This window comes from Dermacentor andersoni, chromosome 6 (genome assembly GCF_023375885.2).
Source record: "Dermacentor andersoni chromosome 6, qqDerAnde1_hic_scaffold, whole genome shotgun sequence".
Taxonomy (NCBI): Eukaryota; Metazoa; Arthropoda; class Arachnida; order Ixodida; family Ixodidae; genus Dermacentor; species Dermacentor andersoni.
Window position 1 is genome coordinate 75,843,389 of NC_092819.1, and position 71,852 is coordinate 75,915,240.

General features: G+C 47.9%; 2 protein-coding genes and 1 long non-coding RNA gene across 3 annotated transcripts in view; all 3 read right to left on the minus strand.

Annotated features, from left to right (window-relative positions):
- Positions 1–553: 553 nt before the first annotated feature.
- On the minus strand, positions 554–9,948 carry LOC129382521 (uncharacterized). The gene is made up of 4 exons (XM_055066633.1): positions 9,915–9,948; positions 4,586–4,913; positions 2,098–2,518; positions 554–619 (listed from the first exon to the last, which is right to left on the minus strand). The coding sequence occupies exons 1-4, from the start codon at positions 9,946–9,948 to the stop codon at positions 554–556; spliced, it is 849 nt and encodes a 282-aa protein (XP_054922608.1).
- A 12,767-nt stretch (positions 9,949–22,715) lies between these two features.
- On the minus strand, positions 22,716–55,231 carry LOC126522405 (disintegrin and metalloproteinase domain-containing protein 10-like). The gene is made up of 10 exons (XM_055066397.2): positions 54,529–55,231; positions 51,284–51,552; positions 49,478–49,672; positions 44,855–45,007; positions 43,671–43,863; positions 32,424–32,583; positions 28,275–28,373; positions 26,941–27,131; positions 24,146–24,351; positions 22,716–23,118 (listed from the first exon to the last, which is right to left on the minus strand). The coding sequence occupies exons 1-10, from the start codon at positions 54,704–54,706 to the stop codon at positions 22,954–22,956; spliced, it is 1,809 nt and encodes a 602-aa protein (XP_054922372.1). The 5' UTR covers positions 54,707–55,231; the 3' UTR covers positions 22,716–22,953.
- A 14,641-nt stretch (positions 55,232–69,872) lies between these two features.
- LOC126522396 (uncharacterized) overlaps positions 69,873–71,852 on the minus strand; it is an 11,526-nt gene continuing 9,546 nt past the window's right edge. Inside the window, exon 3 of the long non-coding RNA XR_011895204.1 lies at positions 69,873–71,852. This exon is cut by the window's right edge and continues 877 nt beyond it. This is a non-coding gene — a long non-coding RNA (uncharacterized lncRNA).

Here is a 71,852-nt window from a genome sequence, read left to right on the forward strand (position 1 = left end):
AATTCCAGCCGAACGATTTTTCGTGAATGCTGGTTCAAGCTCATGCAGGAAGCCCTCACATTGCTGTCAACTGTTTTTACTGCTTGACGTACACTCCTTTAAAGGCTGTGCATGTTATCTTTGCAGTGCATCTGGAGGAATAAGGAAGGTAATTTTACTTCGCAGAATACATCAATAGCCATGGCACATCTGCAAGTTGTCTGCGAGGACGTGGGTTTGACCTCCCGCACTGCTTGGCGGCGGCATTCCTATAAGGTTTGTATACATATTCGTACCGGGTGTTCAAAATTAATATACTTCTTTTAAATTTAGGCACTGTAAGGCACGCGAATACCACCTGTGCATATAAGTTATGTGGCCAGGGGGACCCCAAGTGATATGATAATTATCGCTGTCAGCAGCCCAATTAACTAAAATGTAATAATTACACTTTTGTTGACTACGTTAAGTGAGTATCTTTGTAATGAAGTAAAAGGCAGTCATGTTTCTATGCAGTGTCAGTTGAACGAATTCTTCTAACGTGTCTGTGCTCCTGGATATCCGATTCCAAATTTCAATTGTCTTTCGCAAGATTACGCGGCTCCCTTATGTGATGCGGCTGTTGTGTGCGGCGTTTGGCCTGACAATAGGGCGGAGGCACAGGCAAAGGTGATAACTGTTCTCCTTCCCCTCTCCAAACGTGTGGATCCAAACCGCAAGTGTTTAGATCCACGCAGGCAGAGGTCCCAGTAGTGGCAGCAGCTGAGTTATTGGAATAGCAGTGACCATATTTGTTTATACCGCCTAGGTCTGAAGGCCTACAACGGCTGTTAAAAGTAGACAGTTCATCCAAAACCCCATAATTTATTTATTTTTTCTTCTTATACTGTCAGAATAAAGTGAACTCTGGTGTAGTGAGAACGTCACTACGCAAAAATTTTCATGGTCCAGAGCTTATACTCTGTTCAATATCTGCCACACAACTCAATAATCTTGCCATTCTCCAGCGTGGACTTCACCAATAATGAAACTGTAGCCGCAAATGCTTTTTTCTATTCAACACTGCCAGTAAACTACTTCTGTGAAATAAACCAGTTACTATGTACCTTCTCGTTTATTTACCTTAGTAGTTTATGTCAGCAGGGTTTCTGCTTATGGAAACCTCACTCGTCAGCATTTCGGAATAAGTTGCTTGTTCATGCTCTCATTGGAGTTAAGTAGGGCGTACGTACAACAAGCTTTGTCCTTTATTTCTCGTGTATGCTGTAGGACCAGTGGCGTAACAACTATTTGTCAAGGCGGGGAGGCAAACCACAACGTATATATATATATATATATATATATATATATATATATATATGTAGTCTGTGGTTGGCCTCCCCGCCTTAACATATAGTTGGTACGCCACTGGTCCTACAACATACACGTGAAATAGTAATGAATATTATTGATAACGAAGAGTTTGGTCTCTCATATCGGGTTGATTGTTTTTGTTAATAATCTTTGTTATTCTGCTTCTCCATACGCTTTCGATTATTTTTCATGCTTTTTTATCCATAATTAGTAGTGCCATTAACTTATGTATCCAATTTCCTCTTATAAATGGTCAACTTCCCTAATTATTGTTATTGTTCACAGGACCGTACTTCGCTGTTTTTTGTATAATAACAGTATTTATGTAATCATAGGAGGTACCTTTGGCAGTTTTTTCCAAAGCTCTGAGACCTCCCGCTATAATACTGGTACCATGTAACTCCAACATGACTGTTGTAGGGTACATTCTTGTAAACGAGACGACGTGTTTTTGTGGTGTCATGAAATGAAAGTACATACTCTGTATTCTATTAGGGCAAATTGCCGTAAACATGCCGGCGCGTTATTGCAGCGCTGTGGAATGAAATCACGAACGCCTGTACATTGTACAGGAAATAGTTGGTGGTCGAAACTGCCGGGAAAAGTCCAGTAACGAAAACGGCGGATTTTTTTTTTTACAGTGTAAGAACGGTTATAACCACGCCTGTTTTTATTTCGAACTGCTATCAAAATGATGCTTATATCCTGGTGTATAGCACTGTTGTGGTGTGTATAATCGCTCTTGTGCACGACAGCAGAGCTCACCGATTTGTTGGAACCCGCGAAGCCGTTCCTTTTGTAGGCTTCGCCAGCAGCGCTGTGCATCTGCTCGGCGTCTCCATTCGGCGTCGCCTCTTCGACCCCGCTCGCAGCCGCCTCCCCCACTTTGTGGTGCCGTGCGGTGTTGACGTCTTCCGGGGTGATCGTCTCTTCGTCTCGTTTGCTGTCGCGTTTCGGGATCGGCATCAGGAAGTCCCTGTGGCTCACGTTGGTGCCTTCACCCGGCGCTGCCGCAGAATCGTCGCCCGGTGCGGCGGCGTCAGCACCTCGGGCTCGGGACCCCGGCAGTGTGACGTGGAACTCGTCGACGACCGCGGACAGCAGCAAGGCGAGCAGGGCGCCGGTCAAGACGGCCACAATCGCGACAAGCGCGGGTCGGGGATTGAAGCACCATTTTGCGCGCCACCTGAAAGGCGCGAGGGCATCATACGGATTGAGTGATGCGCGAGGTGTATCGCACAAGTTGTATATGTCGGGTTTGACACCTCGAATGACTGATCCAGTAAAGGGAAGCGGAACGCAAGGCCAGAAGTTGCGTTTACGATATGGTGGAGTGATGTTTCAGCTGCGGGTAGTTCAGTAACGATATTACTAAATAATTACGTAATCTACTGATTCAGCTCTAACTCCACTTATAGATCATTACTCTTCGTTTTTACAAATGTACTCTCCATGACAGAAATAACGGCGAACAAGTTCTTTTTTTGGATGTGAAACCGTGTTTGGGAATTTGAGGGCCAGAGTTGCTGGCGACGACGGGTCAAGTACATCCGTCGCTAGCATCCTGGTACATTTACCTGCGTTTCTTATTTTAAAATCCAAAAGGAAACAAAATGCACATACGTCTGCTCAAATTTTGCAACAACGTCACATCCTGCCTAAACTTGACACTATATTACCAAATATATCAGGGGAAGAAAAAATCATTGGCCATCATCTACACCCAACCCATTGGGGTTTCATCAATGCGCTCCCTCCAATGAGTAATTCGAGCAATTATTTAAGGTCGCGCTTTGCCGGGTACTGAAGGCGCCAAAAAGTGTCCTGGGGATGTCATATATGGTGGCATTTTGGATAACACATATCGCGTTAGGTGGAGACTACCATGACTACGGCATTTTTTTTTTGTGTGAAACCAGGCAAGGAGCTGCATCGATTGTAATATCGTACAATAAGCACAATAAATTTCATCTCACTTCGAAATTTGGGCCAATGTCACGGTATACCTGCACTGCTAACGAGTACCGCAGCCGTTCAGCACGTGAATATGATTCAAGCTGATCTAAGAGTTCAATATGTCAAAACAGCCTACAGTTAGGGCACGGGTAAATATTTCTCAGCCTGAAGACGCACGCGTTTTTTTAGCGCGCCAGGTGATTGCGTTTTGGTGCGCCTGTTTTGGTGGGTCTTCCTTGGTCTATTTTCTTTAATTGGGACGAATAAATTGGTTTGTTTGCTTTAATGGGGCAACATAATTACCCACCGCGGTAGCTCAGTGGCTACGGCGTTGCTTTGCTGAGCATGAGGTCGCTGGTTCGATCCCACATGCGGCGGCCGCATTCTATTGGGTGAAAATTGCAAAAAAAAAAAAGCCCTAGCAACCACGGATATCCGTGGTACGTCCGCCACGAGTCCGAATGTCCATCCATCTACATATTCATCACGGACGTCCATCGGACGTACAAGAAATGTCCATAACCCGTTCGCTCGTCCGGCGGACATCCTCTTTTGAACTTCCCCTGGTTGCATAGAAATTGGCGAAATGCGATTGCCGAAATGGCGGCCATACGGGTGTCAAATTTAAGATGTCGTATGCCACAGGGTTCCTGGGAATGTTAAGGCAAGCTCATTGTTGAAGCAATAACGCTCTCCAGATGCAATGGCGTTCACTGGCAGAAAAACAACAGTTATTTCGCTCACTTGTATTTTATTAGGTGATGTTCAAGTGCGAAATATTTTGAGAAATTCACAGCACAATTATAGGGACATGAATGCCATGCCTCCTTTAAAGGAAATGCGCGCTGGTAGACGTTCCGAGTGGGCTGCTTTCTTCCAGTGACATAAGGAGTACGCAAAATGTCATGCCCACCATTGCTTCAAGATGGACATAGAAAGAATATTAAGACATTGTCAACCAAAACGGGAGCAATTTGCCTAGCAGCAGCTTTCAACTTGCAATATTATGGGTGATAACATTATTGCGTAAACAAAGATGAAAGGCAGCACACGTTTCGAAATACACCAGCATGTTTGTTTGCTCCTTGTTTTAGTCGTGCTTCAATCATAACCCCCTTTGTTCATGTCGCGGACAGTTTATTTCTGAACCGCCGTCGCTTCCTACCCCCGCGAACCACGCGAATTGATAATTGAAGGAATACCCGTAGCATTTTGCCGTCTGGCATGGACGGCTGCTGAGAGCGGCGTGCATTCTTTTTGTTGTTTCCTTCTTGGCTTCGCAATGGGTGCAACTCACCCGGACCAGTCGCTGTCGTCGATCGCCGGCAGCTCCCTCTCGCGGCCAATTTCGCGCAGCGCCACGTCCGTCTTTCCGCTGCTGTCCTCCTCCGAGTGGCGGTGGCGGAAGTAGTGCTTGATCTCGTCCGGCATCCAGTACGGCGCCAGGCTGCTGCACTCGGACGCGTGGGTGTCCGAGCGGCCGCTCTGCCTGGCACTGAATGACGACACGGCGCCCACGGTCAGCGAGACGCCGGACGCCGTGTCCGCTTCGGACGCGCCGTTTTCGACGGTTTCAGGAATCGTGAGAATGGCAAACGGTGGCTCACTGTTCCCACTGCCACGTCCTGCGAGGTGGGGGAAGACTTTTTTGTCTTTTTGACTTACAAGGAGTAAGTTTAGCTTATCGTTGTTGTTCTCTGAAACTAATATAGTATACCCCTGAAGAAAACCGATATCTATATCTCGATATCTAAATATTGTGAGCGCACCCATATGAGGTACATGAAAGGTGGGATAATTGTAGGGGCGCATTTAAACCTCGTGGGGATCGAAGACTCTAGCGGATGGCCTTTTTTTCTAATTTTGCATATTTCTTCAAAGTAACAAAGTGTGTATATATTGGCTGGGAATCACGGATTTTCATTCTGCGACATGCATATTTGCAATGCAACTGCAGCCAAGACATGGGCTTACAATTTTGGTCATAATTTCGAGGCGTGAAGCCACTAAGCCTTTCGAGCAGTGTTTTACAATATACTCTGGGGAACAACTACATAACTATTGATGGTAGCACAGCAATGATGGCCTTGAAAGCCAGACGAAAAAAAAAAGAGTTGCCATGTAGCTAGGTTTAACTGAATATAGCCTACCGAATGTGTCCTGCCTGCAACTTTAGGCAACTTTTTCGTAAGTACAAGAACATGGCTGAGTGTCATGATTGCAAGCGTGGTAAAAAAAAAAAGTATGCGGATCCCACGCGCTGTGAGAATCTGTTTAAGGGAAGATTTCTTTCCTTTTTACGGGTACCGTTTTTCTTGTGTAGCGACTGAATTCAACACGTCTTCACCGAGCAACGCGTCGCTCAAGGTGAACTTGTGGCGTTTCATCATCAAGCAAACGTCAGAGGGAGACCAGTCCATTGCTGCCTCTACATACCGGACCAAACCCGTGCTGCACGTACTGCTTCCCAAAATGCTTGTTGGCATCCGTAAAGGCCGATGTACGCTCTAGTTGCCAGGCGCCGCAAGCCGCACCGCACGCGTGCGGTCGTGCCATAAGGGCCTGTTTACGCTCGAGCCGCCCATCGCCGCAAGCCGCACCGCACGGTCATGCCATAATAGTCGGAGTTTCGTCCGAAAGGCGAAGCGTCGATTGCGATAGCAAATTAGTAGACAGTTATACGAAGCAAGGATAAGATAGTAGTTTTATCGGCCGTATAAGCTTGAAAGCATTCGCTTACCAACTAAATTAACAAGCATGGTGTCATCGTGGACAGGCAAAAATGAACACGTCACACTCAATGACCGCGGACACCCGCTGTCAAAACGCTGGCGTGAGCAAGCGCGGCAGCAGCATCGCGCGAGTGAAGTGACATTCGTGCCGTCTATCGCTTCAACGCAGACGGAGCGGCGAGAACACAGCACACCAAGTTATGAGCCGTCTGCAGATTGCTTTCAAGATAAGGAAGGAGCGAGCGACAGCTCGCGGCCGCCCCAAGCGCGCAGTTGGTGCCGGAGAAAAACGCTGCCCCCCCCCCCCCCCCAGTTCCCGCCCTCCCTCCGGCGGAGCCGCGATTGTCCATTCTCTTCGCGCGGTCGCGAAATACGCTGATGCCGGCGGAGAACAACGCCGCCCGCCTCACTCCCTCCCTGCCTCCCATTCCCCCACTCCCTTTTGCGCATTACCTCAGCTCCCAGCAGCGGTCGGCTCCCCTCGAACCCTTTCACTCGCACGTACAGCATGCGGCGCGCGACGACGGTGTTATCGCCCCTAGACTTTTTACGGAACATCAAGGTGACGGCGACGGCAATAATGCGCCTGTAGTGCACATATAGTACATACTGCGATAAAATCGCACATGCCGATCACTTGAGCACAAATTTTGGTTAGCACCGTGTATTGTTAAGAATGGCCATACGGGGTGGCAACGTGCCAGCTTTCAGCCCGCTGCACGTGTTCCAAGCCCACCAGTCGAAGCGCCCTTCCGAGAGCTGCGGTCGGCAGGCAGCCACGTGGCGCACGATCAACTCCGGAAATTGGTACTTGGCCGCACCACCCGAGACGGAGCAGTTCTACAAAGCCCTCTGACGTCGGTACTGAAAGCTGGGCGGTACCGAGAACTGCGGATGACCGGCACCCCCGTGGCGCGCGGTCAGCTCAGGAATGTGGTACTTGGCCGCACCACCCGAGACGGAGCACAGTTCTACGAAGCCCTCGGTCGTCGACTCCGGAGCCTTTGTGTGTATGGGTTCGCACTTGTGTGTTTGCGTGTGTGTGGGCATAAACGATAGTGTGGGGCGGCGGCAAGTTTACAATGCTTGGACGAACCTTCCCGACCATTCTTGCTCCGTCCTCGTCCGAACGATGACGTCGAACTATGACGTCAAGCGGAGAGCTTATAAGCAGCGTTTGCCGGCTGCTAGAGGGTGCTCGTGTCGTGCTTGTGTCGTGGTCGTTGTCGGGAGCTGAGTGCTCTGTCATGCTCGAAATGTAGTCGTGAGCTGTGTGCTCGTAAACTGTTTGTTGTATGTTAGTTTTGCGGGCTCCATATGGGAGTCGCGCTAGTCTGCCAATGTATCCTGCTTAAACTGTTAATATGTAAATAAATCCTGTTCACCGAGTTCCTGTCTACGACCTTCATCTCCTTCAAATGGTGGCAGCGGCGAGTTAGTCCGGTGACTCCTACATCTGGTCGACAGCGGTAGGACCGTCCGACAAATCTAATAGTATACAGTGCAAACCATCACCACCACAAGGCCGAGAAGGCTAGTTCGGCCCTTGACCGTTTGCGACCAAATGTGCAAGATAGCCGCAAGCACCGTTGAACTAGGTGTCACTTACAAAGATCACAAGAAATGGGAGTCCTCATCTGCAACTTCTCTTCCAGCTGTGCTTTGCGACCTAGCAAGACATGCAACAAAGAAATCGCCAAGTTTATAAACAACGCTGAAAAGAGAAGTCTTACCTTTCCGGCTATCGGCGACCCATTCTTTCACGTGCGCTTTAGTAGCTATCGCCGCACCAGGCCGTGGCAAGTCCATTCTGAACGTATCAGTACTAACGGACTCGCGGTCTTGGACTCGCGGCTGGTCCGCTCGAGACACGCCAGGGTGTGGCTCCTCCCTGCTGGCTACGGGATTAAGTTCTTCTGAGTTAAAGAAAAGCGCGTAACCGAAAGCGAGAAGCCGTCCTGCCTGCCAGCGAAACGCCATTGCTGAATCCTACTGACTTCTTCTGTTTCTTTACGATTTGCACGTTCTGCGCCACAAGGGGCTCGTGCTGAGCTGTTCCTGGACAACATAAATGGAACAAGCATTGCATATAAATAAACGGATAACATTCTCTAGTTATAGTGCACCCTTCCTGGAAAAACGATGGCTATATTTACAACCTACGCAACAACATTGGTTGGTTGCATAAGCGCTAAATATAAATGCTCTTAATAGCAAGTTCTTAAAGGAAAGCTGAAAGGTTTTCCAGAAAAAATGAGTGAACATCTGCACATAATGGTTTTCAACCCTCCGAATTCGAATATCGTATCGAAATTGAGCGAAAGAAAGCGCAAATATATTTTATTTCGACGAAAATTGCAGCAGCGGACACGCCCAGCTCGCGCGTCTCGTTTCCGCCTGTGATTGGTCGGGCGCCTCGTGACGTCAACACTAGTAACCGACCGCTGCCGCTACACATGAAGCGCGGTGCCAGGTAGTTTGGTCTGTTTTTCTGAGACGGTAATGGAAAATTTAGAGAGACTGCGTTTTTCTGAGGAGTTCGGCATTACTCCCTACATGTACGAGCCGATTGCGAAGAGCCGGCCTCTCGAAGACGCAAACGATGCTGGTGCGAGCAGTGCTTTCGACGCGAACGAAAGCGAAATCTTGGGATCTCCTCGTGTTGGAAATGCTCTTTGGTGAGTATGTTTTTTGCAAAGCGATCTAGTGATCTCGCCGATCTTTCGCCGATCTAGTGAGCTCGTTTCCGGTCAAACAACTGTAGTGTTGTGTTCCTGCATGCCTCCTCGTGGAACGTAAGCGGGGATGCGATCGTCGGCATTTGTGCGCTGTCCAAAGCTGTCGGCAATCTACAAAGACGGTTTAAACGCTTGAAAAGCTTCCCGGTTCATGCAGTACGTGTAGTGACCTTCATCTTTTGACTACCACGTTGACTACCACTCACGCTACTAGAAGTTCGGCTGCACGACATCTAGGGTCTTGTCTGCCTTGTTTTTTTTTTTTCATTTTGCATTGCTGTTATTCAAAATTTGATATGGCTTTTGTCCCTTTTGCACGCTTACCCTGTAATGCAACGATCTTCGTGTAATATTGTAACTATTACTTTTCATGCATACTTTCTCCCGTTTTTTCGTTGTTTCCAGATGTGACTGTTTTTATGTTGCGTGCTACTGTTTCCTGCGATTAATGTTTTTTTTACTTCCATATAGTTTTCAACAATGCTTGCTTTACGTCGATGTAAGCGGAGTTTCCAATCTTCTTCACAGCCTGTAAGGTATTCCTTAATACCTAGATCAACACATGTCGCAGTGCTTATTTCGAAGTATCTCGTTTCATTCAAACGTCTGTGCCTCAAGAGTTACTAACGCTAGTCTGCTTTGTTTTTGTTATTTGTACATGAAACACAAGAGTGTGTAAGACAGTGTATCTGTCTCAAACCCTTCCTAAGTAAAATGAAAAAGAAATTAAGGTATGTTTTGGTTTGCCTACAGGACACCAACTCCCGTGCTCAGCGATGTCTAGCTGCCAAAGGACAGGCATCCCAGGATCTTTCACCCTCGAAGTCCAGGATCTCTCACCCACGCTGACGCCACCGGAGAGGGGCCTCACGCGCTCTCCTCCAAAGTGGGCCTAATTGATACATTGCCACCTGGACTTCCTTTTCTGGAAAACAGGACACCGTGGATCTTACGCCCAGTTTCGGAGGAAGAATCGGTCCACATTCGCCAAATGCTACAATGGATGCGCGGCCATCTTCTGCGCGACCCAACCGCTTTCAAGAAGGTACTATTTTTTTAAAACATTTTATAGGGAAAGTCTTCGTTTGTATGGTGAGGGAACGTTATCCCTACCACCGACCTCTTACCGCTAATCAAGTGGTGATAACGTGCTCACTTGAAGAGATGTCGGAAGTTTTTGTGTTGGCCATTGCCACGTAAACAGTAGCCATAATACGAAAGTTCCTCGTGCCGATTTATTCTTCTGGCACGTTGTTTTACGATTCTGAATAGTGGTAATGACTAATTAAACTACACGTATAAATCGTTGCCGCACATTACAAGGAGAATATTACCTAACTTACAGGATATGTTCGAGCTATGCCTCCATCCTTCTCTATTTTTCATCATTGTAGAACAAAATGATGGCAAATTGTGTGTGTGTGTGTGTGTATGTGTGTGTATGTGTATGTATGTAATCACTTACACTCTAACATAGAACTCTGGGGCTACCACTCCCAGGATTCTAGTAGGAAACATAAATGCCCAAGAAAGTAAATGGGTGGGAAAACTGCGCCGCGGTAGCCCAATTGGTAGAACATCGCACCTGCGGCAAATTGTTTTCAAATCCGGTTTCATTTCCAATACTTTACCATTTGTTTAATTCATTTAGTAAGTACAAGTAATTTCCCCTGTCTTGTCCTTGGTGTCAACGTTTGTTGGCTTCTTGTGATATGCTTCGTGAAAATCGGGCCCTTCGGTTATTCGCCTTTCTCCTTGTTTCGCACATTTCTTATATTCGCACATCTCAGTAGTTGTATTTGACATCGTTGTTTTGCACTCTGCGCAGCGCCACGTGTGACTCCTATGCGAGGAAGGAGCGTGCGGAGCCTTTGGATGCCACCCGCACGTGGCCCGACTCTACGACGAGGAAGACATGATCGCGACGCTCGAACAGCGAAGCGTCGTCGCCTTGGGAGAAATAGGCCTCGACTTCACCACGAAGTGAATGCTCTCCGTCATACATTTACCATAGGCGGCAATTACGGAGATGAACTTATGCATGTGAGTGGGTTTCCCCCTTTAGTTTGTCTCAGCAGCCAATGAAATTCATTTTATAGAATATTACGGCATTTGGAGGTTAGTGAAGCGTCGTTCAATCCCTCGTCGAAGCTTTTTATTATTGTATGCCTGTGAGCGCATTTGGGTTGGCTTCAATAGGCTAAATTGCATTCGCACTTGTTGTGATTCCTTGTTAGGAGACCAATTAGTGAATGTTCTCCAAGAGTGTTTCGATGATCGCGCTCATTGGGTTGCACTGAAGTGCATCAGAGACCACGAAAAATAAGAACAAACGGTATTTATTTAATTAAAAGGGGGTGCGTCTTTCACGTGAGTCAGCCGCTTACCTTAATCTTTGGTCGTTGCAGGCAGTGCGATCATCAGATACAATAACGCATCTTACGGCGGCAGCTACAGCTTGCAAGGAATGATCGTCTGTTCCTTGTAATCCATTCGCGGGATTCCTCACTGGACACCCTGCGAATCCTGAAGGAGGTCAGGTGTATTCTTTGTAATACTGTTTATCAGCTTCACTTAATCATAGGGACATTCTAGACTGCTGCAGAAATCCTTCAAAAAACCTTATTTTCACTCTTGTTGTATAGTTCATGTCAATACACAACTGACAGTGTAACTTCGAGTTCTTAGCCGTGAAGTTTTCACTTGACGTCAGGGGTCTCAACGGGCCTCCTCGTGTTTCGTTATATTGTGTAGATAGTCTGCAGAAACTCACCCCAATAAAAATGGCGCCTAAATGCGTCTCCTTCTTTCGTTTTAACAAAACATCCACAACAATGGGGTTCATTATTGCTGTTGCATGTAGCGTTACTCGGATCTAGTGATAGAAGTTGAACGGTGGGTTTGGTGCTGGTTTTACGCAGGCCTCCGTTCTGCTTAAATATAACCGGGGCCAGTTCTCTTCAATGCAACAAAACAAGAAGCTCATTCTTTTACGTGCGTATCCTCAGCAGCAATTTCATCTTCACGGTTGGTTCTCTTGGGTACTCACGTGACACCTACGCCAGCGTAGCGTCGTTTGTGTCAGTGTAAGCTCACTCCTGCTGTGTTCTATCTCACACAATCAGGTGGTGCCTGCTGACTGGCCCATCCATCGCCACTGCTTCGCCGGTGACTTGACCGAGGCGCAACTGTAGATGGACACGTTCCCCAACCTGTGCCTCGGGGTGACTCCTCTTCTGGAGTTTTTCAATGCTGTTGCTGAGGTCGGCCCCAGGGTTCCGCTCGATCGTCTGCTGCTGGAGACGGACGCTCCGTACTTCCTCCCGAAAAGCGTACGCGTGAATTGTATCATCACCAACTATTCTTATCAGCCAACTAAAGCAGCCCTGTGTACACGCGGTGTCAAGACTCCGCTCTTGCAACAAGTTTTTTTTTTATTATTCCTTGAACTCCAGTCGTGGTTATTTCGGTAATGAGAACGTACTGACGAATGCAGGTTGTTCATAGCTTTCTAACAATTTTTACCTGCCATCACATAGCTGTTGTTGTAGCGTGTTATAGGTGAAGCTACGAGATCACTTGCTCAATAAAATTTCACTGTTTTCGCATAAACTTTACAAAAGCTCATTATAAAAAGTTAGTGCGCAGTGGCGCTACTACATATCGCGAATTTATTCGCTTATCGTGCCCCCATTCTTTCTGAACAGTTAATTGTGGTGCGACCTACGCGTTAAGTTGGAGTACAAAACGAAAATTTTGATAGATGTTATATCGCATAAAAGCGCTGCTTTGATAAAGCTACCCGAGTGAGTCACCGTCTGTGATCCGGACTGATTGATTGAGTGAGTGAGCGAGCGATCGATATTCCCAGTGGAATTTCTCTTCTTTTACTCTTTCCCTCCCCTTTCCGCTGTGTAGGGTAGCCAACCGGGCTCAGTCCTGGTTAACATCCCTGCATTTTATCACTTGCTGTCTCTCCCTTACTAGATGTTGCTCAGATTCTCCCTTTGAAACTCGAACATGCTACGCTATGAATGCCCGAGGCTCCTAAACGCAGGAAGTGCTTCACCTGCAGACAATACCCGGAGATAATGTCCAGCTTCGCTAATGATGTGTCACGCATAATGATTCGCTAAAATTCTCTTGCCACCAATTCTAGCGCAAGAAGTTTTAGTGAATGCTAGTCCCGAGTCCTCATTTTATTTCAGTGAATTGCACGGGCTATTTCTGGCAGAGGTGAAAAGTAGATATGCGTCACAATCAAGTAATAATGGCATTTCAGTGTGGAGGGGGAAATCTTCAAAGGCAAGAAAGATAGGGACATGGACGGCGCACTAAGAAATACCTACAACGGAAGATTGTGTGTTACGTGTACTTTGAAAGGGGGGACCGTGGTTGAACCTAGGCGGCCCGTCACTTTTATCCGATGGTTCGCCACGACTATAGAGCGTATAGTCTATCAGTGATATAATTCTCTGTATTCATGTCTGAAGTCTACTACTCTGAGAATTGCACTCCTCTGCTGTTACACCGCGTGGAAACTGAAAAAAAAAAAAAGCATCCGAATTGGAGTAACCTTTTGCGTATGCTTGCTTCCATTCTGCAGGAGTCCGGCCGCCTCACGCATTCACATCCAGGGATGGTCAACCACGTGGCCACCACTCTGTCCAAAGTGTGCAGGTTCCCTTTTGAAGACATCCTCGTCACTGTCCGGCAAAATTCGCGGAAGATCCACCGCATTTAAAGCGACCGCGAATGAGCAAGTCTTTTAGCTTCTTTCATGTGCAATTTCGATTGAAGCAACGCCCGCAAAAATCTGCTGGGCCATATCCAGAGCACATTTCTTTTATTTGAGAACAGGGATGCGACTTGTTGTGATCAGATTTCTGCTAGAAAGCCTTCTAGAACATTTCTAGAAGGACTTATAGACTCGTTTTGAGCCTCTTGTGCTTAGGCGTGACCTCACGTTGAGTAGCCGAACGCCTTGGCCAGTCATTTTTCGCGTTGAGCAGGTTATCGGATACAAGCTTCAACCCCAACCTGACTGGGAGCCCGTGTCTTAATCGTTATGTGCCTATGTAATACGGCTTTGATTTTATCAGCGCTGTTGCAGACTCGCGAGTAACAGTTTGTTTTAAGGTAGTCTGCAAAATGTTCCAAGCCGGTGAATGTTAGCTAGCAACCTTGGTAGTGCTAGGGAAGACCAGCGAATAAAGTGCGTATTGACATTTACCTGTTTGTTTCTCCGGCGACCACTTCTCATCGGCTAACAAATGCTAAATGTTTTCGCTTAGAGCAAGCACGCGCCTGGATATTGGAAGTTTCTCAAAGTTATGCATGGTTCTATCACTTGCTGTTATCAAACCCCGTGTACTCTGATTGTATACGCGACGCGAATTGTGTAGTACTTTCTGGAAGTAACGCGGGAACCAGCGATTAGGCTGGAACCATCGACGGCTCATGTATAAAAGCCGACGCGCTTAACCTGTTGATCAGATTTTTCGACGATCGCCCACTGTGCTCGCCGCAATCGTTGTGCTTGACTGTTGCTTGTTTTTTTCTGCGCACAGATTCGCCCAATAAAGTTATTTTCGTGAGCCACAGATTTTGCTATTGTGCTGTTTTCCGTCACTACAACATGGCATCTGGTGGAGGTGATTTGCGTTCACGTACCGGACGCCTCCGCAAAGCCGTGATCCAAGCCCGAACCGCGAATGCAGCACCAACGTGGCCACGGACCTGCGAGCTAGCCAGAGGCCGCAAGAATGACTAACGGATCATGGACCTCTTCTCGCGAAGGCCATTGAAATCAAAGCCATGTCAACAACCACAATGGCAACCCCAGCGTCCTCCATCCTGCTACAACGGCCTAGGGAGCCACCGGCCTCCCTCGGATCATCGTTTGAACAGGCGGAATACTGGTACTAAATGGCCGCTACATACAACAGCTGGAGATCCGAGGACAAGCTGTGGCACGTACACTTCTCCTTGGAAGAAGCCACCAGGACGTGGTTAGAGAATCGCGAGTTGAGCCAGACAACGTGAGACCTCTTCCGCAGCGCCTTCCTAAACACCTTCACGAGCATCGTCCGGAAAGAGAGGGCGTAAGCGATACTGGAGCCGCGTACGCAGCTTCCAAACGATATCACGAATTAAACCGAAGAGATGACCGCCTGTTCCGCCACGCCGACCCGGACATGTGAGGACGTTTCACCGGATCGATTCGGTGCGCAGCCTCAGTGACTAACATCAGAGAGGAGATCCAGCACTAACTTGAAGTCCCTGAATCGCCTCGGCATGAAGCGATGATCTTCTCCGCCGTAGCCTACCGTCACGTCCCCCTCCGCGCTCCCGACCACCGGCCGCTCTGCTATCACTGCGGAGAAGCGGGTCACGTCTACCGCCGATGCCCATACCGTGAGATGGGACTACGAGGCTTCGCCATAAACATCCACAGCTTGGTGAACGACCACTTGACATCGCCGCGATGCAATGGAGACCCCGATGTCTTTTTCGTTCACCTTCGCCAGGACGCTACCTGTCACTGCAGCGCACACCGTACACAGGACCAGCCCGTGGCCGGTCCGTAAGCCCACATCCGGAAAATCAAAGGCGGCAACCGATGGAGGTACGGTTGCTGTTCATCGAAATGCCCAAGGTTCTCCCCCGCCAACGACGACGTTGCAAGAACCACATCGACGATGCCGCAACTAAACTGAATTCGCCGTCTTTGCAATACGACAATAATTTGTCGGCAGTATTCCGTAAATGTGCAAGTGCAGTACGCCGGTGAATGTTACAGTTCAGCCTAGGCATGGCTAGAGCAGACAGGCGAGTAAACGTGCTTTCTCTACATGTTGTAAATGCGCGAGTGTTGTACACCGGTGAATGTTCAAGCGCCGGCGGCAAGAAAGCTACTTACTTGTTTTAAATCAATAATTTAGGGTTGTATTATGTTATCTTCGTACGTTTGCCGCAATTTTCCCTTTGATGCAGTGCTTGTGGTGTACATATCTCCAATAAATGTTTTACGAACAGTGTCAAGCTTGTGTTTGTGTTACTATTCGACGCATGCGACGTCCATTTGGAGCATCTGGGCAGAGCTCCTTCGATCGATGGATCTCTTTGCACAGCGTTAACCCATTTACATTTGATTTTTTTTAAATACAGGTACAATATTCGCGGCGAGGACTTAAGGAGTCGCCATCTGTCCGAAGCGCTCGACTTGCATAGTGTGAAGGATAACGCGGCGCGCTTCTCATAGGTTTGGCTATCGGCGTGCTCAATCGGCGGAGCAAAGGCAGACCACAGGGATTTTGTTCTACAGATCGTCAGTTCGAATTGTCGTCTATTCCATTACAGCCAGGGGGGCTACTATAGCCCAGGTGCAGCCAAATTAGGAAGGCCCACTAAGCTTCAACAAAGGCTTCAACAAAACCAGAACAGGAACTCGTCTCGCTGGTGAATTATTCCCCCACTACCTCTCTCATCAATATTGCCCTTAACCCGTGGTCTTCAGTCCTCAGCGGCTGAAGGAATACCTGACCAAGCCGGCAGTCAGACCTGCTACGCGGCAGAGGGTGCTAGGAATCTGTGGATTGGGACAGGCCTCCACTTGGCACAGAACCTGGCAACATTTAGCACGCAAACCATCTCAAGTGCGACTAGGTTAGCAGGGTTCTTTGAAGAATTATGCATTGCCTGGGATAATATACGCAGACTGGGCAACAAGCAATTGACAACTACGGCATCGGTTCTAAGAACACTAGAGAACAAGTGTTGGTAAAATTCGAAGAAAGAAATAAGCTCCGAATAATGGAAACCTTTTTCAGGAAGCGTAGCAACAGGAAGTAAGCCTTGAAAAGCCCAAATAGAGAAACAAGTGAAATAGATGTCATACTTTGTGCCGATCCCAGCATAGTGCAGGAAAAAATGTTAGGTAGGGTATAAAAGGTAGCGATCATAGGACTGGGTCTAAGATTGGGGGCTCTCAATTTAAAGATAGGAAGAGCAAAATTGGTCCGGGAGAGACGGGCCAACCTTTCAGTTTAGTGTAACTTATTCACCAAGATAACTTACAATAGTCAGGACAGCATTTAACACCAATCAACCAGGAGAACAGCCAGGATTCAGGGAGAGATATTCTGCAACGGATCATGGGATATCACGGAATCATTTTCCATGATATCATGAGAAATATCTACAAATATTCCACAGCTACCGTGTTTCTCCACAAGTTCAAAGCTACCTATGAAGAAATGCATCAGGCAAGGAGACAATATCTCGAATGATATTCACTGCGTGCTTAGAAGTGTTCAAGTTATTAGACTGGGAAGGCTCAGGATTAAAGCTCAACGGTGAATATCTCAACAAACTTCGGTTTGTGGATGACATTTTCCTGTTCAGCAGCACTGAGGATAAATTGCAAAAAAAAATGATTGAGGGCCTTAACCGAGAAAGTTTGAGTAGGTTTCAAGATTAGTGTGCAGAAGACAAGGGCAATTTTAATAGTGTGGCAAGGAAACAGGAATTCATGAACGCATCTCAGCCTCTAGATCTCTCTGCAATAGCATGCTAACGAAGGCGAATAATCCACAGGGGACCCTGATCATGAGAAGGAAATTTACAGAAGAATAAAAATGGATTCGAGTGCATATGACATACATTCTCAGATTCTGACTGGAAGCTTACCGCTATCATTGAAAAGAAAGGTCTACAATCACTGCATTCTACCGGCGCTAACACATGGGGCAGAAATTTGGAGGCTGAATAAGAAGGTCGAGAACAAGTTAAGGACCTTACAAAGAGCGATGGAACAAAGAATCTTAGGCGTAACGCCAAGAGACAGGAATAGAGTGGTGGGGATCAGAGAGCAAATGCGAATAGCCGATAATCTTCAACTTCAGGCGCGAATAGCGCAAGTGGGATAGCAGCGCCATTAAGTAGCGTCGGTCGAAGTTGTTCCCGTAGAATAACCCTGTCTTTCAAAAAAAAAAAAAATATTTGAGGATGGCTGGGACGCTCTTTATGTGATGATAGGAATGCAGGCAATAATTGCAGCGCGCGTGTAGTCTGAGCCTGTTTAGTTTCTGGCCCACCATATACGCGCCAACGAAAGCCCACATGCAGGATTAGAGATGAAGAAGAAATTGGCTGCATACGAGCATGGTCGTTCACTTGCAAACACTCCGTCTGTCAATGATGGGTCACATGTGGCGTCGAAAGCGTGATTAATAGTCTTATCTTATGACAATAAAGCAATCTTACAATGTGAATCTTATCCGCCTCGGAGGCAATGTGCTGGGTGCAGTTATTATTTGAAAGTGTGTTCAACATTTTCTAAAGACCCAAATATCAACGAGTGCAGCAACACATTCCATGTGAAAAAGGAAGTGGCGCTTTGAAAATTGTGGGTCCTCTGTGGAGCACTAGGTTAGTGGTTAGTGGGACTTGTACGGCAACTAGTTGCTCTGTAATCTGCAATGCCTCTAATTAATGATTTGTTCACTTTGTTTGCGACTTTGCGGTCGTCCTCTACAAACACAAGACCATTCATGCTGGCGCGTTCAATTAATCCGTTATGGACAAGCCACAGTGCTGCAAACAGTCTATCACAGGTGTCACAGTGAGCAACACCACAAGTCACAATGCAGACAACATAAAAGGCGGACGGCGAGCCTTCTCGCCTCTCTGGCTTAAGCTATCGGGCGCAGCGATGCTTAAATGTGTTGCTGCAGCGTACTGCGGAATGATTGGCAGATGATTGGCGTGACATTCGTGTGATGTCAGTTCATACAAGAACTTCGGGGAGCCACTGTGTAGCCTTTCGATGCAGGAGTAAATACAATATGCGGAAATTTCTCTTTGGTGCGAAAACAAGCCACGCGCATCATCAGCCGTGGTGTGTGGGTGTTGTGAACTATTTTCACTTGATCATTTCTCACTCGACAAAGAGAAACGGTGTCAGCAAATGCCAGCGTGAACTTAAAAAAAAATCTTCTACCTATCTGATCGCTTGACGTGCGAACTAAAACATAAAAGTGCATTCTCGTGTACGGCTAATCCTATGCAACTCCGAAATATCAAAGCGCCAATCGTTGTGAAATATTTGCGTAAGCCACTGGCATCGTTCTCACCCATTTCAATCCTATTGCACTTGAAGTCACTATGCTATGTCTACGCTAGCCCCCTCCCCTGTATGAGGCCGATGACGTTAGTCCACACAGCGATCACTGCAATGGCTAAAGCAGCACGAAACATAGACGATATGTGCTTCGGCATTTTCCTTCTGCCCTGTAAAGCAGTAATATCCTACGGTGATCGCATGAAGAAAATCCGACGGCTATTTGTAAGGACACAATTTCCGTAAGACGCGGGGGTGGGCCGAGAGGACGGGACGAACAAGACCCGGAAAAAAATCCGTTCTCAAACTCCTCTTTCGCGAAGAAAAAGAAAGAAAGAAAACGTGCCAACGCCGTATGTTTTGAAACAACAACAATAAGACCTCTTACGGTCATGCCACATGTTTGGACAATGTGCTATATACGAGGATGAATTAGGAAGTCCTTGCCCCTATTTTTTACTAGCCAATATAAGGTACACACAGGTAACTGCAAATATATATGTGCTATTCTACGTACCTTACGCTACTTTTCCACAGTGCAGGGTAGCAAACCGGACGTGCGTCTGGTTAACCTCCCTGCCTTTCGTCCCTTCCCTTTCTCTCTCCACGTAGTCCCCACACCGGTTCAGACATTTGTCTCGTCACAGCAACAAATGTGAGATGCCCCTGTCGTCGATCTTCGCCGCGCGCGGCCTCCCCGCACTCTCATTGCCGTGCAAGTCTTCACGGCCCTTTGGCGAACCTCACACCACCACCACCTCACACTTCTCAAAGCGAGACACCTTTCCCCACACGTGAGCTGTATTTCCCTGTGGACTTCGATGGGCGTTTGTCCCTTGCTCCATAAAAAACTAATCGCACTTGGTCGCTCGCACGCCGTGGACGTGTGAAGCACAACCGCCACCTTCAACAAATAACAGCAGCGCCGGGCAGCGAAGCTACCTACAGATAAGGCTGGGTCGATACAAAAAAGGTCCACCGCTGGGAACGGGTGTGTTGACTTCGCATTTACAGCCGTAATTCAGCTGAGTATAACAGGAGCAACGGCTTTCTCCTACGCCCTGGTAGAACAAACAGATCTATAACCTGGCATCTACCACGGCTTCTGAAGCTCGCGTTGTCCGCAGACGGTCATTGGACAAGTGTAATTCACGCTCTACCGTATGCTGCTATTACTAACAAAAACTATTTTATTCGTAAGCTAAAGCCTCGTCCAACAAGCAAGGTGTTTGCTCAATTTATCCACAGATAACATTTTTGAACGCCTGTCAACGTAAAGAGCACCACTTAATCCGTAGCAGAACAGTACCCATGTCGTGGGATCGTCATATGCTTCAAACCTACTCATTTCGGCTTAACTACAATGAGAGTGCTGCACTAAGGTCACATTACAGAGCCTAGTTTTCAGATATACAAACCTGATCACCGAGGCTCAATGTGGGCTCAAACGAACGCGCACACATCGCGACGGCTGCTTCGTCCTCAACGCCGCAGAAACTCCGATTATGCTGACTTAAATTGCTTGATTGCGTCCTACGGAACCGTTTCCCACGAGGAAGGCGCCACGTCATAATAAATAGATCGTGCGATGCGAAGACAACCACTGAGAACTGCCGCTGAGCCTATATATACGTGGCATACAACACGGAGAGCTCACCCAAGCAAGTGTTCCGACTGCCCATAGAAGACGCCACTGCGTACGCAATATGGCGATGCCTATTTAAAGATGGTCTATAGGATTTGTAGTGTTTATTTCGCAATTGACGAAAAATGGTGACTGGTAGTATGCATAAAGCCGCTGCGGCAGGGTGGTTGGCTTTTTTTTTTCTTTGTGGGGTGGGCTTAAATACTCAGTACGGACACAAACATACCGATGCGCAATTAGATCGCAGACCGATGGCAAATTTGTTTAGCTTCCATTTTTTTAGAGTTACAGCGTTTTACTGCAATATGGATACATATAGTAACGCACCAACTAGCCCAACATGTCCGTCTATAGTTAGATGACTGCGGTCAAGAATGATTACCATGTCAGAGTGCTTGTCTGGAAATTCATTTGTGTCCAGCACTTAGCGTAATACTGACACGTGTAGTACATGTTTATCTTTCTCGGATGGCCACGTTTCACCGCTTAACAAATGTTATCACGCAGCGCATGACGCGCCTGCACGTATAGGAAGTTTCTGGAATGTTATCGATGGTTCCATCCGCTGTCTCTCACCGAACCTTGTGTAATCTGATTGCATGTATGCGCGACGCGAATAGTGTAGAACTTTGTGGAAGACACGTGGGTCCCAGCGATTAGTCTGGAACATTCGACGATTGATGTATAAAAGCCGACGCGCTTGACCCGTTGATCAGATTTTCGACGATCGCCGACCCTGTTCGCCGCTATCGTTGTGCTATAAGTGTAGCCTGTTTTTGTGGGCACAGGTACGCCCAATAAAAGTTTTGCCTTTCGCAGTATTGCTACTGTGTTCTTCAACGTCACCATCACGTGACAATACGAAGCTGTGTGGATGAGCGCAAGAATTCGTGGATGCAGTGATGTGAAAGCACGCGACTTCTGCCCAAACCGTCAAAGGTGAAACGGCGGCCATCGAGTTTTATACACCTGTCGTGAATTCTCTATCTGTGAATACCGCTAAGATCACATAATATCAGACGGAAACTCCCTGTGACGAAAAGCGCGACGAAGTTCGAAGCTGAACGCCAATAATAGTTAAGCTTTCCTCTTATAAAACCAAGTCGGCCAAAACACAGGCCTCTCCGCTCGTTCACGGGCCCTCTGGACAGCCAGGAGCCGGACTTCTTGTTTCGGGTCTGTGATGACCTTCGTCCAGTCTTCTTCTCAGTTAAAATTCTGTAACACAGGGCACTGCCAGAGCATGTAATTTAATGAGCTAAATTCAGTGCCACAATCTGGGCAGAGTGGATCAATTAGATCTTGTGATTCAATGGATGCTAACTGTCAGTGACAGTTAGCTGTCTTTTTCTCACTAGCCTGCGCAAGCATGGTACCTAATTATAAGAAAATAAGTATTCCTGCTATAAACATGTGTGTCTGTGTCCGATTATTCGATATTAGATTCGACAGTCGATACTTATTAGTCGTATTTGATTAGTAATGGAAACATGTTATAATTGTCCGAATCTACTAATCAGCAAAATTCCGTTAATTGTTTTGAAACCAACGTCACGAGCGAGAAAGTACGTTCTCGCTTACCCCCATAGCCTTTTTATGAAGACCTGCATATTCTGAAACAAGAAAACACCGTGTATTTGGTCACACTGCTTAAGTCAAAGGTTGTGGGTTCAACCTCCACCGGCGACAAGTTATACTTCCGTCCACTTGCATTTTTTTTCTTTATCTTGTACATTTCAATTACAACCACAGCCAATTACGCATACGCTTTTCTTGGCTTCGTTGCCTGCTTGCTTTATATCGTCGTGATTAAAATTTATAGAGCCCCTCTGTTTCTTTTCTTCTCGTTTGTACAAATGAATGTGAGGTGAGGCCAATGCAAACGGAACAAGATTCAGGAGCTGGGGTGACAATCCCATGAAGAATCTATTGATACGTGGATAATACGCTCTCAGACCATGACGAAATCACCCGCCGTGGTTGCTCAGTGGCTGTGGTGTTGGGCTGCTGAGCACGAGATCGCGGGATCGAATCCCGGCCGCTGCGGCCGCATTTCGATGGAGGCGAAATGCGAAAACACCCGTGTACTTAGATTTAGGTGCACGTTAAAGAACCCCAGGTGGTCCAACTTTCCGGAGTATTCCACTGCGGCGTGCCTCATAATCAGAAAGTCGTTTTGACACGTAAAACCCATAATTTAATTCAAATAGTTAATTCTGAAATCGAGCTGAAGCTATTGTCTTTGGTTTATGTGTATCGGAGTCATGTTCCGCGACAAATAGTTTCTGGTGCCATCGTTGTTCGCACATCCTGTAGTTGCCATGACAGCGTGACGGCCTATCTTCAAGGAGTGCCCGCAACTTCGTCGTTCCACGCACAGGTGTGGAACAATCACAGCTGCAGCCAATGAGCTCGCGGTCGGGTGCGTCACGTGCGCAGCAAGCTCATTGGTCTCCGCACGGTGTCGACGACCTTGTGTGGTCGTTTGAGGAGCGGGTTGCTGCTCGGTGTGTGTACGGCGCACAGCTTCACAAGCAGAGCCGTGACCCCGCCACACGCAATCACGGCCATCAGGGTGAAGTACCAGTAGCGCTGAAACATGAAGATGAGCCCGTATTACAAGCCAAGCAGGATTACGCGTGTTAGCATGTTACCTCGTAGCGCTTTTGCGTACTAGTCGCATATTCATTACACGGAGCTGCTATTGCAGTGCGCCAATAATGACGTACAGACGGTCCAGTCGTAAGGATCCCACGCACATGGGGGAGTCAGTGTTAAGCGCGCCAATATTTCTAAAAATTGCTATGCAATCATAAAGGTAATATTGTAAACTTTACTGTGTATTGATGCATATAGAATGAAATGGCTATGTATTAAGTCTAATATAATCAATCGTCACACTTTCTTTGAGGCCGGCAAGCTCGAATAATGTGTCGCAGAGAGAAAGATATTTGGTTTTCAGATTTGCTGCAACACACCGTTTACGTGCCCTTTCTCGCCATATGCTGGCCAAGTTGTAAATACGCTCATCTTCGAAGCATCACAGTAAAGAAATGGCGAGTGAAAATATTGCCGAGTGGTTTTTTTTCTTCTGCGACAGCTGTTGTACATGCGCGTAAAGCAATTTCATGGCATGTGCGTACTTGCAGTCTGTTGTTTTGATTTATTGATTGATTGATTGATTGATTGATTGATTGATTGATTGATTGATTGATTGATTGATTGATTGATTGATTGATTGATTGATTGATTGATTGATTGATTGATTGATTGATTGATTGATTGATTGATTGATTGATTGATTTCAACGGCCCACAGCAACACTGAGGCTGTGACAAAAGTCGTAGTGGAGAGCTCGGGAATAATTCTGACCACCTGAGGTTGTTTAATGTGCAGCGAAATCTAAGCAGACGAGCGTTCTTGCATTTCGCCTCATCGAAGCCGCGGATGGGAACTGGACCCGCGACCCCGTGCTGAGAACCTGAACGTTATAGCCGCTACGCCAACACGGTAAGTGCCGTCTGCTGTTCCTAAAGGAGGCACAGTGCAAAATAATGTGGAGTTCAGTACCTCATACGCTGCCGAGCAGGAATAGGGTGAAGCAAAAGGACGCTCTTACCACGAGCAAATTCTTCAGGCCCCGCCCGCCAAACACAAGCCAGTGTAGACGGGCGAGGGGACCCTCGGCGTCCACCAGGCGGCACCGCTGGAAGACGTCGCAATAGCCGCGCATATTGTCGCACGGCGCTCCCGGCTCCATCTTCTTGTTGCAGAAGTCCTTCATGCGCTCGAAGCGACACGCCTCCATGCACGCGCTGCCGGTCACTGCACGGCCAAAGGGGATCATGGCGATGGACGGAACGCCTCTCACTCCACTGAAGCGTTGTGTTGGCCATTACGTCGTACAAAGAAGAAAGCATCCCCGAAAGGGATCTACCTTAATCCTATGTTAAAAAGGACGCACTAAAGTGATGAAGGATCAACTTTGTCAAGCAGGTGGTCTGACAAAGCGGGACGCTGCACCAATTGCCGAAGTCTTGTGATGGCTGTCCACGCGACTGGCGCGTTGCGGTGACGCTGCTCCGCCAGCGTCCGCAACGCCGTATTTTGACCACCAAAGGTTCCCTAAAGCGCAGCGATGTGTGCGTACAAAAACTTTCTGGCATTCCATCATCGTCAGTGACCGCGGAGGGCGGGTATTGAGCCAGCGGCCTTATGCTGTAGCAGAAATATTCCCTTGCCGGGTAAAGTATACTAAATGTAATAGTAATCGGATAACAACAGAAGAACCAGACAAAAGCCTCACCTAGGCTGACGCTCTCATTTCGGTCATTCATGCGGATGCCATAACGAAGTGCCGTTACTCTACGGAAAAGCAGTATGCAACAATGTGCTGTCATACTTCTGCAATGTGTTGAGAATCGATGCCGTATGTAAAATTATTTGTGATAAAGAAAATGATTGAATTAACTCCGTGTTTATGTGCCCCTTAGTTCGTATTAGTACGTATTACATAGTACGTATTACTGCCAAATGTCTACACAATAAGATGTCAGTTATTCCACTTGCTGTACTTCGCCGACGGGGTACGCAAATCAGAGAACGCAAATCAAGACGCCCACGTTACCGCAGCAATGAAGACCACGCGGAAAGTTATTACGTGGTGCGCAAATGTGAAATGAACCATCAGATTTGCAGTAACGCTCGTTGTGCTTCTAGTTCTTCCGATGAAATCGGAAATGTGTGGCGAGACCACTTTTTCATCCAAATAGCTGTGTAGAACATGTGAGAGAAAGTGGGGTGCAAACTTGTATGCTGTAATCACTGTTCGAGATAGAGTGTGGTCGCTTTGATATTGGTGCAGAGCAACAACCGCAAGGAGTCCCCAGAAGTTGCTTGCAACGGCAGGATGGCAGAACGGTAACATAACCAATGACTATCCAACATCGAAGTTCATTTAGACAAACCCATATACACAATCAAAAAGAAAGGTTCTGTCGACGCTAGAGACGCGGTCGACGTACAGGGCGGTTACAATTATTCGGTGATTAAATAGTAAATATATTCTCTTTACTGTCTCTTTCTCATGTTCGTTTTTCCCTCATTCTCTATGCTGTTGAGGTCGTATTTCGCGCGCAGTTATGTAGACCTTGTCTTTAGCGTCGACACTTGGTTGACCCTTTCACTTTTTGAACAAAATGCCATGTAGAGTGATCCCGGACAAAGTGAAATTTATGTGCAATACTGGCGCCTATTACGCTCGTACCGTTAATTTTACCTAGTCAGGGGGTAATGCTTAATTCTTGTGGGCACTACAGAAGCTGCCTACCAGACACCGTGACCTCGCGCGAGCCCTGCTTAGTCCAAATGAACTCGGTCAATTTACCAAATGTGGGCCGTACGGCGGCTTCGCCTTATCACGCCTTCATCTACGGCGGTGCACCCTTTACAGGGTCATACGGTAATTTAGTCATTTTCGACTGCATTGGTACTCTTTACCCCCTTACCTATATATTTACATCTTCTGCAGCTAGTTCTCGCTACAACTTTCTGGAGGGACGAAAGGGCTGTTTCATTACTGAAAATGGTTACAACATAGCTGGATCCTGTATACGCCGAACCCGTGTGAAGCCAGCTAAGAATACTTCGTCTTCAAGAAACTGGAGTTTACAAGCGGAAGGAACTCGTCATAAACAATTCGCTGTAAACGAAACATGGGATATTTCCGCAGCATTGTCGTGACTAAACGGAAAACAGCTGCGGCCCACTGCACTCGGCTCCTCCGCAGGTCGTCGCACGGGGTACTTCGCTTATGCCATAGTAGAGAACCATGGAGCAGCCTTCGAATAAACAATGCCCTCACTATGCGCAGCAAAACATGTTGAAGCCCGAACACTGAAGGCTGCGGCGCCATCCGGTTGATAGAAACCGAAACACTATTGTGAAAGGTGGCACCTTTGGTTCGGCTTAACAGCGGTTAATTACTAGTACCAGGTAGCGCAAATTTTGTTTTCCGCAGCTGCTTCACATGCGACAGCTACAGATACAACGGAAAGCGGGTTTCCCGGGTTCGACCATGCTTCCAGACAAAGCCAGCTAGTGAGAACATGCACGCCATGCTGCAGTGTACTAAATTCTAGTACACTGTATTCAATGCTAATTCTCGCAGGTATCGCGTGTCCTTCGTGCCCACTCTTCCTGTGTATAAGCAAGGGTTTCGCGCACGCTATTCTAAACGGCCATCAGTATATCACGTGACAAACAAATCCCGGCGACTTTAATTAAAAGAGAGCACACGCGGAACACCGCCATTCCTTTTTTTGCATTTGCGGTCATCGTCAGTGAGCGAAACGGTCACTTCACTGGCATGTACACGGCAAACAGCGTGGTAGCAGGTATGAGGTACGCGCATACCATTCTCCCGGCAGGCGACGAGGCACAGTTCGTCCGGCGTGCGCTGCGATCCGGTGAGGTAGCACTCCTCCAGGTCGTGCAGGTGACACAGGGAGCCCGTACATTCGCCGGCCCGACACACCTGGCTGCGGTGGTTGCACAGAACGCCGTCGCGCTTGTTCTCAGAAGGAGGGCACTTGCCACCCGAACCGCTGACGTCGTAGCGTCAAGGCGCGAACCATTGGGGCCGTGAAACACTACCAAGCGGGTTCACGAGCGGTTGAAGTCGAATGCTCGGCATAACAATATCGTCGGCGCCTCATGCCGAATTGGTACAAGTGCTTCTTTTTTTTCCCTTCAAAAAGACGCTTTAAAAAGTGCATGCTGTCATCAATTTAGACGTTAGCGAATGTGTATAATTTCCAGCTGTTCAGAGAAACAAGCACTTCCCCTGCCGAGGTGGGGCTGGAATTTGATGAAGGTCGCGGTCTAGTACGCCTACCCCACCCCCAGCCCCTGACTGCGCTGTTAGCAACCCACTGCCTTTTCTCATCCTGTCTCCGGTCCTTCGCCAGCCTTCAAGCGCTGAGAAAACCCACCATGCATTGCTTATATCAACGGACGATCTTTCGAATAAAGAAACCTGTGCAAAGAAGGCTGTCCCGTCGGCCAGGAGCGATCATTTTCAATCTGAATGGGCAACAGGGAAGAGGTACTGCACGAACGTTCATGATTAAGCGCATTCCTCTTCAAAGTTGTGATCGCCGTGACGACTAAACAATGCACGGAGAAAGAAGCACACACCCTTCTACGGAGAACAAATGTAGTCGTGCGTTGTCCAAGGACGCAGTTGAAACGAGGACTGCTTACATGGGGACAGCCATTGGAAGGCTTCGAAGGCAGCTGAACCAGCAGGACTAGAATTAATAACACGGAAAGAAACGCTAGGAGAATACGAGTAGAGTGTGAGATTCGAACCTGTTCCAGGGTTTCGGTGCGGTGATGTAATTCGGATAATCAAGCTGAGCTTCTAGAACTGAAACATTACATTATTGAAACGTGGATTCTCACATGAGCACGTGCGCGAGCGGTGTGCCTTGCAGTGCACAACGCTGCCGTAAATACGAGTGGCACAATACGCGATTGAGGCTCAACGAATGGCCGACTATAGCGGTTCCGGAAAGCAAATAACTAAATGCCTGCATTTCAGCACCTAGATGAATGCAAGCTCGTCCTCACTTCGTCAATCGAAGCATCGTTAACTAACATCATTGTAGCTTTCCCGATCACATGCGCCATTATGATCCCCTAGAGAACGCGGTATAATCGCGTAGCCACATCACTGGCAAGGATACTCGCAGTAGGCCTCGAACTGGCAGTCGTCGTCGTTCCTGCAGACCCAGGTAGAGTTGTGGTACTGGCAGGAGTCGCTGCAGCAGGCACTGTTCGACGGGCTGCGGCACAACAATACGACAATACGAGTGAGCGCTGTAGTCACGAGCCGGAGGTACACGTTACGCAGACGGGAAAGCTGGGCAACCAACGCGCATGGTCTTTCCATGCAATAATGCGCATTATTTAGCTCACATTATCATTGCTCATTCTCGCACTGTAAGCCTCACCACGGAGAATTGGCTTGGCTAAAAGTAATTTACGCTTTCTCTGCGTTCAGTTTAAGTGCGCTCTCGCTCGTCTTTGCTGAATTTGTAGATGTATTGCCTATATTGCCTATATTGCTGTTGGCTCGCACCCGAATTGCTTCCCGTGAGCAGAGCGTCCTTCGGAGGGAGCGGTAACGAGACACGCTCCGGCTGCGGAAGAAAGCGTGATCTCCCACTGTTTCTTCAGAGCCCTGTAAATCGTGCAGCGCTAAAATGGAGAGGGGCGTGAATGCTTGGGTCCGGGGCGAGCCAAAGCGGCCGACTACAGTCGCACCGACCACTGGCGCAGGTTACGAGGTGAAGACACATAGGTCCTAGTGATGGGCGTTGGAATGGGTGCCCGACTGAGCAGGCGGAGCTGTTTGAGGCTTGAGAGATAACGGACTGCTTTCCAAGTGACCAATCGGGGCGAAGGATTGCCCTGACGCTTTTGCTCAGCTGCCTTAATTTGTGTATTCGCTTTCCTTGTTCGTTACTCGCAGCGTAACATCTACATCTAGTGTGTCTGTTTACGATTAAAATCACTTTTACTTGTTTTCATCGAAGATCGTTGAGTGTCTAACGCCGCAGTATGAGAGCAGTCCATTAGCTCCAAAAAGAGCCGACCGAAATCAACTAAACATTCAAGAAAGAAGAACAGTGGTCGAAAGAAAAGCCTGCTTGCACATTATAAAGAGCTTTCCATTGTTGCATACAAGATGAACATACTTTGAATAGTTGAAGGATGAGTGGAGCTTCTATTTGAGGCCTGAGAACAGCAGCACCGCAAGTTCTACACTACAGTAAGGATTGTCAGATGCGTTTATGATCCCAATGTCCTTGTAAAACTCGCTGTTCTGCCGAAAAAAGGCACCTATAGTAGTTAGGTAATCGGGAAGTTTTGGATGGAGAGGACTACGCCATTCACTCATATTTTGCGTTTTCGTGATGCTGTGTTAAGTGATGTCAAGGAACAGAAAAATACGCAAGAAGTTTTGTAGGAAAAAAAAAACTAAGCGGAGACGCACCAAATGCTAACATAAGGATTCGGAGACGAATGCACGGGCCGTAGTCAAATGTCGGAGCCTACTCGAGAAGCGCGCGGAACTATCCGTATACGATGACAAATGCTCCAGACGCCTTTCAGATATTTATCAACGCAGCCGCCTAATCACGCGCGGGATTTTAATATCCTTCACCTGTGATATGCGGGATCTGCCAGGATACATTGAGGGATAAGTTAGGAATGCACCGCGTGGCACCGAAATTGGTGTCTGTCTACTCTGGGCGAAATAAAATGGGCATCAAGTGTATACATAGCTGAGCACAGATGAGATTAACGAACCAGCTCGCAAATCACAAGCAACTTATCTCGATCACCCAAGGAAGCCGTCAACATACCATTACAAAATCCCACTATGTGAGTGTACCCGCTTATCCACGTCATCACACATTTCCAGAAGACGACTCGTATGTCCACTGGAGGCTCCCTCGTGCGGGGGAGCAGAGTGGCAGTCCCCCGCAAAGCTAAAGTTAGAACATAAATGAGATTAGCTGTATTAGCAAATTACTCTCCTACAATAGTAAAAAAGAAAAGCCACTCTTACCGTGCAAGGTTTCTTGATATAAACCAGAAAAGAAAACAATCGCGAGACAACTAGCGACACCGCTTTCAAGTTCCCGCACCAGTAATACGTGACGTCATGAATTGTTACGGCATCTGCCCAGCCGTATTAAACTTTTTGATAGATAAAGTCAGGTTACGTTGTATAATAAAAGAACGAAAGCGCGAACTTGACAAGTTTTCAGAACGTTTACTGCCCTACAACGACCAAATTATAAAAAAAGCACATTGAAAACAATGCGTGACAGTGACATACTGACACTGGAGTTATGGCACAAAATTAAAAAAAAAAAGGAAGTTTGGCCTTAGCTTTCTCTTTTATCAATGCACTTTAGCGCTTTCAACGAATGCCTTATCGGTGTGAAATAATTGAATGCTTCTTTTCGGCATCCTTTTAAAAAAGGCGTACGGTACCGGGAACTATAACTATATTAGGCTCTCAACATCAACACTGCAGTCGCCTATAATGACTGTGCCCAGGTGACGTTGCATTGAAAACGCGCATACACGGCTAACTGTAGAATGAGCACACGCATTGCCATTCGCATGACACGTAACGATATCGTCAATGACATTGGGAGGTATGACATTGGCTCGGCGCTACCTTCGACTCATCGGCTGTACACATTCCCGAATGCAAAGAATGGGATGTACCCGAGACTACGAAACATGTGCGTGGACATGCTTTACAAAGACACATCACAACAATTGTCGATGTTCATCAGGCAACCTTTGTCGGGAAATGCACTGCTGCGATCTTGATAAGACACTTATCGTCGTCATGATGTCTTAAAAGCTCTCGTCAGATCCTTGCACGAGAACGGTCTAGATTTGAGACTTCAAAGAGTATTTGCTGTTCAAGCTCACTCACCACCATCTGCACCCGCAACATCAACCTCTCTCTCTCTTTTACTCCCATTTCCCTTCCCCAAAACTGAGTAGCAGGTCAAAACTTTCATGCAGGCCAATTTCTCAGTTTTCTATCATAATAAATGTCTCTCTCTTTCCGAAGGACGCAAAGCTTTCTAGAATATAGATCTCTGCAATTATCAAAGTGGAATATGGGCAGATTCACAACAGTCATCGCTCCAGCTGATTTTAATGAGTATAAATGGCCGCCATCCAATGATGGCCTTCAATAGTCATTGATATCGACTGCATAGTTGAACCCCTCGCTACGGCTCGAGTGCCATCTAGCCCTTCCCTTCCCAGCCTTCCCATCTAGCCCTTCCCAGCAACGCTAATCCGCTGCGGATTAGCGTTGCTGGATCGCCAATGGCTGGGTGCAGAGTTTACGAACATTTACTCGGACCGTATCGCAATGGCCGATAGCTCGACGTGCGACTCCTGCGGGTGCAATGAAACCGTTGAGCACCTGTTGTGTACCGGTCCTCGCTACGACGTTCAACGCGTCTTTCTCCAGACATCTTTAAACCGGGTGGACCTCGAGAATATTTTCCGAATCAAAGATACTGGGATCGCAGCTGCATCTGTCGCCAGCACAAAATGCTATCTTTGCACTGATGCAGTTCTTAAATCGCACCGGTCTGAGTGACACCGCGTGCAAAGAGTTCTCACTCTCGCCCTCTGTTTCACTTACTATTACCCCTTTCCCTTAGCCCTCGTGTTGCGTAGCAAACGGGAATCTCGTCTGGTTGAACTCCCTGCATTTACTTTTTACATTCTCTATCTCTCTGTCTCTTTATCTCCCTCTCTCTTGACTGGTGGTTATTGCTGTGAACCTCTACATGGAGTAGTTCGCCACGCGTCTTTTGGTATTTATGAACATGTGCCCCTTCGCCCAACAACTTACTTTGCTATGTTATGAAACTAATACTAGCACTCTTAAAAAAAAAACGCTAACAGGAAGAGCAATGTATCTTGCCGCACATCTTGAGGACGTATATCTCTGAACTTGTGCTAGCGCCTAGAAATTTGTGCCAATGTTGTCATGGCTTTGCCTCAATTTATCTCTTGGAACATACCAATAAACTAATTACTTCAGAAGGTATAGCCGTTTTTACACAGAACCTGACGTCCACAGCCGCGAATGACCCGCCGGCAAAAAAAAAAAAAGAAAAAGAAGCGTACTTTCAGTTTTGTTGTGCTGTTTAGTAACTTAAATATCTTATCCTGAAGCACACTGCATACTTCTTCGAGTCAATTCTTTATGCACAACATTGCGACGTACGTCGCACGTAATGAACTTCATTCAAAAGTTCCAAAGTGGGCTCACTCACCTGCACTTGGCGTTTGGTCGCAGCGTGCAGCCCTTGCGGTTTAGCTGGCCATGCTCGCGCGGGTAGCAGCACATCTCGCGGCACTCGTGCCAGTCGAACCCACAGTCGCATTCTTCGTCCTCTTCCCGTATAGAGTTGCCGCAGAAGGGACCGTGGAGCTCTGCGCCGTCGGGCAAGAACGAAAGAAAGAAGCCCACTCGGCCTGACCTACCCGGCATGTGCCTACCCTCGAAGATGTAGACGTATTACTTCGACAGCGTATATTAACGCACTCTGGCATCAGATTGTGTGCAGCGGTGGCGCTCATTCATATCGCTAACGATATCAAATAATCAGTCGCAGGGAAGTGCCATGCACGCCTTGACTATATAGAGTCTCGGGGTGACCCAAACAAGTGCGCTGCATAGTCACAAATTGCAAATTATTGAAAATTATGCTATTGTGGCTGAAGAACCGTATGCTAGGCACCACGGTCCTCGTGTTTTGCCATTTAACAGTTTTGTCTATGCTAAATAAATTCCTGCAGTTATACGTTCCGGACGAAATCTAAAGACCTCTCCGGCATTCGGCCGTCAAGAGGAATGAATCCACGCACGTGAGGACTGCGGCCGCGGTTCCGTGTAGACAATGTCTTCTGCTAGTCGGCGAACAGAAGTCCCGAGCACTCCAAGATAAGGTATACTCCAGGTTAGAACGGCATCATATCCACGGCTGCTCCGCACAGATCATGGTACCTCTCTGGCAATAACAGTGTCTAGGCAGCGCCACGACCTTTTCGCCGCAGAACCTCGTTCCGACGAAACCTCGGACCATCGCAATTCAGACACGTCGCCGGCATCCACCCCGTCTTACTTTGCTATATGTATACTTGGTGTGCACTTAAGTACTGTAACATAGTAGAGTACGGGTGCAGGCCAGTTGGTGACTTGAAGAAAGGGACAACACGAAGCGGTGTTTTCCCTTTCTTAGAGTCTCGTGTTTTGCTTGCGGTAACTTCCCAAGATCAACTCAAGTAGTATAGTATGTTCTTCGCATAAATATTTTTCCCCAGGCTATAGCACATCTCCAAAGCTCAGCAAGTCGGTAAGGACTCTTTGAAAAGTTAGGCGTCAAAAATAGAGGAATGAGAACATTTTAAACGTTTGCTTTTGAACGTTTGTATTTTAGTGTTTCTTGTATCCGTGTTTTGTTTGCCTAACTTTTCAGACCAGGCTACAGGCGTGGTTTCTTCTTCAGCTGTTGGGCAGCAGGGCCATGTCATATATGTGCAGGTAGTTCGTAGCTATATGTGTTTGCATTTGCCCAGACAAGGCACACCTTTCTCTTTTTGCCCGCAGTCTCCAATTGCGGTATAAAACATCCCGGCCGTCTTTCTTTATTGTATGGCCGTCTTTCTTTAGTGTAGTGGAAGCGCTCAGCATGCCGTTAGCTTGGCCAGTTAGCTGCATCGCATGATACCACGCAACGCTCAAGCAATTGCTTGAGGCGCCGCCACATGGGGCTCCTTTCCATCGAAGAAGCAGCGAGCCAAATGTTACAAGGAGTGAGAACTAAGAAAGAGCATGCACCTGCAATGCGTTCAGCCCAGCCTACAAGATACGCGTATATGTACGGTATAAAGGTAGATATATGAGGTACTGATTGAGGGGTTGCAATCTGAGGTGCGGCATCACAAAAACAAATATGTTCTATACCTTTACAATCACTTCAAGGAGTTCAGGTCTTGCGCGTCCACAATTCACATGCCTTATGAAACAACTAAGCGCACTTTGCAGAGCTCTTTCCATAGACGGTTACGCTGAGAAGAGGGGCGAGTGAGACGTATACGTTGCAGCGTGAAAGGTCCGGCGACTGCGGAACTGACATCTATATCGCTTTTATAAAAGCGCAGTAAGTGGTTGTGTCTAGCTGTATCTCACTGACAAGCTGTCGAGCCGATTGGTTTTCAATGTTGAAGGACGTCAACTACTTCGTTTAGCATTATAGCTTTCAAGCTCTGTATTATTTCGCCTTATGTCACAAGAACTGGCACTCAAAGCTTCCTTCTTTTTCAATTACTTCTACGAGGTTCTCTTTAAAACACGCCTTAAAGACATCTAACAGGAAAAGTGCACTTCACCATATAGAGGTTGGTGGCTTAATTGTAATGAATGGAGTGCCGCTGATTCCTTGCACCTACAGCTTCCGAAGCGCAAGCAGTCTGACATGTAGCACCTAGTGGTGCGCGTCGGTACGAACTTTTCCAGGGCCCCAGCCACTGTGCGAAGATCATGAAGAGGACGACTGCGTGAGCTTTATTATCTAGCACGACGAGTGTGAACGCGACTATCGCCTAGAGCCGGTGAAGAAGAAGACGGCCTCAGGTGCAGGTAGCGCGAGAATAGAACACGCTAGCACGCTCGACCTGAGCGGCCGCGATAGCCGCCGCTCCCGAGATCCCGCGGCACCATGGCTGGCCGGCCTAAATAAACAGTGGCTACGGCGGCTACCTCTTCCCGCTGCCTCCCTCAGATTCCTCCTACACGCCTACACGTATGGCGGTATCCAGTCACAGCTATAGCAGACGCATTTCGATCAGGTTTATGGCTTATACACCAACGGGTCATTTCTGTGCACGTTAAGCAGCCTCGATCAGGCGGTCAAGATTTATTCGCAGCTCTTCGCTGCGGCGTCCAAGTTACCCACGGCATTGCTTCGGTATATGGGAAGCTGCTACGTTTACTGATGACCGAGAATAATAAGGCGATCCGAGGGTCTCGATTCTTTCTTAGTCGTAAGCACTTAAAAACAAAAGAAGAAAGCACAGACATTTGATGGGGGAATGACCAATGCGTAATGCGGAAGATGCGGGTTCGGTTCCCACCTGCGGCAAGTTATCTTTTCGTCCACCTTCATCGTACTTCACGTCATTATTTTTAAGTCTCAATTAAACATTGTTCTTTTCCCCTAGCCTTGCTCAGCTTTCCTCGTTTGTTTCTTCGCACATATTGTACCTACATTTCGCGTAGGCCCTTTTAGAAATAGTAGGAACCATGTTAAAGGACGCTTTCACGCACGCACGCGCACGCAACGAATGTGCCTTCTGCCTGTCAGAGCGACAATCGTTGCTGATGCCTCTCGGCTCGATCACTGACGGTGCCCGAAACGGGAGGTCTGTCCCGTGGGAGACACTCACCCTGGAGGCAGTTTGCGCGGGCACCCTGGCCGGCGAACATCTGCGCAAGGACGGCGGAGATGTCGCGGATGCTGCACACGGAGAAGCGCCTGTTGTTGGGCAACGTGCCGTGAGAGGCGCTGCCAAACATCAGGAAGTTGCCCACGTTGCCACCGGGTACGCACTCGGGAGGGTCGTGCTGCAGCGAACGGGTTGGACACGCGCACTCGGAATCTCACGCGGTCTCAATCACGGAGCATAGTCGAACAGCCTGTCATGCTTCAAGCACTAGGCATTCGCAGGTGATTGCAACACTCTGTTGGCCGTCACGCTTAAGGAAATTGTACAGTACATAACGGAAAGTCTAATCTAGTTGTAATGGGCTTGTAGCGGCTGAAGATATGGGACCTTTTGTCTTGAGTGAAAGTTGCGTGCAACTCGCAATTGACTGCTGCATTTCCACTGGACCACTGTCTGTAATGCGAAGACGAAACAATTTTCGCTGCCGGCAGCTTACGAAATCTCGGGATACAACGGGCGACAATCAATGCACAGTCCTGTCACTGCACCGAAAATTATGCGACGTTACAAAAAGTCGCACTTTCGCCTGAAAGGAGAACCACTGACAGCGATAGCAAAGTATTAGACAACTACACGATGCAAGCTTCGTATTTTTATCGGCCGTATAAATTGCAGTAAACATTATCTTACTAATTAAATTCACAAACATGGTCTCACGCGCGAACGCGCAAATTACCATGAACGAATACCACTCGATGGCCGCGAACACTCGTTGTCACAACGCTTGCGGGATGAAGAGCGGCAGCAGCGGTGAGCTAATTCCCCTTCGCGCTTCCTCTCGATCCAACGCGAACAAAGCGCGCGAGAACACAGAGCACATGAGCCCACCAGACATATCTGCTCGCCTAGCTTATGCATCAACCGCAGATTACGTTCAAGATAAGACGGCCACGCCTTGCGCAGCCGAGGAGACCTTACTCGCGTTTTTTCCAACCCATAAGTTCCGAAGTAAAATCTGGAGACTTTGTGCTAGGCACTCTTGCCTCCAAATGTGCATTTCCCTGGGTACTACGGAGAACGACGCTCTTTGCGCCCCTTTACCCGTCGCTTAAACTTCCGTCCGAATGGCACCATAGCAGCCGATACTAGCCATAGCAGCCGATAGTGGCTGGCCCGTGTCACTATATGGCGCGCGTAACATAATGCTTGCTACTTCGCAGTGCGCCTTAGGCGGTATGACTGTACCAGGCTCGTCGGTGAAAGGTGGAGTATGTGCCACATGGGCACGCATTCCGTATGCGCCGCTCAGCCATGAACAAGAGCTTATGCATAGCCTGTAAATGAATATTTGACAATAAAGGGAATTCGCAGTAACAACGTGTCATTATTCATTGGTCTGCTGCCGCTAAAACGGCATCTACCTAAGCCTCCCCTCTCCCCCTTCCCTTGCGCTTGGCGCCCTGTTGCTTCGCTTCCCTTGGCAGGAACCCAGTTTCTCAGGCCTGGCGGTTATGCATAGCTAAAGAACAACTACTGCAGAAGACAAAGGGGAAACTTATATAGTAATGCATATTAAACTAAAAAAAAAGCATAAAGAGCTGCCGAATTGCGCACCTCTCAATCACGAGCGCAGTGATGTGACCGCTACGTCACGAAACACGAGATTGCAGCGAGATTGTCCAGAAGTATTTACCCGCGGTCGCACAGTGCAGCTCGGCTAGGGACAAACTGAGAGAAACGCGTCCGCCTCCGTGGTACTGTAGTACCTAGGCAAGGGCAGATTCCGAGAAGCGAAAGTCCTCAGATGTCTCTCGCGCAATTCGCGTATGCGAAAGAAAGGTCGGGCAAAACGCGAGAAATGAGGTTTCGTTGCGGAGCCGCGGCCGGACTAAAAGAGAAGACGCATGCTAACCTGACCCACATCCCCCCCAGTCGTAGCACGTGCTCACGCCCCCCCCCCCCCCCCCCTTATCTTGCACGACAGAGCACCACGTACCAAGCCACGTATATCCTTCTCGGTCTATCGTCCACGCGTTTTCACTCGCACCTACAGCGTAGGGCGCGCGGAGGCAATTTTATCGCACTTGGACTTTCTAAGGAACCTCACGGTGATGGCGACAGCGGAATTTCGACTGGTGCGTCCATATAATCATTATTGCAATAAAGAGCCACTGGAAATGAGTGTCATATCCTTCGTCACATCAATTTCCACCGGCATAGCCAATCAACGTATGCTGATAACGTTATAACGATAGAGTGTGAGCACGTATTCGGCCCCACGTGGGAACCGCCCGTCCGCGGCCACGTACCTGGGCGCCGAAGCTGTGTCCCAGTTCGTGGGCGAAGGTGACCTCGGACACCCTGTGGGGCACGCGCACTTTCTTGTTGACGAAGGTGACGATGCCCGTGTTCAGGCTGACGTGGCCCGTGAAGTCAGAGGACAACTCCAGCGTCACGTCCGACTGGAACTTCTCGCACAAACCGCCCGCGTTGCCTGTGAGCAGCGGAGTTCGAAGCGCGTTGCGTTCACCGCACAGTTGCTGCTCGGTACAACGCATTTCGCGAATTGTCGTCCCCTCCGCTGCGCCTGTGGTCATCAGAGGTCACATCCACGGTCAAAACGTCTGCGCTCTCCTACGTTTCGTGTCTCGGTTTGACCCAAACGATGTGTTTGAGTACGTCTTTGAGCATGACAGCAGTGCAGCACGGGCCCAATCAAAGGCTGTTAGGGAATTTTAGAAATAGACAGCTTTAGAAAGAGCGTCCCCAAGCGACTTTCTCTATACGCAGAAGCTCAGACAACTTTGTGCGCATTTTGTGTTGCTTTGTTAGCCTGGCCTATAGCGTCCTGTAACTTTGGGTGTACCCTGGCTATTTAAGATCTCCCTATTATTTGCAGTTACGCGCACTTCTAAGTATTCTTGCACTACTGGCGCCGAAAACTCACGGGACGCGCGATCTCAGAAAATATTATTCGGATCCCACGTACTGTGGGAATCGATGTAAGTGATGCTTTCTGTGTTGTTTGCGTTTATTAACGATAATTAGCGGTGGTGAGCGTTCAAGTTCATCAGTGTTTAGTGCCATATTAGAGTGGTGAGTTGATGTTAAATGTTACTTACCTGCATCACTTTCATTTGTATACGTAGTACACATAACGCACAACGAACTGTGTATGCTTGAGGCGTTCTTGTGCGTCAGTGTTCATAGCATGTGAGAAGGTTAGCACTGTCGTTGCCTCACATGGCGTAACACACCGTGACAGAGGTGTGAAACTTTAATTAAATTATGAGGCTTTACGTATCGAGCCCACAATATGATTATGAGTCACGTGACCGTGGGGGACTCCGTTTTAATTTCAAAGCGAAATTTTTTTGGCTCTTCAACTTTACCATTGCTGTTGCTGCTGTGGCTGCTGCTGTCTGGCACACCACGTCGGGGGGATGGTTCAGATGTTGTGCATACATCACAGGAGCGAGTCAGAAGAAAGGCGACGCGAGAAACTCGTTTAAAGCCCACCGCGTTGAATGGGCCCAATACCCTATGGAGCTTCCTGGACGTCGCCACATTAGCCTCTTAAACAGCTCTAATTATCCGTGACCCCTCTCAAAAGCATTGCAGAAACTGCAGCGCTTCCCTTTCTACTAATGTGCGAATCCAGAGGGGTTGTAGATAGAAGTGTACAGAGGGGGGAAGAGAAGAGGCAGTTCTCATACAAGGGACGGGGATGGGGGAAGGTGACGTGAGAAGGCAAGCAAGCCCTACTACAGCGGTTGCGGGGAAACTGGATAAGCTTAAGTTCAATGTACGGTACAGTACGTTGCTGCTATTTCTGAAAAATAATCACCATACAAATATGTCAAGCGGACAAACTACGCAGAAGCAGAGCCGCAATAATTAAAACGCACCACAGTGTCCAGGCGACACCACGGAAGCGGTCGACCGTCAAATCAACACTTCTGTGCCAACCGCGTTAGCTTTGCGGCTATGGCATTGCTAGAGGTCGTGTATTTGATCCCAATGGCGGCATTTCGACGGAGGCGAAATTGAAAACCCACGTGCACTTTTATTTTGGTACACCTTAAAGAACATGGCGGTGTGAACATTAATCTGGAGTCCGCCACTATGGCGTGCCTAATAATCCGATTGTGGTTCTGGCGCGTGCAGTACCATAATGCAATTGAAGTTTAATACTTCTGACACAATGTGATGTGCCATGTGAGGCAACGACTATGCTCAACCCTCTCAGAGGTTATGAAATATGACGCACAACAACGCCTCAAGCAAACACCTCTCCCTGCGTGTTCTGTGTACTATGCAGACAAACAGCGCTGGTGCCCGCAAGGTAAAGTTTAACATCAACTCACCACTCTCGTGTTAGACTAAACGTTGAAGAATTTAAGCTTTAGCCGCCATCACCGCTAATATATCGTCAAAGCAAACAGCATAGAAAGTTTCGCTTACATCGACTCCCAGAGTGCGTGGGATCCGCACAATTGTTATTATTATTTTCTTGTCTTCTTTCTCGCTTTGCGGCGCATTTCCAGAGGCGGATCCGCGCGTTTCTTTCCTACGCCGCAAGCTTCATTTAGAGGCCGAGAGGCTTCTGCGGAACTTCCTATCCGGCGAGGGGGAAACGTCTGGCAACAAGCGCATGGCGAGCATTTTCTCCTTTCTGGTTTGTGCATGCTGTTAAGAATGGCCGTACGGGCCAGCTTTCAGCCCGCTGCACGTGTTCCAAGCCCACCAGACAGGGATCCATTCCGAGAACTGCGGAAGGCCGGCAGCCACGTGGCGCGCGATCAGCTCAGGAAATTGGTACTTGGCGGAGCCATCCGGGACAAAGTAGTTCTACGAAGCCCTCTGACATCGGCACTGAAAGCTGGGCGGTACCGAGAACTGCGGATGACCGGCGGCCACGTGGCGCGCGGTCAGTTCAGGAATGTGGTACTCCGCCGCGCCACACCAGACGGAGCACAGTTCTACGAAGCCCTCGGTCGTCGACTCCGGAGCCTTTGTGTGTGTGGGCGTAAACGATACTGCGGAACGGCGCCCCTCTGTCGTCGGCTCCAGACCTTCGCACCTGTGTGTTTGCGTGTGTGGGCTCGAACTTGTGTGCATTAGTGTGTGTGAGCCATAGTGCGGCGCGGCGGCAAGTTTACAATGCTTGGACGAACCTTCCCGACCATTCGTGCTCCGTCCACGCCGAACGATGACGTCGAACTATGACGTCAAGCGGAGAGCTTATAAGCAGTGTTTGCCGGCTGCTAGGGTGTGCTCGTGTCGTGCTCGTTGTCGGGAGCTGAGTGCTCTGTCATTCTAGAAATGTACTAGTGAGCTGTGTGCTCGTAAACTGTTTGCTGTATGTTAGTTTTGCGGGCTCCATATGGGAGTCGCGCTAGTCTGCCAATGTATCCTGCTTAAACTGTTAATATGTAAATAAATCCTGTTCACCGAGTTCCTGTCTACGACCTTCATCTCCTTCAAATGGTGGCAGCGGCGAGATAGTCCGACGACTCCTACATCTGGTCGACAGCGGTAGGACCGTCCGACGAATCTGACAATGCGAGCCGCAGTGTTGCCACAGCTACTGATCTGTCAATAGGTCCACAAATATTTTCACATTTTTACTAATTTAGTGCTAAAGATTTGGGATATGATCATCTTTAGGGTATTCCAGAAAAACGGCAAGATTTCCCTCTACAGTTTACATCTGCTTCTTCAGCAGATAACTGCAAAGAGCAATCAAGTTTTACTGCACACGAGAAACGATTGCCTTTCTACTTTAATTTCTGGGCTTCTGAAGTGAAACGTTCAGGACGCACTGACTTCAGAGCTCAGAACGCACTGACCACTTCAGACTTGAAGTAGCAGATGTCATCGATCCGAGTCGATTCAAGAACTCGCCTTAAGGTTGGGCCAAGGCATATTTTTAATTGTTACGAAGTTCCCTGTGTACCATGTGGTTTGTAAAGTCACACCAATAATTTTGGAAGCCACTGTATCGTGTTACTGCTTCGCAGATGACACAGTTTATGAGTAACATAAAGCAATAGATCGATGCCGGTTAGTACATTTCAGAGTATAGGTTATCTTCTCATTTCTATTGACTTTTCCGGGCAAGAATCTACTGCAAATTTTTCATGAGTTGCGGTACTATACTGGCGAGACGGAATGGGGCTGCTTTAATGTGTTGTCATCGCTTGGTGTTGGAGATGCTTTAGCTCGTTCTGCGAAATATTTAGGCGGTGTTTCCAAGTCTCATGTGCTGCTTTCATCACGTGAGCGTGACCGCAATCGTCCCATCTTCTAGCTCCTGTATTCGCCCTCTAAATTAACGTTGTCCATCGTGAAGGCAGCAGTACGCTGCCAAGGCAGAAGTCGTTTAATTCCAGGTTTCCACTAATGCACAAGTGAACTCCATTGTTTCTGTCAGCGTCTGACGGCTGGTATTTGTCGCGGTACATTGCCAGCACCCACATTTGTCGCCCGTTCTCGTCGCTTGGCGAAAGGAAACAAGCCCCATCCAAGCACTGCCCCAGCACCGCCTTTGTGTGTGTGTGTGTGTTTGTGTGTGTGCGTGTGCGTGCGCGCGCGCGCGCGCGTGTGTGTGTGTGTGTGTGTGTGTGTGTGTGTGTATGCGTGTGTGTGTGTGTGTGTGTGTGTGTGTGTGTGTGTGTTTGTGTGTTTTTTACGCATCCACTCGTGTAGCAACTCGCAGGTATGATGATCTTAACGAACGCACATAAATTACGCATACATACACACAAAAAGAAGACATTCGATGCACGAAGCTGACAGCGTATGCCAACGCGCGTGTGGCGTGATTTTTGCTCGCCAAACGCTCCCGCGTGTACTGCAACACTAAAACATCGCGTGACCGAAACACCGTGAAGCATCCGAGAGAGGTCAATTGATACGTGCTGCAGCCAACAGTAGATAGCAACTCACGGAGTCAAGTCCTGGCATTCAACTTGTCGATAACGTCTGTCCAACGTTTTCAAGGGTCATCCAAGTGTAACCTCACTTTGCGAAATTTTATTTGGCACACTTGAAGCGAAAACCCAGCGCGTACAGAACCACCCCATTTTTGATTAGTTGCGCACTTAAAGCGTTATAACCCGCTTCGACGAATAGCACTACTACAAGAACTTCGATTTTTCATATGCGACGCGTTTTCTGGAGGGCGCAACAAATCTGGAGCATTGTATTACAATGCAAGGTAGTTTTAGAGGCTTGCCGTAAAAACTAAAGAGCGAATGAGCCATTTTTGAAATCACTTATTTTGGTTTCGAAGCACACATCGGCGTAAGGAGAGGGTCGGTATAAGTTTCGTTTACAAAACTTTCCGCTTCTTCTGAATGCCGCCCGGACAAGTATCCAAACGTACAAATACTGTCTGACTTGGTTTCATTGATTCGTGGCAGCACAGCGAAGTTCGCTGTTCATTGTTTGCTCGACGATAAAAGTGACTGCTGCATTTTAAAGTCTTGAATAGCTGCATGGCAACGATCGCTGGGCCTCGCGATGCACAGCCGGCCTCGCAACTGCACGCTAAACAAGATGGCGTATGCGTGTCAAGTGCTACCAGATGAGCATGCATATTGGATATTCCCTGTTCAGATTAGGGTATGTCAGCCAAAATTGTCTTGCCCCTTTGGGCCTACGGAGCTCTCGTGTCGACAACCGATCTCGGAAAGAGCGGTCGTTTTTGGCTGAATTTTGGTCATTTACATGAGGTGAGAGAAAGAGAGAGCCTGCATCAGCGCTTGTTTCTTACGAACGTTTCGTGTCACTGGTAAATCTGATCACATTTGGCACAGGGCGCGAGCCGATCGCTTCGGCGGGTACCGCCATTTTTGTTTACACGCACAGCTCAGTGGCACACCACGTGGGTGAGCGTGAAGCCAATGAAGCGGTTATCGTCCAGCGCATACTTAGCGGCGAGACACTGTTAGCTATAGGAGCACCCTGGGTTACGGTGCCCCTGTTCTAAATCTGCCTGTCGTTATGGTGGAGCAGAAGTAAATTCGTAGGGCTGCAGTAACTTGACGTGTCGGTTGGACGCATACCGTTGACCTCAGCGACGTAGGCGAGGCCCAGCGTGCCCTTGGGAAAGTCGCGGTACGTCCACAGGTACGACAGGCAGTACATGTTGTGGTTGCTTTTGGACAGTTCGGCCAGCGTGTGCGCCGCGTCCAGCGTGTCGCCGCAGTATGGGTTCGTGTCCCGTACCGAGCCTTCGCAGTGGCTGGAATCGTTGATCTGTGGAGGGGAAAACAGGGACCAGCAAATCGCGATAAGTGCGCGGAACCAAGCAAAGGTTTACTAAACAGTGCTTGCCAGCCCATTGACAGCGCGGAGCTTCGTTTCTTCTTCTGCGAGCCGTCGGTGCATCGGGATTCATCAGTCTGAGAGAAGAGCGAGTCCTCGCACCACTTCGTACCCATAGGTATGCTTGGTTACGGGTGTAAATTAAGGAGGCGATGTCCCCAGTTGCAGCTTTTTGCAGAACCTTAGGTTATACGTCATGTAACTACGTCATGTAATTAAAACGGCATGTTTTATGTATTGTGTACTATGTCAGCGGGAGCGCTTTTCCGCGAGTGACTACTAGCGCTTTCAATGTCCTTTGAACTGTCTGCTGGAATGCCTGCCAGTAGGTATAGTGTTTGAGGCAACTTAAAGCCAAACCCTCGAATGTGCAGGAATATGTCGATAGAACGAATGTTTGGTCGACTTGGTTATTCACTTCCAGTGACTAGCGTATAGACAATGAAAGCGACAAGGAGCTGGATTATATTACAAAGGTCTAGTAAAACATGTACAGTAGGGTCCACTCTTAGCGGAAACACACAGAATGTAGAGAAAGTGCCAAGTTTTTCGACAATCGCCCCGTTTTGCAGCATAGGTGTCTTGTGGTTGGCGGCAGTGGCATCTTTCTACACGCATGCGCAATGCGCTGACATTGCGTCAGCCGGCCATTGCATCATTGTGTTCCCCGCTAGTTACAGCTTAAGCGCCAGCAAAGTGAGAAGCGCGCACCACAGTGCGCCCTTTAACGGTGGACTGCAAAGCATATACTTATAGTATACGTAGTGCAACACGTACATGCCACGCATGGGCAATGACACAACTAGCTAGGTCAATAGTGAGGCAAAAAAGAGACAATGAAACGAAAGGACGACTTTACACTTATAAAAGTACTGTCTCGCTGAGCATTTTTTGGGTGTCTAGCTTGGTTACAACTGCACACCTGCAAGCGTTGCACGACGAACGAGATGTCTGTGATGCCGTGGAAGTTTGTGCGCCCGAAGATTTCAGTGGCTGACGCCACGTGCGTGAACACCATCTCCGTGATGGAGGCGCGCACTTTGGTCGCGTCGCCGTTGAGATCCGAAGACACCATCTGCGTAATGAAATGCAGGGAACCACACCACAATAAAAAAGTGGCATTAACCTTATCTATTGGTGCATCGTAAGGGACTGGGATTCAGCAGCGGTTTTGATAAACTGAAGGCTTCAACGCGCGCATGAGAAAATAGAGGGACAGCTACACCAATTCTGGAGTGAACTTACCTGAGCAATCTGCTGCTCCTTCAAAGAGATAAAAAGAGTGGGAGTGCATAGGCGGAGAAAGAGAAGAGGTATCCAAGCTGGTCGGCGGATTAGCGATAACTCAAAAACAAACAGGGCTCACATATTACATAGGCGGTGCCTGCGCAGCACGTAGTCATTGTGTCCACTATCTTAAATTCAAAGAATTAAATTATTCCACGGCTCCGGCGGCTTTGGCTGCCTACCGGGTCCGCAACACCAGCTACTGCTGGTCGCGCGGGTCCGAACTGGACATCACGGCTTCCCACTGTTTGAATGAGGGGTTGAAGATGAGTGTTGGGCCCAGGTAGCATGCATGGTACAATGACGCGTACGCCTCGCAGTAGGGGCACTTAGGGTACAGTGTATAGCGTGGTATCAGGTGCGCTGTGGGGAAGTATTAATCTGAAGTTGATGCCAGGCGACAGCGTCTTCGCGAGGAAGGAATTTGTGTGGAGGTGGATAGATGCGGAGGAAGAAGGAGAGGCAGTGGTGCTGGAGGACGGTGTTGTACTGGGGATGTGCAGGGTCCACCTGTAAGTGACTGTTTTCATGTTGCGGACCCCGGCCGGCGTATGCCCGGGTGGCAGTGTAAACTTGCTGGTTTCCGCGAATACTTTCGTGGCCAGGCGTCCATACAATTTCTACCTTAGTGAGGAAAAGAAGGGGAACCATCAAGGATACAGTAGGCTGCAGCGGAGATGCGCCCTTTCGCAAAGTTGTGACAGTCAGCTTGATATTCTGTGATGACTGTGATGTACTCATGTGCGGGGCGAGATGTGATGGCGAGGGCGACGGCCGCTTTTTGTGCTCTCGTGATGCTTGTGTAGGTGAAGGAAGCCAACACCACTTCATGGAAATCGGCTTCGATCCCGCTAACCGTGCGAGCGTGGCGGTGTGCGTGGCTGGCAGCGTCGGTGAACAGGGTATCCGGCAGAGTATCTCAACGCTTCTGAAGTGTCCGGGCTCTAGCCTAGCGACGGTGGGTGTGATGGTCGGCGTGCGTATTTTTGGGGATAGGAGCAACACGAACGCAGTTGCTTTTTACCATGGTCTCCAATACACCCCGGTATTACCGACGTAAGCTGATGGCTAACCGTGTGGCCAGATGTGGCGGCGGGGTATCCTAGGCGGTTGAGGACCATGCGGCCTGGTGACGTGAGGGTAAGGCGTTCGTCAGGAATATTAGCTCAGGTAACTAGCAACCGGCTAGTTTTGCTCAGCTTGATCTAATTCGATGACATATATCAATAAATTACTCGCTCTTAACTCCGACGTGGCCTATTCAAACAAATGTAAAACGCAGAAACGCTTTTCTGAGATAACGCTTTGACCGATTTTAATGAAATTTGTAGCGTTTGAGAGAGAAAGCTAAATTCTGGTGACTGTTGGAAGCGGAATTTCGATTTCGGGCCTAAATTTTGTTAAACCTCTTTTCAAAAATTCGAAAGTTCGAAAAATATAGTAGCACGAAGTTTACAAATTAATAGCTCTGCATGAAGAAGAGGTATCGCGGTTCTGTAAAGGGCATCCATTAGACCATTCAAAGCGGACAAGTCTTATATATCAATTTATATGTTACGTGAATTTGTTACGTTGTGTACTAGGGTTTCGCAAAAGCTGTATTTCCATATTACTCATTTTTTTAGATTCATGCATAACATATTTTTTCCGATTTAGATGTACTATCGGATGCAATTTACAGAATCGTAATATCATTTTTCCATGTTTAGTTATAGAGTTGTAAACTTGATAGCTTCGTTTTGCGAAAATTTTCGATTTCTGCCAATTTTTAATAAAAAAAAATTGACGACCTAAGTCAAAAATGCGAAAACAACGGTCACTAGATTTTAAGTTTTTCTTTTAAATGCAATGAACCTCGTTAAATTTGGTGCAGTGGTTGCCGAGAAAAACGAATGCTCCTTTTACACGTATTTAGATAGGAGCACCCGACCTAAAGCTTCCTCTTAGGACCTGAGTTCGAACGCTGCTAGGCAAAGAAATCCATTGTTGCAAACGTGCCCTCTGATCAAGTCGCTGTTGCCGTATAGTCGAGAGATAAAACTTCCTTACAGTCGCAGTGCCTTGAGAAATGTCAGTCTCGATTAGAGTGCCACAGGCATCCATATATTTTGCCGATACAGCGCGGAATAGGATATATCTCAAATTAAAAACTTAATTTGCCCATTATATCTGCAATAACCTTAATTATTGTGCTAGCTAAATTGGCTGTTGTTTGTTTGCTTGGACCTATGTGCTTGCGAGAATTCCTGAATAAAACAATCTACACGCTACGTTACTTCAGTTTTTTAGTGACGGTGTCGTCTAATCAGCTCGAAGACCAGATCTGAGCTCCCTTTAACAAAAATTGAATGTTTACAAACAAGTGCATCTAAGGTACAAATTGGCCACTTGCTTAACTGCGGCTGTATAGGAAGTGCTGCTTTAGCGTAAATTTAAGTAAATTTCACTTTAAATGTGTCCTACCGCGTTTCAATTTGTGCATACCAGATGGCACCACAGCGTTATCTATATTCAGGAGGGAAAATCTGTACGACAACACAAAGGAGCAGTGCCTCGAGACTTCAGCTCGTTGCCTAAGGACAAATACATACCGGATAAAATATTCGCAACTAGATGAGTCATATGTATGCTGCAGTGAAAATTCGGAGACCACTCAGCACATCCTAATGGAATGCAAAGATATTCACCCAGCCAGACCCCTATAGGTAACGTACACCTGCCAGAAGCGCTTGGATTTAAAGTGGACGGAAGCATCACCCGGCCAGCAGTCGAGATAGGCAAGAGACGTTTAGAGTATTGGTGGGAAAAAAAAGCAAGACAGAAATTGATACGCCCAGATCCGTTGCAGACATCGGTAGCGGTACTGGGCAGATAGAGAAGTTTTGGGGAAGAGAAAAAAAAAGTGAGGAGATTTATGCAAAAATGCTAGAATTAAAGGCATGCATAGCATACCTGAGTAACTCAAGCAGGCGTCACCCCTTTTTGTCAGCAATTTGTCACCGCCCTCTTTCAAAGGGGATACCAGTAAATCATCATCATCATTATCATCATCTACATCATCATCATCATATATTAGTGTTTAATAAGGCACCTCGACGTGCGCGCCATCAAGGCAACCTAGTCATTTGCCCTAACTAAAACCTAAAGAAAACCATTTTATCATAATTCTAAAAGTGGCGCGGTACAGCTTTACCACTCATGCGCTGCGTTTGCGAAGAGCGCCGGAATTGTTGATCATGTTTTGTTAGCATGTCGCATTGTCCAAACATATATAAATGTGAACGTATAGTTGCCTTGCCCGGGTCCGGAGGCTTGTGTTGAACATAGAAGGGGAAAGATGAATTAATCTGAAGTGGTCAATAATTGTTAAAGGACGGCTGGAATATTGGTGGTGTGATGGTAGAGAATAGTAATAACGAGAAAAAATTACTTTTTAGGGCAACAATTACCTAAAAGTTCAATGGTTTGTAACCGTGGGGTCTTGAGGGGAAAGGATAAACGCAGCAGGAGGTCAAGTGCAACGTGCTCAGTGACACCAGCCTCTGGCACCCGAATTCAGAACGGAAGCTCAACAATATCCAACCCGCCATAGCGCTAAAGACGCAGAATCGGTATTGAGGCATCTTTTTTAATATTTCCCGGTCAGACAGGGCATTTACGATAGCTCTTAAGCGTGATCAGGATCAAATTTCTCGACCGTCATTGACCCATTTCCGGAGCTTGCGCGAAGGAGTAAATCGCGATCGAGAAATCTCAATCGAGTCATTCCAAAATCAATCCCGATCAAGGTCGATCGTCGAAAGGACCAGTGTTACTAGGGTATTACAAGCTCTAAAGAGGACGCAAGGAAAGCACACTATGGCTTGAATTTCTACTTGAGCTCCTGCGCGCTTCTCGGTGTCATCTATCGTCATTTTTGAACTAGCTAAAATTTTCTCGTTCCTGAATGGTTCCTCTTAAATTAATTCGCCGGCTTAGACTTCTCTTATTCCTGGGTTATTTCCCTCTCTGGTAACATTATACTAGCGTTCTATAGCCCACTGTCTCGTGTTCTTATATTTGTATCTTCCCCCTCCTTCTTAGGCCACAAGGCATACAGTAGGTTGCTAACTGAAGGAAAATAAATAAATACTCTTCTCTCATTGCCATGCCGAACGCCCTCCCAGGAAGCGCGTGCAATCAGCGTGGCGAGACGCAGCTTCATTGTGCTGAAACTTCCTCAACAATGGCAAAGCCCCGTATATGTGCCAGCACCCACCCCGTAGAAGGTGTGGTCCACTTTGATCTCCAGGTTGCACACCCTCTGTACGCCGCTGCGCAGTTGCCAGTGCGCACCGCCCCGCAGATCTCCGGCGCCGACGACCATCCTCCGGTTGGACCACCGGGGTTCGGCCTCGGGCGGCACGTGACCGAGGGCGCTGCCGTTGGTGCGGCGTGCCTGCGGCACCTGGGTCTGCACAGAAGGTAACGCTCCGGCAAACGCCGTGGACGGTACGGCTCGTCTATTCTTCGTCGTCTGCCACGCATAGATAATACGCGCAATTGACAGATTGCGATGGACATGTACGTGACTTTGGCGCATCTCGCTCAAAGATGATTTATTCATTCGTTTATGAATGAATGAATGAATGAATGAATGAATGAATGAATGAATGAATGAATGAATGAATTTATTTCTCCTGTTGACAACAGAAAGGAAGCAGAAGCTAAAGGCCCACCAAGGCTTCTGCTCCCACAACAATTCGGCACGCCGGCCGTACGCAGCAACATGTATCGTACAGACATACCGAAATCAACTGGAGTGTCAAGAGACAGAATATTATTTTCGTGAAACAGAACATGCCTACAAGAAATATGAGAAACCATCAGGATACTCAAAGTACGCTGCATTTTGTTTCAGACCAACTACAACCTGAAAACAAAAGAAACAAAAGACTGACAATTTATACTGCGGTTCTAATCAGACAAACTCAATATTGTTCAGAATGAGAAAAGTTTTGTATGATTTATTCGAACATTCCCTAATTTCATCTTCAAAATCACGTATGCGATTTAGTAGTGAAGGTGCCTGGCAACTGACTAGTTTTCCGTAATTGGTTTTTACTTTTGGTGTTCTCATGTTATGTTGTCGAATGCTGTAATGCGGAGTGGTGGGCACATTCAAGATGTACTGCCATTTGTTTTGTTTAATGTACTGCAGGAACTTGTAATAATACACCTGGTTTGCCTTTAACATAGAATGTTTCATAAAAAATGGTGTGGTTTTAAAGTTTTGTACAAGGCCATAATATCCCTCGAATGCGCGTAAGACTCTTTTTTGCAGCACTATCAATTTACTATAATATTTTGCGAAGTAGTGCCTCAAATTAATATGCAGTAGGTTAATCTAGAATAAAAGAGTGCGTAGTACAAATAACTTTTCAACCATGGAGGAACCAGAATACTCAGTCTGTATAAGCAACCAACAGTTCTGCTTAGTTCCATGACAAGATTGTCGATGTGCATGTTCCAGGCCAAATCCTCTTGGAACCACACTCCTAGAAATTTTTGACATTTTACGTGCTCTATCAGCGTATCTTCGAAAAGAATAGCCGCATAGCAGTTACGTGGTTTATTAGTAGGAGGATCCGTTGCCAGATTTGTGTCCAGAATCCTAGAGACAAGCTGCAATATTTCCGTTGCCACCACAGTTAATTGGATCTCTTCCATGGTCTTGGAACTTTTGCAATATCTCAAGGCGCCATTGCCACTGCAGGACTAACCAGCCTGAAGAGTAGCCGGCGCGGAACATGAAGCAGGAGAACTCAAAGTCCGGCGAGTTGGTAGAGGTTCTTGCTATGTAAGGCCCGTCCGCGCGGTCTTTGCTTTATAACCAACCTGTCGAGACGGTTACTTTGTTCACGTACATGGAGGCGTTATACTTTTGCCACGTGACCATAGCACTTAAAAAAATGAGCTATTCTTTTTACGTTCGTAATATAGCAGCCGCTAATCGAATCGACTTTAAGAGCGACTGTGTTCTCGAGCTGTCCTCGAATCTCGGCAGGGCGATAGAGACGCTCACTCCGGCAGATGCGGGCCGATGTCGCCGTCGAGCGTCGTCCAGGCTGTCCTGCTCGTGTCCGTGCACTCCGCATCCGGCGCCGTCGAAGCTCACGTCCCTCGCGGCGTAGATGAGCGAGTGAAAGAGAGCCGTCGGGGAGGAGGACGAGGACAGGTAAGGGCCGGCACGCTCCACGTAGAAGTCCCCGTCGTCGTCGCCCGGCGTCAGCGAGATGCGCCCGCTGAACACTCCGTCCATCATGGCGCCCACCACGCGGCTGCCGGGGGCGCCTGCGAGAGGCGACGGCACTTCGAAACCTCGTTGCGCTGAAGAACAGAGACCCGCGCTAGGCAGTATGCAGTACAGCAAGCTGCGCATGTGCATTGCGAACGTAACCTGAAAATTACTTCTAGTTCGTCACGGGCTCGTAAGCGTTTAGATCTCGTGCTTAGATTAATCTTGTACTAGAACTCATTTGGCCTATAAACATTTCTGCTTCGTCCTGCACAAATTAACAATTGAAATCCTAGAAGCTTATCCGCAGTGCCGTGCGAATGCCTTGCAAGCGAAACACGTAAACAACTTTTAAAAGTATGCCGCGTTTCTCCGATTTCGTGTTTGGTCCGCAGGCCACCTAGTTGATCCTAATCTTTATTGAAAGCCCAGCAACAGCGCAATGCCCCTCAACAGTAATCATTAAGTCTGAGCAGTACGTTTGATGATAATACACGATTTCTGCTGTCGCGAAGCTGATCTGCGTATTTGTCTGTCTGCTTCGCTCCTTCCTGCGACGACAGCTTGCACTGATGTGACTATAGGAATCGAGTTGGCAAAGCAGGACAGCTGCTCTTGTCCATCCATGGTCTTCCGAAGATAACGGGAGCTCACGCCAGCTGTACATCCATACACCGTTGCTCCATGCCCTTACTCAACATCGTCATGTCTGTCCTCTTTAACCCACCATTTACGCTCGGCTTTCACCTCCGAGTGATATATCGTACCGCACTTGGAAATACGATGAGCTAAACGTGAACAAGGTGAATGCAGGAGCCAACGTTTCGACAAGTGGACTTGTCTTCTTCGACAAGTGGACTTGTCACACTTGTCGAAACGTTGGCTCCTGCATTCACATTGTTCACGTTTTGCTCATCGTCTTGAATTTCCATCTCCCGCATTCCCCGTATTTTCCCCGCACTTGGAAAGGCAATTCGCAAATGGAGCAAGTGCTCGAGTGTCCACTATAGGAGCAAAGCACAGCGCTTTTGGGCCGACCACGACCCTTTATGTGCCCAAAATAGCTTGAGGCTGGGGGAGACGAGGTGCAAAACATGACCTAAATATCGTGTGTAAGGGGTGTCGTTGGTTTTGATGCAGGCATGGTGGCCGCCCCATTTAACTGGCATGGAGATACGACCTTGCAGAGTAGTTGGCGGTACTAAACTCTACATATACTATACTATAGACTATATCTCAGAGGCAACATTTGAGAACAAAGTGTTCCACTACGGAAAAACAGTTCATTCAACTGCCTTTTTGACTGAAAGTATTTTTTTTATAAGGACACTCGAAGTGTGATCACGCCGTCGGTGCCGCTGCAACCGTCGTGCTGTCGTGGTATCAACGACACGTACATACGCGGCCCGCACGTGCAGGGTTAGGACGTTTCCAGACACCCGCACTGCAGTGGGCATTTGACTCCAAAAACGGCGAATCAAGAAGGACGCACCGTAACGCCCTACTCAATCAGTGTCGCAGGAGCCAGGGCAGCGTTCTGGCTTCCGCTGTTGGCATGAGCGTTGCACCTACACACATTGCCGTTCCTCCTTAGGAACTGTGTGCGCACACCACACGGCGGTTGCACACAATGGCCTGAGTGGAACGGATTGCAAAGGCCATGGTCCTTCAATACTCTTCTTGTCACGCTTAATCTATCCGACCTTTTCGTTGGGCGCCGACAAAGGCCGACGGTTTCTCGTCGGTCACATCTCGGACACCATGATGCAACGCATGTAACGTCACTGCCGGTGTTCGTCGACGCGACAGTGGTGTGCAACGCCCGGTTATCTGTCGGGGCGCAGTTGCAGGGGTGCTATGACGTAAAGCTATTCCAAACTCTGTTATATTCAATTTCTGCAACTGGTCCTCCGCAATTAGTCAAGATTTCTCGGCCCACCCCCCCTTCGCGTGTCCGTCGCGCGACGTTGCGAAAACCAAGAAAACTCCCCATCGGACATGACGTGCAGACACTCATTTTGCATGATTAGAGCGAACGAAAGAAAGACACTTTCTTTCTCCTACACTGCGGCCTTTCTCATCACTAACCTTCCGCGGTTGGTCAAAATGTTTTGCTGTCTGTCATGCGACGTCACAGAACCAGAAGAACTCACCACGTGAAAGTGACGTGTGTGCATTAAAACACATTAATATACAAAAAAAAGAATCTAAATTTCTTCTTCTTTTCTCTGAACAGCGGGAGACCGCCCCGCTCCAAAAGAAGTAGAGAATGTCTACCCGCCGATCGCAATGGCACAAGCTAATAGGAGCTGCCCTGGAGAAAGAATTTATTTGCGTGTAAAAAAAAAAAAATGTTTGTGGCAGCATAACGTCGTCGAGCTATTTCGGCACGTACGGCATCACTCTGCCAACTCTCGTTCGCTGAGGCTCCGTTTTAGCGGAATTATTTACCTTCCGTAGCACGCCGCCGCGATTTACCACCAACCACCGCAAGGTATATACGCAAGGGTAAGCGGGCCAATCGCAGACTCCGGCACCACCCTCATGATCAGGCTTTCTACTTTCACTGTGCTAGCTCGGCCCCGCCGAAAACCTCTCCACTACCGCGTGCTTCTCGCCTCTTGTCAGCCTATTAGACAAGGAAAATCTGTCAATGCAGGCATGCCACTCGCTTTGAAAGTAAAAAAAAGTGACCTTCTATAAATGAGGAGAGCGCTTGATTGGCCGGTTCAAACAACGCTGCTGGTCACTGCCCGATTCCAGTGCCGTTGGTTGAGTAAAGTTGACGTCAGGATATAAGAATTAAAACATACTGGAATAGATTTACGTCTTAGGGTCCTAGTTGTGCTAGGTGGCGCCATGCCGCATCCGCGTATTGTTAGGACGTTGTGCGGGGAGCTCTGACGCGCGCAACGCCCGACCATGCTGCCAATGCTTCGTCTTCGGGCGAAGTAACTGCCCATTAATATTTTCCACACAGATCGGACTTATTGGCCCGTGACAGTAGCGAGCGGTGAACAGTAAACGCGCACCTGCTACGTGTCCGGAATATATGTGGTCGAGGCTGGCCTGGACACGCCCTCTGCTCGTCACCAGGGAGAAGTCTTCCGAGAAGGCGGACCGATCCTGCGTCAACTGCAGACGGAACTCCCTGCGATGCCACCGCGCGTAAGGGAACGCCCCGTTGTCACACGATGCGAAGTTGAACATGTGTGTCAAGTTGGATTGATAAAGTGCACTTGTAGGAGGCCGCCGAAAATGACACCGTTACTGTGCGCCGCACTCTAAAAAAAAAAAAAAAAAACAACTTTACACCCTGCGCAGCGTATATTCCGAAACAATAATCGTCATTTGTCTGACTTCCGCTTCCTTGGTTGAAAACTCTGCGCACTAGTTTCTTGTCAAGAATGCTATGTCCCGCTGATAACACGCATGCATGTCGTGACCTGGAAGTAGCGGGCGCGCAGCATTAAAGCATGGTAGATTACGAATCTGCGCTAGAGGTACGATCTGCGCTAGAGGCACGCGGACGCTTCAGAACACATCTTCTCTTAAAATAAGTCTCTTCTTCGCACGAAACAAGCGTTTCGAGGCTTCTGGGATTGTATTTCAACAGTCCACGTTGACTTAATATTAACCTTTAGTGTCCCTTTAAGGAGCCTGTGTCGCAGGAAACCCGGTGTCGGCGTCGGACATCGTTTTGGCAACAAGATTTTCGAACCACACATGCCCAGGCCATCCACGTGACGCAAGGAATTGACTGAAGTAAATGAACTTCCTAAGCTGAAATACATGAAAAAATCGTGGACTACGACTTATACACAAACTACAGACATGATAGCACTCGTATTGTAATCTGAATATACGAGGAAACATAAATCTGTTACGCGAAAACTCAAAGAAACCCCTTTGCAGCGTTTCTATAATTCACAGACCGGCCGCGGTGTCCGCCATTTGCGCGTGCCGGCGCACGGGTGGGTGTCTTGGGGGCCACGCAGCAGCGCGCCCGGTTCCTTGCAATACCTCCAGTCGGCGCTCGCCTCCGCCGCATCGCGGCCCAATGCAAGGGGCCGCGTTTCCACCAGAAAGCCCGCCTTCGTGCATAGCGTTCGCGGCCAGCGTTTCCCGGTAAACATTACCGTTACATACGCTCCAGAGGCCGGGAAGCGTGAGAAGCAGCCAGGGATCTCTGAATACTATCGCGTTCCATTCTCAAAAGCAAAGCTTAAGCGTCCTCCAAATTTTTCTCCCTTGTTCTCTTTCCTCTCCCCCTTTTTCTTCTTTGTCTTTTTTATTCGGCAAGTATATGTTTTCTCCTGCAAGGGTGCTTTAAAGCAACCCGCCTGTTACATAGGGATTAGCCACAATCTATCATCATCATCATCATCATCATCATCATCATCACCACACCACCCTTTTCAAGTACACTGTATTTATGGCGAGATAGATCCAGGCGATACCTTAAGGCGAGGTAGAGTTACTGTGTATAGAGAACCGCACACAAAGTAACTCAAAGACGAGGTAAGGCAAGTTTAAGGCGAGGTGCACAGCAGCGCCATCTCTTCTCCGAATCCACTTCTCCCAAGCGCGGCTAGTTCCTCCTTCTTCCCTTTATCGACACGAAAACCCCTCTTATCCCTTGTTATACTAGAGCAGCTCATGGACTTGCACAAGCAGTAGACAAAGACTACTCGCCTTCCGTGGGCCTTGAAGGCCACCTGCACCGTGCGTGGCCTGCTGCTGTCGTGTTGATGACCGGTGGCCGATCGCTTCCAGCGTCGCATGCCAATGGGTTCGTACGACAGCGGCTCGTAGTGGCGCACGAAACGGTTCAGCACTCGCGCTGCGCGAGAAATCGCTGCTATCAGTGACAAGCATGTATATCGCACTCTTCCTGCTAAAGGTGCCGAGTATCCACGCGTCTTAACCTGTAATTGACGCTTGTGCCTGTGATTGCGAGAGTTAATCTTGCGCACTTGTTAAAGGCTTGTCATAGGTACACGTATGAAAAAAAAGAAAAAAAAGACACGTTGGAGGTGGAGTGATTAGGAAATATTGAAATGCTTAAACTTATTTAGACTGGTGGGTCACATTCATTCAATGCCAAGCTTCGCTTTTTGAATTTTGTCCTGAAACCGCAGAACCAATGACGTCTCTCCGAAGTCAAGGATTTCGCTGTTTTAGCGTGTTTCCCTTCTCTCTCTCTCTCTTTTCTTGCGAAGAAAAAAAAATCCACTTTGAGCTTGCAGCTCTTATGCTCTCGAATGCCATGCAACATCGACAGGCATACGCTCAAGGTAAAGATGTATCTATCCCCAGCTCCCCGCACCCATCCTCAATTTAGGAAATGTAGTATATTATAGCAAGAACCACACGCAATTTCGCGTTTTGGTTCGCCACGTCAACCCTGTATGGTGAAATGACTTTAACTTGCCAAGGGGCTATTTCTCCTGTATCGAGTTAAATATGGCTCCGGGTATGCACGCAGGCGTAGTCATTTAAGACTGTAGACGATCAACTTCTCCGCTTTGCATCTTACGTGGCGTGATTGGACGTGTTTAACACTGGCGTCTATTTGTGCCCGCTGTTACAAGACGGAAATAGAGATGTCACTTCACGCGGTCTTCCAACACACAGCTTTTCAAGACGTTGCTTCCCCGGAAGGGCCTGGAGTATAATAGGGATAAGAATTCCACGCCTACTTTACCACCTTCTTCCGATGCACCGAGGTAACGAATGCTCAGTGAAACATCTTCGCTAGCATATAATGTAAAGCGGTTGTCACCTGAAACATTCACCGCTCAAGCGTGCCGAGCTAGCTCAGTCCATTGCAATACCACGAAAACCGCAACCGCCTCTGTTAAGCCTCTACTCGTGTGCGCCTTGAAGCCGGAAACGCCCATACGCAAACAGCTATTTATTCGGCAGTATAAGGGACACTTACTCGAAATTCATAGACATCCGTCCTGCTGAATGAAGCCGACTTGTACCATCGGAAAAATTGGAACGCAAGCAGGGAATAATATATTATTTTTGTGATCTATATAATAGGCGTTCTGATCTAAAGATCAGTACGCCTATTACGCGCAATTTCACGCAATTTATACGTGTAATCGCCCTGTAGCCAAACATGGAGTAGTCTGAAGTACGCGTTTTGGAGTCGGAATTAATTAAGCCACAGTTACAAACGCAGGTGGTGGTGGTGATAACTTTATTGCACACAGGGGAGTTGCGGACACGCAGGTCCTTGGGCCCCCGCACGGCCCCACTGCACTCAAACGTTCATGTCCCGGAGGCTCATGACGCTGGCAGCCCGGCCTGTGGCGATGGCTTGCTTGGCCGGGTCCTCGGAGCGCAGTAGGGTCTCCCAAGCCTCCCAAGTAGTAAGGTGCTCCAGGCCCCGCGGGGGAGGATCCACCGGGCAGAGGAAAAGAATGTGATCGAGAGTGGCTTTGGGGTGGTGGCAGAGGGTACAGGAGGGGTCGGTGTGGACGTGGTGATAGCGCGAGCGTATATAAGGGGAGGGTAAGGTGCGTGTTTGGAGCCGCCTCCAAAGTGTCTGGTGATAATTGTCGAGGGAGGGATGGGGTGGGGGGTAGAGCCTACGCTCAGTTTTGCAGGCTTGCGTCAATTCAGTGAATGAATGCATGCGCTCCCGTGAGAACCCTGGATCGGAGGCCGCCGCTGCCCGGTTGAGAAAACCTCGGGCTAAAGCGTTGACAGCCTCGTTTCCAGGATTCCCAGAGTGGGCAGGCACCCATATGAGCTCCATGTGGCGGGGCGGGTATGCAGCGAGAGAGTTCAGTATGCGAAATGCAGGGACGTGAACTCTCCCGCGAGCAAAATTTAGTATCGCAGTTTTAGAGTCTGATAATATATACCGGGCCTCCGTGCGCGTAATGGCTAGGGCAATGGCAGCCTCTTCAGCCTCCTCCGAAGTGGCAGTTGGGGATATGTGAAGGGTGGTAATCGGTTGTAGGGAGGGGTTCGTGATGGCAACAACCGCGTCCTCACCTGTGCATGCGGCATCCACCCACACAGCATCCGGTTCCGTGCCATAGTGTTTGTGGAGCGCCCGTGCGCGAGCTCTGCGGCGGGGTTCATGGTAGGTGGGGTGCATGTTTTTAGGGAGAGGTTTAATAAGAAGTTCGCGGTGAATGTGGTGGGGCACCTGGAGCTGTGTGGGATCCGTGGCTGGTATCCTGATACCGAGGGTGTGTAGTATGTGTCTGCCGGTGGTGGTTCTCGCGAGACGTGTGTATTGTGTCTGTCTGTGGGCCTCAATAAGCTCACCTATCGTGTTATGTAGGCCTAGCTGGAGGAGTTTCTCGGTGGAGGTATTTGGGGGTAGGTGTAGTGCTGTCTTAAATGCTGTTCGGATCATGGCATCCAGAGTGGAGATTTCTCTGCACTGGAGTTTAAGGTAGGGGAGCGTGAAGAGAAAGCGGCTGAGGACGAAGGCATGAATGAGACGACATAAGTCATGCTCCCTCATACCCCGGTGGCGTGCAGAAACTCGGCGGATTAGGTGGGATATCGACACCACCGTCCGCTTGAGTTTGTGGATGGTGAGAGTGTTTTTCCCGTCATTTTGGATGTGGAGGCCCAGTACCCGGAGAGTGTGTACCTCAGGGATGTACCGGTTTTCCAGTGTCACGGTTATAGGGGTGGTGGGGCAGTTTCGGGTTGTGGGGCGAAGTATGAGGAGTTCCGACTTCTCCGGAGAGCATGAGAGTCCGATACTCCGTGCATGTGTTTGGGTGAGGGTAGCTGCCGAGTGCAGAGTGTTCTCTATGTCTCCATCACTGCCATGGGTAGTCCATAGAGTGATATCATCAGCATAGAGTGTGTGCCGAAGGTGAGGGATGTTTTGTAGTTTGCGGGCAAGGGGAATGAGAGTGACATTGAAGAGAAAAGGTGAGAGGACAGATCCCTGGGGGGTGCCAATCCCACTAAGGGTGTATGGGCGGGATGTGTGGGGACCGAAGTGAATTTCGGCTGTGCGGTTAGTAAGGAATGCTTGAATATAGGTGTACATACGTTCACCTATGTTCAAGGGGGAGAGCGCCGCCATTATCGCTCGATGGTCTAGGCGATCAAAGGCCTTGGAGAGATCCAAGGCGAGGACGGCTTTTGTGTGGCCCGGTATGAGGGGGTCGAAAATATCCTGTGTGAACTGGAGCATGGCGTCCTGTGCCGACAGGTGGGGACGGAAGCCCACCATGCTGTGCGGGTAGAGGTCGTGCTCCGCCATGTGTTGTGTGAGTCGGGCGAGTGCGACATGTTCCAAAAGCTTGCCCAGGCATGAGGTTAGGGAGATGGGGCGAAGATTTGCAGGTGTAAGGGGTTTGTGGGGCTTGGGTATGAATAAGATTTTGGCGTGACGCCAGGATTGCGGAAGGGTGCCCTCCTGCCAGCATGTGTTGAAGTACTCCGTGAGCTGGGCAATCGACCGATCGTCCAAATTGCGGAGCATGCTATTGGAGATACGGTCAACTCCTGGAGTGGAATTAGAGCGGAGAGTTAGGAGGGCCGCTCTGACTTCTGCTTCCGTAATCTCCGCGTCGAGATTGGCATTCGGCGTGCCTGCATAGGGGGGCAGGGGGTTTGAGGTACCGGGAGTTGTGTGTGTGTTCCTAAGTATGTCGATGAGTGCGTCGGGAGAAAGGTTGGTCTTGTGTATAAGGCGTGTGACGTGATGTTGTGTGGCTGTTTTAGATTGCGTGGGGTCAATTAAGTGACGGAGGAGTTGCCAACTGCGCTTGGAGGACAGATTGCCAGCCATACTATCGCAAATCTGTCCCCAGTTGGATCGGCAGAGCTCCTCAGAGTGTTCAGTAATTTTTGTTTGCAGTGTAGCTAGCCGCTTTTTAAGGGTCCGGTTGAGCTTTTGCCCTTTCCAGCGCTCTAGGATGCTATGATGGGCCTCCCATAGGTGCGCCAGGTGAGTGTCGAGGGTGGGCGTATCTGGTGTGGTGTCAAGGGTTCGAGTGTGTGCGGAGACATCGTTCATGAGTGATGCCACCCACTGGTGGATGTTTGTAATGGGAGCGTCAGGAAGGGCCGCCCGTGCGGCGCGGACTGCATCCCAGTTGGTGAGTTTGTGTGTTAGGTGAGGGGTCGTTCTTTGTTTGTAGGGTACTGTAACGTAGAGGATGTAATGATCGCTCCCTAATGTGTGATGTGTTGCGTTCCACGTAATACCCGCAACGTTGCGGCTCAGTGTCAAGTCCGGGCTGGTGTCCGCGCTGACACTGTTGCCAATTCTCGTGGGGGTGTTAAAGTTGTTGTGTATTGTGAGGCGGAGCTCTTGTACCAAGGACCAGAGTCGTCGTCCTCGTGCCGTGGTGGTGCGGTAGCCCCAGTCAGTATGCTGACTGTTGAAGTCCCCTCCGATTATCAATGGATGCTTGCCTGCAATACGATGGAGATCTCGCAGTAGCGTTTCCAATGAAGCCATCGGATGAGACGGTGGGTGGTATATGTTTGCAATAAAAATAGATGGTGTGGAGTGTGTATGTTGTATGATTTCTGTGATCACGCAGGGCGTCTCGGAGGTGATCTGATGCGTTTGGTGTGTAATGGAGCGATGTATGAGTGTGGAAGCCCTGGGTGTATTCGTTGCGTCCGAGTGCGCGGATGTGTAACTGGGAAGTGTGGCAGGGGCATGTGTGTCCTGAAGGAGGAGGATGTGCGGCGTGGGAAGTGTGGGGAGGAGGAGTTGGAGGGGTGCGCGCTTGCCCCGGAAGCGGCGGCAGTTCCATTGCAGAATTGATAAAGAATTAGGTGGTAGCCCCGCCATACTGTAGCTTGGGTGGGGTGAGTATAGGTGGGTTGGGTAGGGAGTCCTGTGGGGTAGGTGGGCGGGATTGATAGGGGCGATTGGGCAGCTGCAGCGAGGGAAGGGCCTGCTCGATTGTTTGGAGGCGGGTGTCGTACCGTGCAAGGTGAAGCTGGAAACGGAAACAACGCACTAGAGTCGTTCCCCACTAGTTCTCGCTTGAATTTATGCTGATAGTACAATTCTGTGCATCGAATGAAGAGCGCGCGATGTAGAGTAGCGCTATACAGTACACAAGCTCGAATGCGTCTACAGTATAGCTATGACAGCTCAGGCGGTCAAAGGATCCTTTACATTTCTTGCCGTGGCCATGCGTGGCGCTGGCTGACACTGTAGCATAGTGTTCCTGTATATGCCCTGCAGGAGCATATACAGGAACACTACTGTAGCAGGGCCAGATCTTCTACACATATGGAATATTCATGGAAGTAATTGGGAGAACATGGCCGCGATATTGTACATCGATGCCTTTTCCTATGCTATTACTTTCATGCTTTTCTTAGTCAGAGCGGCGCTTCACCCGCGTTATCGAGTGTAATCAGACGGCCGCGAACGGTGAACGGTAAGAGTTGCATAGAACTGAATGGAAGGCATCGCTATACAAACTCGCAGTCCAGCCGTCAAAGTAGATCAATTGGTAGAGCATTGAGGAATATGTGGGTTCGACTCCCATCGCTGGCAAGTTTTTGTCGCTCCCTTTCATTTCAATTTTCCTTGTCATTTCTGCGTGTTAAGTAAACACGCCACAAGTACAATTTCTCCCCGCGCTTTCCTTGGCTTTCATGTTTGTTGGCTTCATCTGGCAGTACGCACTGGAAGCGGAGCAGCGGTGAGCCGCATACAAAGCTAAACAATGTCGTGAAGCCTCACTCACTTACCGGCCTGTATCTCTTGACTGAGGAGCGCCACGGTGGTAAGAAGGGAAGCAGCGAGACTTCTCGGTGACCGCCCCACCGACACTTCCATCATGAGCGACCTTTCAGAAGAATACGACGACGACGACGATGATGATGGTTCGCCTTTAAAAACATGGCACGCACCCACAATATGGGATATGTGGGAAGGATCGGGTGGTTGTAAGAACACTTAAAAGGTTTCAGAAATCTGAGCATGAAACGGAAAAACTAGGAATAAAGCGTATTCTGTAAATGAGAAGTGAAACCAGACGAATGGATTAATGTATTTTAAAAGAAATAAAAATGAAGATTCGCTTAAGAACTTTGAATAAATTTGCAAGAAGATATAATAGAAATAATAAGGAAAGTAAGAATTAGCGTGTTATATCTTTTGTTGCTTGAATGAAATCCCACAAAGCGTCAAACACGTCGCTGTACCTAAAACAAAGCCGGTGACGAAGCCCAAAGGGTGTGTAACACACGAACATTTCAAGCCACGTTTGCTAAACAATGTTTCAAAAAGTGTTTTTTTCTTCTCTTAGCCATAAATCGGCAAACGATTAAAATGTAGTGGCTAGCGCAATTGGTGAGTAATTATTCGCTCATATATTCTGCCTTCCAAGAACGCAGCCGGTTTACAGCCTTGGAATACTATTGGGAACCAGCGCTGGATAGGCGGCGCGTCGAAAAGAGTGCGTTGCACGCCGCCCTGGCGACGAAACGCGGCATATTCCAGCCACACAACCAGACGCCACACACACATACGCAGCCGTATTATAGTTCGTATGTTCCCGTTTTCGCGCCGCTTCCAGTGGACAGTTTTGGTAAAGAAGCTAGCGCCATCAAGTGAAGAAATTATGAAACAAGCTTTTTAAGCTTTATATGCGTCGCGGCGAGCACGTGTGTTTCTTTAACGGTTGCGTCGTGTATCGATGCCATGCTTGCGTGGCTGCCTGCCTCGCAAATCTAGCAGTTATGGCTCCGGTCGTGCTGCGCTATGGTTTCGTAAGTATTAGTTGGCCTGAAGATATTCCATATTTCTCTGGCTAGACATAAAATATTCTGATGTTACTTCGCCACAGCAGTCAATGGAGAAGAAAGCTTTATCGCATCAGCTGACTCGCGCAAGCAAAGGTTTGAGTGCTCCGCTGCTTGATCCGTAATAATCCTGGCTACATTTAGCACTAATTACATAAATTTGCCGGATGCATCTCAGCGCCGAGTCCCCATCCGCATGCGCATTTTTATAAACACATAGGTGGCTTAGTCGCGCGTGCGCCGGCACTATGCGCATACAACTCGTATTACAAGGCAGCTTCCCTCCCACTTAATTCTTGGCAATGAATGGATAATTTTTACCTTTCGTATCGTTCACTTGGTGCAGTGGCGTTGGAAGGGGCTTGGCGGTGGCATTGCGAAGGAAAAATGGTACATATGCCGGATGGTGCATGCTATTGCTCATTTTGTTTCCGACGAAATACCGACTGCAGATTCTGCTGTTTGGTACTGTCTGCCATGGCTGACCGTCTTCACTATCGAATAAACCAAGGATACACGCGAAATTGGATTTAGAAACCAGCCCAACACCGCTTGACAGGGCGACAAGACGGGAGCTTACTCCGCTCGCCTGACTGCTTGGATCCAACGCCGCCTCCGTTCCTGTTCGTAGGGTTTAGATGGAAAGAGGCAGAAGGATACATCCTCCCTCATCCCGACTTAGTTGTGGCACTTGTATACGCAACAGTATCGTCGGCGCCCTTTTGTTTTCCTTCGACTTTAAGGGCACGCAACGCAATTTTCGTCCGCGGGGGAGGCTGCATTGTGCACGTTCTGACCGCCAGGGCGGCGCTGCAGGCGCCGTGAAAACTCCAGCGCTGGTTCCCCATAGGCGCTGTCGCTTCTTCTCATCATCATTGCATTCTTTTGAAGACCGAAAAATGGGGTTCCAGACACGAGCGACATCTTTATCTCTTGAACAATTACTAGAGGGAACTCTTGCGCTACAATCGTTCAGCCAGCATGAAAATGATGGTTAGTACATTTATTTGTCTGAGCTCCGTGCTCGTGGCTTCAGACCTTCTTGTGTCTTTGTCTACTACGCTTCATCTCTCTCTATCGGCCTAAATTTCCAAGCTATCCTACATTTCTAAATGCTGAAGGCAATGAGACTCTGCGAACATGTAAATTGACTACGAATTGTTGCAGGTCTAAAGCAATATTTTGTTCAAAATTAACAACATTTAAAGTATCAAGGCCGTTCGAAGTCAGAAGGGTGAAGCTTAGACATCCATGTATACATATATATCATATGTATCGGGAAGTATACGCCTTAAGTATACTTTTGAGGCGTATGCGCGTGAATGTATGGTATAAAAGGCGCATACGCCTTATGGCGCCTCAAACCTATTCGTCACACATTAAGTGCGTGATACTCTAAGTACTCTAAGTCTCCAATGGCGGAGTTCACACACACACTATTTTTTCGCGTTAATGCAAGATCATTAAACAACCTAGATAAGTTCACTGCTTACTTGGAAGTGCAGGGTTTTCTTTTAATATCGTAATTATTTCAGAAACATAGTTTAATGATAACGATGATTTTCAGCTGCATTCTTACACCAGAACTGGTAACAAAACCGGCATGCCCGCTGCGTTGTAGTGAAGCACGTCTTATCCTCTGCAGGCGCGCGTTTCAGCGGTGTGAGGCGCGCAACGTGGACTGATTTTTGTGCTAGCAGTAATACGGGTCGGGCGCTTCGTCTATAAATAGAGAATTTTAGCGTGTCCGCTATTCCGGCAAACCGGGCGGTTTGGGCGGATTACCGGATGGTCGGGGGCGTAAACGTGAGCGGCCGGAGCACTGCAGCCGCCTGGTGTTGTAGAGCTCAATCAGACAAACACAGAGCTAAAATTGCAGTAACCTACTTTATTCTGCTTCGCTGCTGGTGGAAATTTTCGGTAGCGGCGTAGTTGTGTTCACAGTTACGCCGCTGTCGAAAGCTTACACCCCAGCTAAGAAGAATATAGTAATTGGCTCTGTGTTTAGGTGGTTGAGCTTTGCACCACCAGCTGGCGCCAACAATCTGGCCACTCACGTTTACGCCCCCGACCATACGGTAATCCGCCCAAACCGCCCCGGTTTGCCGGAATAGAGAACGCTTTAAAGTCTCTAATAATCGCGACTGCCATGTGGCGCCGCCTCGCGGCTCCGAATGGCCGTCGTTTCGTCGGGTTTACGGTGAAACGGGGATCGGGAATTGCCGTGTCGCACCCCAAATCTTCCAATTAACCGGGTTGGCCTAGGCTGCCGGTTTGAATTATCCGGTCAAATTTACGTTGGAAAATACGGGACCGCAGGAAACCTTCGAATTATCCGGGTTTTCGAATTAACCGAGTTCGAATTAACGAGGTTTTACAGTATATACATAAGCTATCAATTATAACAGCTACTTTCCCTTCTAAAACGCTAGTGGCAGGGGTTTTTATAGTTTATAAAAAAAGGGAATGAGAATTATTTTGCTAATTATACGCCAATTAGTGTTCTTCCTTTAATTTTTAGACCACTGAAGAATTTCATTCTTATTAGGCTTAATTCTCAGAAATAGCGCACACTTACTGATGTTCAGTATGGTTTTGGGCAAAACCGATCTACAGAACTTGCTCTTCTGCATCAAAACGAGTACTAACTGCGCAATTTTGATCAGAAAAACCTTGTATTAGGCTTATTACATTTCACGGAGGTGTCCGATCACACGTTATATTTTTTTTTCAGAATCTTGAGCTTGCCGGTAATAGAGATAAAGCACTCAAATCTGGTTGTATTTATCACGCGGACAGCAGTACGTTCAAATTAATGAATTGAAATCCACTGTGCGGCCAGTTTTTCTCGGCGTGCCACAAGGCAGCCTTCCTTGTCCTGTTTTAATTATTACATATATTAACGACATTGTAAGCATAATTTCTAACTTATATATTTTATCATTTATGCAGATACCACTATAGTATACTCTCGCAAGAAATGTCTTTTAATTTGTTTTGCAACGCAAATGTCTTGCTAAAGAAAGCCAGAAGTGTGGTCAGACACCAATTTCTGTCAATGTCCCAAAATCAAAGGACGTACTTTTCCGACCTCGAAATAAGAAATATGAAGAAATTATCACCTTGCCTTACAATTATGAAACTATATAATTAGTTGGGCCATTCAATCTCTTGGCATCAGATTCTTCGAAAATATGACCTTGAATGAACACGCTAACCATACAACAAAAAATATCGAAAGCCATAGGTGTCTCATCCCACCACAGAGATGTTCTCCTGCGCAAAGTGAAACTGAAGTTGTACTCAAAAGAACTGTAGTTTCTTGCACATGTGCCTTGACAACATTGAGGGCAACATTCTCTCTTACTATCGTTTCTTTAATACATTCTGTAACCCTTAATAAATTTCAATTGGAAGTAGCAGCGTTTGTCTTGCACGTTTCTTTGTTTAAGTCCCATCAGTAATGCACTTTAGCAAGTTAAAAAGTGCCAAAGGATTAATGCCATAGGAATAATGCATAGTATTTACTTAATTTTTTGGCATGTACAAGCGTGGCATCGGCGAAATGTTACACACGCAGACCATAGATAGCAAAATTGTGGCACATGGACCTTCCCGCACTGCAGTTGCCACCGATCACAATGTCAAAACATAGTAGTCATGAAACGTTTCCTGCTCCCATAGCTTCTAGCAATTCCACGTTGTCGTCACGGATGACGACGTGGTTTATGGCCCTTCTGTATCTGACATGACTAGTGTGTTGACAGTCATGAGGGCGTTCACAGAGAAGTGGGGACTGATGGAGAAACTGGCCCGCGACCTTGTGAGGATGCCATCACCACTGCAAGGCCTCTATGGCGGAAGTGAAAATTGTAGATTTCTTGCTGCCTGCCGCAATAAAACTTGTCTGCACGTGTGTTTGAGCGAGAATGAACACATCTTTTTGGCCGGTAAGTCTATAGCCACACATCTGCCATGGTCAGTTCACTAAATGATCCATGCCCCCTGCCAACTATATTAACGGTTTTACTGCGATAGTGCCCACAACAAATTTCAATGTCCTGTACACTTTTCTGGCTGTGTGTTATAACCTTGTCAATGAAATTATGGAACATATCCACGTATCCTGAAAGTGCCCGCTGTGTCTGCAAACATCGCCTCTGTGAGCATCATTTGCGTGGTGCTACGAGCCTCAGCAGCACCACCTAACTAGCTGGTGCAGAGGTTCCCTGCAAAGCAGCAGCACCTCACCTGCACCATGGTGCAGCAGCACTCTCTTGCTCCAAAAAATTGAGGGCTATAGTACAGCACACCACGAGCTGAGCATGAATCAGACACACCTTATTTGGTAGACCAATCAGTTGTCTTCACCATACCTAATGTAAAAGCATGTGCAATACAGCCCCCGGTCTACAATCAGCCACATCGGTGCACATCACTGCACAACACTCTACGATAAGGCTATAAAAGTGGCCAGCGCACTTTCTTCAGTACCTATCGAGTGTGCATTCAATGGTAAACAAGCCAAATTAAAGTTTGTTCAGGAACCTTGGCCCATGTTTCTCACCAATGGTAGCAGAAAGGCATATATGCACTACAATGTTGAGAAATCAATTAGCACAGACCTTTCACATTTTGACATGGAAAAGATCTGCTCCATCTGCAACTGCATATGTGGCGGCCGTATCTTGAGAGCTATCTGCATGGGGGGCAGAGTCTAGGTGCATCAACGGCTCGTAGCTTTGTGCATGCTGTGTGCTCTCGGTGCTCAGCTTGCATTGAGGTGCTAGACAGCATTACGGTCACTTCACTCGCTGCTGCTGCCACTCTTGCTCACGCCAGTGTTTCGAAAGCGAGTGCCCGGAGTCGTCAAGTGTGTAGCCCACTGACACCACGCTTGTTAGTTTAGTTGGCAAGCAAATGTTTACAATTTTATATGGGCGATAAAAGTGCTATGCTTACTTAGTACGGCTGTCTGCTAATTTTTAATCACAATTGATGCTTCGCCTTTCTTGTGAAACTGTGACCTTTCTTTTCTGGGGGGGGCTGTAAAGCAATTTTTCCCGCACATGCAATGAGGCCGCAAAGCACTCGTTTAGCGACTTCATTCACTATTGCTCTTAGCCGGTGGATGGCAGATCTGAACCGTGCGTCAGAAATTTTTCGCTTCCATTGGGAAATAAAAGATAACACCTTTATTTAGGCTAAACAAGCGGGCCTATATGCCACACTTGGCACATCTGCCATTTACAAATTCTGCCACACAGCAGCACCGTAATTGGGTAATGTTAAGCAAGTCGGAAAGGCTCTTAACAAGTCTGAAGGAGCCAAAGATTTCTCAGCACTAGTACACTGCAGCACTGGCTGATTGGTGTGGCAGTCCATGCAATGCATCACAAAAAAAAACAAAAACAAGCTTGTGAGGAACCTGGCAATGAAGCATCATGCAGCCAAAAGCCCATAGCTTGTTGCGATAGATGCACATCGAATGGAAAAGTGAAGCACTTATGATATCTAATGCTTTACGCAAGCACAAGCCCAAAAAAATCACACAAACTCCTCTGGGTGCTGTCAAAATTTGCATAAGCATTGCCAGTTGCTAATCTCCACGCAGCTCGGTGTCAGCACCGAATGTTACCGAGCACCGAATGTTACGAAACTTGATTTGACGGCACTTGTCAACCCTCACTGGTCAATATCAACCTTATCAAACATGATCCCACCTTTATCAACCTGGATGTTCAGAGGAGCTGTTGCTGAACCACCACAATTGCTGAGGGAGGTATGCAATGCTTTATTGATGGTTTGGATGCTTCTGAGCTTTTGTTTATTGAAATGCATGCTGTTATGTGTGTTGTGTGGGTGATTTCAGAGAATGTATGCACTGTTCGCTTCACTTTGCCGAGCACGTGTAGCCTCTGCTTTACATGGGTATGAGCCAATGCATTCGTCTTGAGACAGACGGACAAATTTCTTGTTGGATAGGCACAGAAATGCTTCCGCATTTAAAAATGAACGATCCACATCTTCATGCATTTGTTTGAGCTTGCCATTCTGTTGCCAAAAAAAAAAACAACGGATGCGACATCCAGGACGTGACATTTGGGCCTGCATTCCATCGACCGAGTGAACGCGAGCAGACAGCTTCACTTCGCAAAGACAGCATTGAAGTCAAACACGATGCAGGCTTTTACCTCATGGCGACCTTTACGCACCTCTCTTCAACAGCGTTGTTGCCATGGTTACAACGAACCACACAATTCACACAATAACAAGTTAGCAGATGCTCCCATGATTTATTGTGTAGCATCTATGGTAGCGGCATTGATTGTCCCATCAGAATCGCATCTCGTTGTCTGTGCCTGTGTGCAGCTATACAGGTGTATCAAGCAAGCTAGTAGCCAACTTGCGCTTCCTGCGGTGTCCATCACAGGGATCCTGAAGTGTTTTTGGAAATTGAAGGAAGTCCGAGAAAATTTTTTATGCACATGGCATTCTTGGCATACTCAGACCAGTTTTCGGCTTTCAAGCTATCCACCTATATCTGTTTTTGAAATAGCTGGTGCACACTTTATTGCACACTTACTGCACTCTTGAAACATCAGAATTACACAATGTTTATTGCAAGACACATATTTTGGCACGAGGGAGAGTGGACAACATATTTAAATAAATATGACAATAAAATAAAATCATGATTACCTGAGCGTGACAGCCTCAAAATGCATCATGCTGCACTCTTATACATTACTTAAATATCACAGACTAAAGCTTTCTTGTTGCTGGAGTTCAGTTATGGTCAGTCTTCTTGTTAGTGGGTACTTTGAGGGCCGCCACTGCTCTTGCCCTTATCTCCAGGTGTAGGGACCCACACCACTGTACAGTAAACAGCACTCAATCCAGAATCATCTCTCTCTCCTAAGTACTCCTTTTCTATGACATACTTTCCATGGGCAGGATCAAACGGCATCCACTCATCACTGCTTCCCTCACTCTGCAGGCCGCCATCCCACTTATCACACGCACTGGAAGGATTAGAAATACTGCTGCACGCGCTGCCACTTTTCAAATGCGGCACGTATCCACCTTGACTTGGTGCCTGGAATGGAACTAATTGTTGAGCAGGCAACTCAGGTTGAATAACCCCAGTCCCAGACTCCCGAGTGATGTCAACAATATTATACCTTGAGGTGCTCTGTTGGTCACTAAAAGCAAAGTCTGCTTTGGAGCCAGAAGTGTGGCCCGCTTGACTACATGCACCAGCTTCATCATCATCTGCACCATGACAATTGGCTATATCCCTCCTCTGTCTACTAGACATGTGTAATACTGAAGAAAGTGATGCAGCAGCATGTCCAAGAGTCAGTTCATTGGCATTTTGAGACAAGCTGCTTTTAGTATTTGACGCAATGGCTTTTCCAGGCAAAACGTCGGTGTGCTGGAGTGATAGTGTTGAGCTCTGGCTGCTGTCCCACAAGTTCATTACAGCATAGGCAGGTTTACCACTTCTGCAATGTCCAGATGGCGCACCAGTGAAACTAGTGGCACCACTGGAATCACTTAAAGCAGGAGATTGATAGGCACCTGCTGCTTCTGCATTCCAAGACCTGCCTGTGAAAGGCATGCAGAAAGGCATACACAAAGAAGCGTGAACTAATACGTCAGATGGAGGCAACAAGCACACATCTGAGCTCCTGTGTACGGTACAGTCATTTTGCTTCACATGCAATCTGCAATTCTTCGGTGACACATCTAGAGCGACACTGCCATAAAGGTCTTTTGGGAAAAGCTCAGTCTCTTCAACAAGTTCTTGCTTCACCACTACCTTTGAGATGCGTTCCACTGCTAACAAGCTGCTTGTGTTGGATGAACACTCAGCTCTTGGTGTTTCCATCAATGGCTTCTCCACAACAGAGAGTGCAGATGCCCAGGGCTCCTTTTCCAAGGTTACGAATGTGCTACCATTTAGCGCTGTTGTAGTCACTGGCTTTGAGTTGTTTGGTATTGACTCTGACTCGGTGGCATTTATGGGTCCTGAAGGACTTGTTGAATCTTGGTTGCTTGCTTCCACACCAGTGAGCTCCGATGTCCAGGGCTCCTTTTCCAAGGTTACAACCATGCTACCATTTGGCACTGTTGTAGTCACTGGCTTTGAGGTGTTCAGTGTTGATGCTGACACATTCACAGTCACAGGTCCCAAATGGCTTCCTGAACCTGGCTCGCTTGTGACTGATTCTGTTATGGTAAGAACAGATACTGAGTGGTCACCTGGCTTTGACACACACTCTGACATTGGACCTGTTTCTGGCCTAACCTGACATTTTAAATGATGTGCTGAATTTGAACTGCTGTCTGTTGAACCTGCTGCGACTGCAGATTCAGAGTGGCTTGATGAAACTGAACTGGTCTCCCCTGTTGAACTTTTTTCACTGGCAACTGCAGGTGTTGAACGAATACCTTTTTTTGAAGTCTTGTTTGATATTTGACGTGCTTTGGTCTCAAGTGTGGACTTGCCTCTCATTGAAACCATCCTGCTATCAACTGCAGATTTCGACTTGCCCTTATGTACTGAGCCACTCTT

Bases quoted from the DNA above. Each gene is read 5' to 3' on its own strand.
- LOC129382521 (XM_055066633.1), bottom strand. From the start codon at position 9,948: ATGGCCAACACAAAAACTTCCGACATCTCTTCAA. The intron at 4,914-9,914 runs GTGAGCACGTTA...CCCACCTCGCAG, and splicing joins AACTTCCGACATCTCTTCAA to GACGTGGCAGTGGGAACAGT. The intron at 620-2,097 runs GTGAGCTCTGCT...CCCTATTGTCAG, and splicing joins TCGCGGGTTCCAACAAATCG to GCCAAACGCCGCACACAACA.
- LOC126522405 (XM_055066397.2), bottom strand. From the start codon at position 54,706: ATGTTCAACTTCGCATCGTGTGACAACGGGGCGTTCCCTTACGCGCGG. The intron at 51,553-54,528 runs GTGCGCGTTTAC...CGCCTCTCGCAG, and splicing joins ATATTCCGGACACGTAGCAG to GCGCCCCCGGCAGCCGCGTG. The intron at 32,584-43,670 runs GTATGCGTCCAA...CCGACGGCGCAG, and splicing joins CTACGTCGCTGAGGTCAACG to AGCTCCACGGTCCCTTCTGC.